This window comes from Zingiber officinale, chromosome 2A, assembly GCF_018446385.1.
Source record: "Zingiber officinale cultivar Zhangliang chromosome 2A, Zo_v1.1, whole genome shotgun sequence".
In the NCBI taxonomy this organism is placed as follows: domain Eukaryota; kingdom Viridiplantae; phylum Streptophyta; class Magnoliopsida; order Zingiberales; family Zingiberaceae; genus Zingiber; species Zingiber officinale.
In genome coordinates, this window is record NC_055988.1 from 171,554,981 (window position 1) to 171,627,069 (window position 72,089).

Sequence of the window (72,089 nt, forward strand, 5' to 3'; positions counted from 1 at the left end):
ATGTCTAAGTGTGCAGGAACTTAGGAGCACAAGAAATCGAACGGAAGACATAGCTAGCGAGAAGAACGACATAGGAGAGAGCCGACGGGCTCGGTGCGTCTAAGGGGCGAAGCACTGCGGAAGAGTACATCGGCAGACGAGAAGAAAGCGTGTGGTGGTTCGAAGGGACGAGAAGCCAAAGCGGAAGATTACTCAAGGAGCAAGAGACGCAGCTAGCGAGAAGGTTGGCACGGGAAAGAGCCGACGGGCTCAGTGCATCCGAGGGATGAAGAGCTGCGGATGAGTACGCTAGCGGAGGAGAAGGAAGCACGCGACGATTCTGAGGGATGAGAAGCCGGAGCGGAAGCTTGCTCGAGAAAGCTGGAAGTTGGGTTCGGGTAAGCCCTATTCAGGATGGCCGAGATCACCCAACCGAGCGGAGCTGGAGCGAAAGACTTGGACTAAAGCGACCAGAGCCGAAGATAAAGGCCCAGAGAAAAAGTCAACAAAATGGTGACTTTTTCATTTGGGGCGCCCGGACCAGTCCGGGAGCCGGGAGCGATTCTGGGCATCAGAAACCCCATTTTTATCCATAATGACGTGGATTTTGACTGTTGCGTCAGAGATAACTTTTTATCTCACTCTAGGTGCCTGGAACCCTTCCAAGCATCTCGACCAAGGCTATAAATACAACCTTGGTCCAAAAGCTTTAAAAAGAAAAAACATTCTTGCAACAACACTTGTACACATTCCTGTTTTTGTTTAGCTTCTTATTTTCTCTGCGTTCACTGCTATAAAGAGGCTTCTCTACCTGAAGGAGATATTAGTGCACTTCATTTCCTTGAATTAACAACCTCCCCGATTGTAACCAAGTAAAACTTCTGGGCCTCCGTCTTTTCAGTTTATTTATCATTTCTTATGCAAGTGTTCTCTATTTAAGTTAGTTTCCCGAGAAAGGTAGTTTTTGTTTTTGTTTTGTGTAGGGGCTATTCAACCCCCTTTTTAGCCAACCAACGGTCCCAACAGACACAAGATGGTGCATCCGAGGGACCACGGACAAGGAGCAACGGAGTGAACAGAAGTGAACCTCGAGGCAAACGTGAAGGATGACACGAAGAAGAGCTGCATGCTTGAGTGCATCTGAGAGACAAAGGCTGAGGAGGAAGACTTCAAGGGCAACTCCAGAGAGGATGAGTGAGAGTGTGTACATTGACATCAGTCGACTGATACAGTCGACTAGGAGCGAACAGAATGGTTCTGTTCGCTCAGCTTGCAAGCACCAGTCGACTGCATGTTTTATCAATCGACTGGTATAATGTCATTGAGATGATGACACACAAAACCCCCACAGATTTGAACGAGCACAGTAGTCGTTGTGTGCTACCAGTCGACTGCATGTTTCAGCAGTCGACTGGTATCGGGATTTTTCAATAACCTGTATATAAGGTTAGAAGCTTGGTGAGAAAAACTTAACTGATTCAAAATTACTATTTAAGCTCTCCAAGTGACCTCCAAAATTTAATACTCTCATTCTCTTCGTCCTAAGCTCATTTTTAATCTTGTGAGAGGAAGAGATAATCTTATAAAGGTTTCTCCACCTTCGTTTTTGCATCGAAAAGGAGAAGATCATAGTAAAGCTTGATTGGGTGTGTGCGTGCCTTGGATTAGTCACCTCAAGGAGGTGGAGACCAAGTAAATCGAGGAGTTAGCCTTGTCTTCTTATTGTTTTTCAATTTTATTTCTTTTTGTACTTCCGCTAACGAATTGTAGGTAACAAATTGGAAGAAAGACTATCCACCCCCCCAATCTAGCCTAACGCAAAGTTCCTATCAATTGATATCATAGCTTAATTCGCATCGGAAGAACTCATCGTCAACAGAAGCATCAAGATGGCGTTTCAAGAGGGATATAGCACTGCTCGACCACCCTTCTTTGATGGCAACGATTTCGCATATTGGAAAGATAGGATGGAATATTATTTGATGAATGATATTGAAAATTGGTTTAGTGTTGTAGATGGATTTGAAAAACCAAAAGATGGATCGGGAGCACCTTTTCCAACCAAGGATTGGACAAAAGAGATGGCAAAGAAGGCCCAAGCAAATGCAAAAGCCACAACAACATTACAATGTGGACTCTCAAAAGAGCAATTAAGCAAAGTAGGACCATTCAACTTGGCCAAAAAGCTTTGGGAAAAGCTCATTGAATTAAATGAGGGATCAAGCGAATCTAGGAGGGCCAAGAGAGATCTTTTGTTGGGGCAACTTCAAACCTTCACCATGAAAACCAATGAGACCGTGAGTCAAATGCATGGAAGATTCAAGGAGATAGTGAATGGACTCCATGTAATAGGTGAGAAAATTGACAATAGGGATCTAGTAAGGTATGTTCTTCAATCTTTTCCTAGAACCACCTTATGGGCATCAATGGTTGATGCATATAAGGTTTCTAGAGATCTTTCTTTAGTTAAGCTTGATGAATTATTTTGTGAATTTGAACTTCATGAACAAGCTAATATGATTTCAAAAGAGAAAGGTATAGCTCTTATTGTAGAAAAGAAGGAGAAGAAAAAGAAGAAAGAAAAGAAGGTGGAATCCTCTTCATCTGAATCCGAGCAAGAATCATCGGATAGTGATGATGAAATATCGGCAAGTGAAGTGGCTCATTATGTCAAGAAGATGATGGGAAGATCAAGGAAATTCACAAGGAAGGATGTGAAGAGAATGTTCCAACCCTTAAAAGGTAAAAGTAGTCAAAGTTCAAGTTTTAACACTAATCCCATTTGTTATGGATGCAATAAGAAAGGATACATCAAGCCAAATTGCCCGGAATTAAAGAAGAAAGAAGAAAAGGAGAAGAAGAAGGAGAAAAAGAAGAAGGAAGCCATGGTGGCCCAAGCTACATGGGATACACCAAGTATAGACTCATCAGATGAAGATGAACTATGCCATGCCACCCAACATATGACATTTATGGCTTTTAAAGATGACAAAGATGAATCAAGTCAAGTAGAAGTGTCAAGTGAAGAGGATTCATCAAGTGAGGAGGAATCAAGTGATGATGAGGTAAAAGAATCTCCCAAAGTAGAATTTCTTTATAAAACTATTGCTCATCTCAAAAATGCTTTTGTTAAATCACAATTGAAGGTGAAAACCTTGAAGGAAAAGCTTAAGTCTATTAAAAATGATGCATGTTCATCTAGTGGGTCAAGCATGCTTAAGGAAGAAAATGAAAATTTGAAGAATGATGTGATTGAGTTAAGAGCATGTCTAGAGAAGTTCACAAATGGATCAAAATATTTAGATATGATCATTAGAGACTAAAGAGTCACTTACAACAAAGCCGGAATAGGATATAGACCTAAGGAAAAGGAAGTTGCATATATGTCTCTAATCAATGGTACTAGAAATGATACACTTAGGAACAAAGTTAAGAAGAATCTTAAAGGAAAGGTAAAACAAGCTTGGGTGCCTAAGAAATATTTGAATGACATTTTCAAATCAAGTGCATGGGTACCAAAGAGTTGTGTGTTTTATGTTTCCTAGGTAGAGGAGAAGAAGGATGCAAGTATGTGGATTGTTGATAGCGGTTGCTCAAGACATATGACTGGTGATGTGAGTAAGTTCTCCACAATAAATTATATAAAGAAAGGAACGGTATCATTTGGGAATAGTGGGAAGCTCGAGATTATAGGTAAAGGCACAATTGAGGTATCACCCACAATCATCATTCATAAAGTCTTATTGGTTAAAAATATGGGGTTTAATTTGCTTAGTGTTAGCCAATTATGTGATGCCAGATATAATGTAGAGTTCCACCTCGATAAGTATTTAGTTAAGAACAAAAATCTTGAAAATGTTGTGTTAAAAGGATTTAGAAAATCAAATCTTTATTATGTTGATCTTTCATATGCTTCTAACCCCTCTATTAAGTATTTGATATCAAAAGAAGAGGAAGGGTGGCTATGGCATAGAAGACTTGGACATATCAATATGAGGAATATAGCCAAGGTAGCCAAGATGGAGCTAGTAAAGGGACTACCAAAGATCAAGTACATCAAGGACAAATTGTGCGATGCATGCGAAGAGGGTAAGCAATCAAGGTCATCACACAAAGGTAAAACCTTAACTAGCACTTCATTACCATTAGAATTATTGCATTTGGATCTTTTTGATTGTCATAGAACACCTTCTTTGATAGGTAACAAATATTGTTTAGTGATAGTAGATGATTACTCTAGATATACTTGGGTTTATTTCTTGAAACATAAGGGAGAAACTTTAGAAGCAATTATAGGGTTTACCAAGAGAGTAGAAAATGAAAGAACCTCAAAATTGATAGAATTAGGAGTGATCATGGTGGAGAGTTCGAGAATTTGAACTTTTCTAAGTTTTGTCTAGAAAATGGCTATAAGCATAAATTCTCTTGTCCAAGAACACCTCAACAAAATGGTGTAGTGGAGAAGAAGAATCGAGCTTTACAAGAGGCGACTAGAACCATGCTCAATGCGTATTCCTTACCAATTTATTTGTGGGCCGAAGCGGTTAATACCGCTTGTTACATTCAAAATCGTGTCTTGATTCATAAGTTTTTAGGGAAAATACCTTTTGAACTATGGAATGACACAATTCCTACAATTCACTATTTTAAAGTCTTTGGTTGTAAGGTCGATATTCATAATACTAAAGATGACTTAGATAAATTTGAGGTCAAGCCCAATGAGGAAATTCTAGTTGGATACTCATCTACTAGTAGAGGATATAGAGTATACAACAAAATGACTTAAACGGTTGAAGAAACATCCAATGTTGAGTTTGATGAGTCCACTAGTACTTACCCTAGGAAATCATCTATTGATAAGGATATAATTGAACAAAATCAAGCCATTACTCAAGAAATACAAAATCTACGCTTAGGGGGTATGGATCAAGGGGGAGGAAGAGATGGTTCGGATGATGAAAGAAACAATGTAGACAATTATCATCCTAAAAATGATGGTTCCATAACCTTAAGGACTGTAAGGCATCATCAAGATCATCCTATTGATCAAATAGTTGGAGATGTGGCCCAAGGGATAAGGACTAGATCCTACTTTAGAGATGATACTAGTCAAATCGCTCTAATATCACAATTTGAACCAAAATCAATTGATGAAGCTTTAATTGATACCGATTGGATTCTAGCAATGCAAGAAGAGTTGAATCAATTTGAAAGAAGTGATGTATGAGAATTGACTCCAAGACCAAATGATAGTACAATTGTTACAACAAAATGGGTGTTTATAAATAAAATGGATGATCAAAGAAAAGTCACTAGAAATAAGGCTAGGTTAGTAGATAGGGGCTTCAATCAAGTTGAAGGACTTGACTATAATGAAACTTATGCCCCGGTTGCTCGATTAGAGTCCATTTAGATACTATTAGGATATGCCGTTTATATGGGTTTTAAACTTTATCAAATGGATGTAAAATCGGCATTCCTAAATGGGTTCATTAAGGAGGAAGTGTATGTGGAACAACCACCCAGATTTGAAGATATAAATTACCCAAATCATGTTTATAAACTTAAGAAAGCATTGTATGGGTTAAAACAAGCTCCCCGGGCATGGTATGAAAGACTCTCATCCTTCTTAATCTCCAAAGATTTTAGAACAGGAACAATTGACCCAATCCTATTTTTAAAGTCCAAGGATGGAGATATTTTTGTTGCACAAGTTTATGTTGATGACATCATTTTTGGTTCAACAAATAATGAACTTCTTCAAGACTTCATTAAACATATGGAAAGTGAGTTTGAGATGAGTCTAGTTGGAGAGCTAAGTTTTTTCTTAGGGTTGCAAGTCAAACAAACCAATGAAAGAACTCATGTCTTGTATTTAGACAACAATTAATAATTTTTATTATTTGGATTGTGACTTATTGTATAACATTTTCAATTTCATTAGGGTAATCTTAAACAAAATGGTGGTGTTGAATGTGACTATTGTGTGATGCGGTACATGAAAGAGATAGTCTTGGATGAAGATTTACAATTGGAGAGAAAGGTGAATTTCTTCTTTATGAAATATTTTCTTTATAAAATATTGAGTCATTTTTTATTGATCCTCAAAATTCTGTTAATGTTTCAGGTTGCAGCATCAAAAAATAAACAGTATTACAATCAATCTCAGTATGATGAAGTCAGAAGTGAATGGAGCGAATTCGTCTACTTCTATGTGGGTGCCTAAGTGTAGGCTATGATATAAATTTTAGACATGTATTTAGAGATTTACGTACAAAAGTTTTTGGGTTATGGTTAAGCATGTCTTTTATGAATACACTTTTGGATTGTATTTGATACATATTTATGATATATTTGTTTAATTTTGGTGGTAAAAAATATTGTGTTGTAATAAAATATTATAATATAATTTTTTATCAATTAAAATTGTATTGCAGTAAAATATGGTCAATTACTTTGATATTATAAATAAGTGATGAAGTAATACAACAAAAAAGACTTCGCTAATTTAAATAGTGGTGTAGTTAAAGAAATTATTTACTTCACTACTGATCAAATTTATGAAGTAGTTCGTATAAATAACTTCACTACATTGATTCTTTTGTTGTAGTAAAATATACTCTATTACTCCTATACTATGATGAAGTAATACAATAATAAATACTTCAACTAAGACAAATTATGCAGAAGTAAAATTAAATATTTACTACACCAGAATTCAAAAATTGTGAAGTTGTATACCTAATTTACTTCGTCAAACAACGAAACCTATGAAGTAATATATTATCAACTACTTCGGTCATTTTACTAGTCTCGATGAAGTAATAGAGTTTTTTTACTTCGAAAACGGCCCGATTTTGAACCGGTTTTGGACCGGTGATAGACTTCAGTAAACGTGTGGTGAAGTAAAAAATTGATCCTTTTACTTCACGTGCGTCTACTTCGGTAATTATCTACCTATTACTTCGGATAATATCCGAAGTCTATTATCGATTTTCACATAGTGTAATGCGATTAACACTCGGATTGTAGTAATTCTGGTAACAGGAGAATAAGTGTCAAAATAGTCAATCCCTTCTTTTTGTTTGAATCCCTTAGCAACTAGGCGGGCTTTGAATTTATCTACTGACCCATCAGGTTTTAGTTTTATCTTAAACACCCATTTACATCCTATAGTGGTACACCCAGGAGGTAAATCTACCAACTCCCAAGTGGCATTAGAGATAATAGAGTCCATTTCACTTTTAATAGTCTCTTTCCAGTGTTTAGCTTCAGGAGAAGTCATAGCATCTCTATATGTCACAGGATCACCTTCTATATTATAGGTGATAAAGTCCTGGCCTAAATCCGTAGACACACGTTGCCTCTTGCTCCTTCTTGGTTCTGTATACTCACTAGATTCATCTAGTCTAGAGTGACTTGAGGAAGGTGTACCCACTACGGATAGTGGGACCTCTACGGAAGAAGGCTCATTTCTAGTAGGAATACTAGATTGAGGTGTTCTCGTCTTCATAGGAAATATATCCTAAAAAAATGTAGCATCGCGAAGTTCTACAATAGTATTTGCATCTATTCCAGGAATTTCTGATTTAATAATCAGGAACCTATATGCAATACTATTTTGAGCATAACCCAAGAAGATACCATCTACGGTCTTTGGATCAAGTTTTTTCCTTTTGTGTTCAGGTACTAGTACCTTTGCAAGGCACCCCCACACTTTCAGATATTTCAAACTTGTCCTTCGGCCTTTCCAAAGCTCATATGGTGTTTTATCCCTTGACTTCATTGGGACTCTATTTAGCACATGACATGCAGTGTATAGAGCCTCCCCCCACATAAAGTTGGGTAACTCAGAACTGCCTAACATGGAATTAATCATATCTTCAAGGGTTCGATTTTTTCGTTCTGCTATACCGTTGGATTGAGGACTATATGGAGCAGTTACCTCATGGATTATACCTGTATCTTGACAAAATTTTTGAAACAGGTTTGAGGTAAATTCTCCACCCCTATCAGACCTTAACCTCTTAATAGTTTTATCGGTTTGATTCTCAGCTTCAGATTTAAAAACCATAAATTTATTTAAAGCTTCATCCTTGGTTTTTAGCAAATAAACATAACAATAACGAGAGTGATCATCAATGAAGGTGATGAAATACCTTTTATGATCTCTCGTTATTACACCATTAAACTCACAATAATCAGTATGGATTAATTCTAAAATATCAGAATTTCTATCAACTGATTTGAAGGGTTTTCGGGTTTGTTTATATTGCATACAAACTTCACATTTTTTCCTATCATTTATAGCATATTTAGGAATCATGTCAAGGTTCATCATCCTTTTCACAGTATTAAAATTGACATGTCCTAATCTGTCATGCCATATATCATAAGACTCAATGTTATATGAACAACCAATATTAGTAGATTTATTTAAAGTAGCATTTTCTACATTGAATTTGAATAAACCTTCATTAAGTAACCTTTTCCAATAAAGGTTCCTAAATGTAATATTACAACTTTATTACATTTAAAGTTCAACTCATAACCAGCACGGACTAACTTTGATCCGCTAATCAAATTCCGATGGACCGCTGGAACATGGTGCACCTCATGCAGTGACAGGACTTTTCCAGAGGTGAACCTCAAGTCAACTTGTCCTATCCCAAACACCCTAGCTGCAGAATGGTTCCTCATGGTCACGGAAGTGCCTTCAATTACCTGATAAGTAAGGAAGGCAGAGTGATCAACACAACAGTGTACATTAGCACCTGTATCAACTAACCATTCATTGGGTTGATAGATCAAGTTTAGTTCGGGTTTGAAGGTAACAAACCTATCGCTGGTGTCGTTACTAGCAGTCACGACATTTACTTGTGCCTTGGTGTTGGACGTATTGCTTTGGTTTTTCTTCTTGTCCTTTCGCTTAGGGCAGAATTTGGCATAATGTCCAACCTGTCCACATGCCCAGCAAGGCTTAGGTTTGGTTCCAGTTTTCTTTTGAACCTTTGGGTTGGGTTTCATCTTGTTCTTCATTTTCTGATTTTTGAATTTCTTCTTGTCAGATGAGACTACTACATTCGCCTTTGGAATAAAATCCATAGGCATTCTTGTATCATCATTTTTATGTTGCTTCCGATGTTCTTCTTCGATATTTAAGGCAATCATCAAATCTTCTAAAGATATTTTACCTCTCCGATGTTTAAGAGTCATGTCAAAATCTTTCCAACTCGGAGGCAATTTTTCGATGATAGACAAGACCTGAAATTTTTCAGGTAATGGCATATCTCCTTCAGCAAGACCATGAATTTGAACTTGGAATTCATGTGTCTGCTCAACTACAGATTTGCCTTCAACCATTTTGAAGTTCAGGAATTTTGCCACAGTATACTTTTCTAAACCAGAATCTTCGGAGTTATATTTTTTATCCAAAGATTTCCACAGCTCTTTAGCTGAAGAGGTTAAGCAGTACACATCAAATAGTGCGTCTGAGAGGGCAGACAGGATTCTCCCGTGGCAGAGATAATCCCATTGCTTAAACCTCTCTAAGGCAGCACTACGGGCAGGTTCCTCTTCATTAGGTGAAGGAGGGTCTGTTTCTATAACGGAGAATAGCCCTAGCGTAGTAAGCCAAAATTTCATCCGTTGTTGCCAACGTCTGAAGTTTTGCCCGTAAAATTTCTCGGGTCTAGCACTAGCCTCATCAGATCCTATTACCCTATCATTCATCATGTCTATTGATGCAGGCAATAAATTCTCTAAGAATGTTGTAAAGATAAAGCAATATAAGCAGTATTATATTCGCACCAAAAATAGCATGCAATAGACAGATAAATAAAGGACTAGGGTTTAGAATATAGTTATCCGGTTGAAGCGTCGGCACGCCGACTGTCCTTAGAGAATTTATTGTCGCCTCACGGTGCAAAGGCTCTCCAGCAAAATTCCCCCAAGATCTGACAACCGCTCGTCTCATCCGTAGGTGTACTCCAAAACGGACGCGACACTCGGACCCAACCTCAGATCGCAGGAAGACCAAGCCTCAGGACAAGAAAGCAGCGAAAAACTTGACGAGAAGAAAGCAGAAAACCGTGCAGAATGAATGGCATAGAGAAGGGAGAAGGAGGAGAAAGCTCGAGGCTTGAGTGAAGAATAGAGGTGCTGCAAGTCCCCTTTTATTCACTCTGAGAAGATACGAAGCACTGCTTCGCTAGCGAGGAAACGCGTCTCAGTGTCGCGTTCGCGTCCCTTCCTCTCACGCGCGGAACAAAACCGAAAAACCAAACTCTGGCCGAACCAGAAACCAAATTGGTTTGGTTCAGACTGAACCAAACCAGCAAAAACAGACCGGGCCGCCCGTGAGCGCAAGGGCCACGGGCTGGGGATTTGCACCACCCCCCCTGCGCGCGTTAATCGCGTACGTGACGCCCGGTTTATGGATTTCCGGCTCGAACCCCCCAAATCCACTCAATTTGGGCTTGGCTCACGCATGCGTGTAGGTCCCCTTATCATTGCTAAGCAAGGATGGAAGGGCTTCCTATATAAGCCCTTTCAAGCTTCTCCACTTAGCAATGTGGGACTAAAAACACTACAAAAAAAAATGCTTTGAATTTAAAAAAAAATTCAACATATTATAGATGGAACCCTATTTTTTAGACTTGTATTTTGAAAGATTTATATGTACACGAATTTGTCTCTAATGAATGGAGATACCTCCCATGCATAGAGGCGTCCATTTGTGTCACGCATGGATGTCATCCAGGATAAAATTACTCTCTCTATATATAATGACATTATCTTGGGCGACAGGTCCGTGCACGCCTCTTCTTTGTCGATTTTTATTATTTTTATTAATCCTATCCGAGAGTCGAGGTGACGGACGCTGGGGATGTGGCGCTCCTGTTGACCATGCGTGGACCTCTGATAAGACTATCCTGCAAGCACAAAAGCGTCAGTGCCAGGCCAGGGAGTGGTTCCCCGACGATGGCCCTCCGACGCTTAAGTCAGATCTCCGGCAAAAGCAGCAAACAAGCAAAGCAAAGAAACAAAAGTGGCAACATAACTGTAGCTACAATAGAATGAGCATACCTCTGTCGAAGCCCCTAGGGTCCTTATATAGGGCTCCCAGGAGATGCGTGCACACTTCCCAAGGCATGCACACTCCTCAAAGTATACCCTGAAAGGACGTGTTAGAAAAGCATGTCTGACGCCATACCTCAACAGCCCGAGCATATCCTTAACGTGACAGTGGAAGTTTCCACCGTATGATTCTCTATCTAATCATGCCGCCAGCCGTGCCGCCTGTTGGCGGCACTGGTTCCTAGGAAGATATCCTCAGCTACTCCCTTTGTCCGTTACTGGTCCAAGCGGGAGAGTGCCGAGCGAGAGAGTCGCTCAGCCGATCCGTGTCCGTCAGATGGCTACTCTTCATAGGGGCTGAGTGGAAGAGCCACTCGGCTAACTGTCGATGTCCTAGCGCTGCCGTCTCTAGGACCAAGCGGGAAGACCACTCGGCCGCTATTCGACTGATCTGACCTCTGTTGCCGAATGAGGGAGCCATGTCTCTGCGTTGCAGGATCCGGGGCTTGGTGAGAGTCCGAGCGAGACGGCCGCTCGGCACACGCTTCGGCGATGGACTTCTCTAAGCATCGGAAGCTCGGTACCTAGCTGAGCCATAGTGATGTTGGTCCGACAATTCCTTGATCTGACCGGATGAGTAGGGTGTCCTGTTGAACGATGATCCAGGAACGTTGACTGCCTTGATCCTGACCTTCCACGTGGCCATGACCTTCTTCTGAGCGGGCCCCACCTTACCACCGGATCACGTGTCTTCCCCTCAAGTCTAGTCGAAGGAGGCTGCAAGTCCGACTGACTAGACAAGTAATCTGGTATCTGATTGGCCAGTATATTAGTCAGATCCCGATCGACCCTGTAGGACTAATCTTCCTGTGCTGATCAGCACTCTAAGCATTTGTACTTGGAGATTTTTCCCTCAGCGTTCCCAGAGGGGCGAGAGCCGGGCGGTTAATGCTGACATCGCCCGAATCACCTCGAAATTTATGCAAATCGGCCCCATTAAGGCTGAGTACACGGTTGCACCTGGTAAGGGTGCTCATTAAAGGCCTTCCTGTAAGTGAACGCCACGTGGCACTTCTACCGTCACCGCACGATCGAAGCGACAAGGGTGATGTGACGTTCAACATTTCAAATTCAATGGCTAAATCTGTACTTTGGATTCTGCGCCCTAGATCGGATGTCTCCGGTCGATCGAACCCCATCTTTATAAAGCCGCAGCGTCGGCTTCTGTTCGATCGCTAGCATCTTCTTCGTGTGCTCCGGCAATACTGCTCATGTCCAGGGCTTCAGTGAACCTCGGCTTCTCCTCTCAGCGATCCCCTTCTATAAGCTCTTCGATCTTGCGCCTGTCTGGTTCTTTTCCTTCCGCTACTTTCCCGCTTCTGCTTTGGTGTTTTCCCGTCCCCTTTTCTATCCATCTCCCTATTATCTTGTTTTCCAGCGATGGCTAGTTCATCACAGCCATCAGACCCTGCTCCCAGCCTGTGGTACACCACCATGGAAACCCGAATTGATGCGGGCAACGCGGCGAGCCTCATAAACACCTTCGACATTCCCTCTGACCACGAGATTATCTTGGCTTCTTCGCCCGATCGGCCGAACGACTCGTCGATTGGCACGATCTGCCTGTTCAGAGACCAATTCGTGGTCGGTCTTCGATTTTCGATCCACCCATTCATAACAGAAGTTTGTAATTATTTCCGTGTCCTACTCCCCCAGCTTGTCCCTAACTCCTTTCATCTTTTGTGTGGTGTTGTCATGTTGTTCCGGCTGCACGGCATCCCGCTTACTCCACAAGTATTTCATTATTTCTATTATCCCAAGCAGTTCGAACTGGGCACCTACCTCTTCCAGTCTCGGGTCAGACTCGTCTTTTTTGACAAAATTCCTACTTCTAATAAATACTGGAAGGAGTACTTCTTTTTCCTAGACTCCCTACATGGCCGAGCTTTCGCACAACCTGGCAGGTCGGACTTCCACCTCAGCCAGATTTGAAGAAGTACAAGACCCGACTGGAATACCTCCATGAGGCGAACATGCTGTCCGACCAGAAATTTGACATCAACAAGCTACTACCGGAGGGCGTTATGTACATGTTTGGGCTAGGCTCGATCTGAATGAAGCTCCCGAGTAGCCTAGGTATGAAATTTCTTGACATTCTTCCCTTGAGTCTAACTAATTCTTTCCTTCTTTTGCAGCCGAAATCATGATGCGTGCTCGGGCGGCCCGTCTGATGAAGCTCAAGCAGGTTGAGATCGAGGCAGCTGCAGCGAAAGAGATGGCGAGCCTTGGCCTGACTCCGGTCGACTCTCATGAAGGCGAGAGCGAGGCGATGCCAACTAAAGTAGAAGGCGCTGCAGATCGGATGCCCCACACTGAACCGATTGTGGACCCATTCTCTCCTGAGTCGTAGCCTGCCACCCAAGTCGAGGGCTCGGGGTCTTCTGGTGAGGTTCCTTTACTCAAGCGCAAGAGACGCCGCATGACCACCCCGTCCCATTCGGCTACTTCGGTAGTGCGTTCTCCCGAGCGGGGTGGCACCTCTTCTCCGGTCATTCCAGAGACAGTTGAGACCATTTCTTCCGATCGGACCCTCCCACTGGCCAATCTGCCTTTGGATCCGATTGTAGCCCAGCCGATCGCGTCTCTTCCTCCAGCTCAGCGCAGGATTTTGTGATCCGACCTTCTTCCGGCTTTAGCCGGTCAGTCTTCTGGTCCTGCGGCGTCGTCCCAGAGCGGCCGCCGATCTGTTACGGCCATTCTCCACCTCCCCACGGAGGAGTTCCTGGCGACCAGCGATCAACCACAAACTCCCGAACATTAGATACTCATCTGCAGGCCACTCGCTAAGGTTTGGGAGGAGGCTATAGCGCGCGTCGCAACAATGCCGCCCGGGCTGCTTGCCAACAACCGCCTGCAAATGCCCATCGGGGTATGTATGCAATGATCACTTCGTGTTTTTACTTTTGTTCGATACTAACGTTTTTCAGCTTGGCGACAGTACTGGGTGGAGAGTGTGATGATGTGCAACTGCCTGGCCTTTGTGGAGGAGGAGCTAAAGAAACTCAAGATTTCTGGGGGAGCCTCCTCCTCCCAGGGGCCATCCGTTGCCCAATTGCAGGCTGATCTGGATAAGGCTACTTAACTCTTGGAAGCCGAGCGAAAGAAGTCGACCGATCAGGCCATTATGCTGGGCCATCTCGAGTCCCAAATAAAAACTTACGACCACAAGATCGAGCTGGCCACCAACAGGAAGAACCGAGCTATAGCTGACCTGGAACTGAAAAACCAGGATGCTCGGAATCTGGCTCAGAAGCTCAAGGGGCATGAAGACAATCTGGTTGCTGAACGAGACGGCCGATCAGCCGAAGTGGCTTCGCTCCAAGGTCAGCTGAAGACCATCGAAGAAGCTCTAGAGGTCATCCGCTCTTCTCTGGTAACTTACCAGGCGGGTGAGCCGAACCGCTTCGAGACCCTGAAGCGAGCTTACCTCCGCTCGGACCAATTCCTTGATAAGGCAGTCAAGCGGATCGTCCGATCGTTTGAGCTGGCCATTGACGCGACGCTTAGGGCTTAGCCAGCTGAAGACAAATGGCCACATCTCCAAAGCCCTATCCGACAGCGACGTTAATCATGTCCAACTCCTCGACTCCATACCTGACGAAGCTTTTGACTACATTAAGTTAGCGAGGAGTTGTAGGAAAAATTTTTGTTTAAGTCTTGAATGTATCCCCGTCGTTCGGCGATACCCTTCTTGTTAATGAAATCCATGCTCGCTCATTGTAGTGCAGCTTCCCTTTTGCATGTTTGCTCGCAGTCTCCCCGACCGGGTGTAGTCATTAGTTATATAATCCCGAACGGACGACCCCTCCGCGGGTTTGAGCTGCCATTCGACCTCGGGAATTTATCAGGTTTTACCTTTGGGGTTTAAGGTCGCCGCTCGATTGTCAATGGAGACCTGAGTTTAACGTCGTCGCTCGACGATTTGACGAAGACTCGGGTTTAAGGTCGCCCCTCGACCGCCGGTGGAGACATGGGTTTAACGTCGCCGCTCGACGGTCGGTGAAGACTCGAGTTTAAGGTCACCACTCGACCGCTGGTGGAGACCTGGATTTAACATTGCCACTCGACGGTTTGATGAAGGCTCGGGTTTAATGTCGTCGCTCGACCGCCGATGGAGACCTGGATTTAACGTCGCCGCTCGACGGCTTGATGAAGATTTGGGTTTAAGGTCACTACTCGACCATCGGTGGAGACTTGGGTTTAACGTCACCACTCGACGATTTGATGAAGACTCAGGTTTAAGGTCGCCGCTCGACCGCCGGTGGAGACCTGGGTTTAACGTTGTCGTTCGACAGTTTGATGAAGACTAGGGTTTAAGGTCGCCGCTCAACCGCCGGTGGAGACCTGGGTTTAACGTTATCGCTCGACGGTTTGATGAAGACTCGGGTTTAAGGTCAGCATTCGATCGCCGATGGAGACTATTGGAATGTATACTAAAAGCCTAACTTTTTGTATAAATATTTATTTAGAAATAAAAATCACATTGGTTAAATATCTACATTTATATGCTAAGTATAGTTATTCAATTAATTTATATTGTAGATAACATGGTGTGTGGTGTCACACAGAGAAGATCATGTTATCAGTTCCTTATAAGTTATAAATAGTAGCTCACGACTAAGATAGATAGGAACAAATCATTGGAATAGTCGTAGTGTAATTTGGTATTAGTTTATCTTGACTATAAAATTACACTAGTACACTCTGAGTGAATTGAGCAAGACCATTTGAGGTAGTATCTTTTTATACTGACTATGCCCCCAGGGCGTAGCGCAGACGGTGGACGCATGGTATCTCTGGCGTAATAGTCAGGGGTCGATTCTTAGGAACTGACGACCTGGGGTTTACCCCGCCATGCGCCTATGGCCCGTGTACCTGCATGAACCTCCCTCCATATCCGTGGGGCCGGCACTAGGGGGGTCGCTAAGGTAGCGGATCTACCTTCTTTTTTTTTATACTGACTATATAAAAGAACAATACCTTTACTGACTATATAAAAGAACAATACCTCTGTTATTATGGAAGTGTGTATTCTTAATCATGATATAATAACAAGCGCATATACTTAATATTTATTTCTTTGATTTATCAAAGGGTGTGATTTAGCTCGTTAAATCAATAAGCCCGATAAGTTGGAAAATGATATTATTTATATGGTATGTTGTTGATTATAGAATGAAACTATGCCCTAGTAATCTAGGTTGATGATGTTCCCTTAAGGAGCTCATAAGGATTGTTATGTAAACCCTGCAGGTGAACCTAATCTGGCATGACAATGAAGTTGAGTAGTACTACTCTTGGAACTAGATATTAATTAAGTGAGTTGTCAGTAACTCATTTAATTAATAGACATTCGATATCTTAAACACAAGGAGACTAACACACTCATGATAAGAAGGAGCCCATATAGTAATATGGGATTGCTGCGGTAGTGCAATAATAACTTTTTAGTGGAATGAGATATTATTGATGAACTTGAGTTGGGTGTTCGGGGCGAACACGGGAAGCTCAAACTCATCGGGAGACCAAAACCAATTTCTCCTCTCGGTCCCTATTGTAGTATCTTATTTATAAAGTCTTATATCCACCAAACCCAACTTCTTATCCACCTTAAGGTGGTCAGCCAAGCCAAGCTTGGAGCCCAAGCTAGGGTTGGCCAAACCAAGGTTAGATGGGTTCAAGTTGTGGCCGGCCCTAGCTTGGAGCCCAAGCAAGGGTGGTCGGCCACATTCACATTGAAAGAGAGTTTTAAAATTATAAATCTTTCCTTTTATAGCTTTCTTCAAAGGATTAAGAGACAGGTTTAATATCTTTCCTTATTTGTAGTTAAAAGGAATATTTTAATTTTTTGATAAATTTTAAATCTTTCCTTATGTGGAAGTCATGGTTTTAAAAGAGAGTATTAAAATTATAAATCTTTCCTTTTATAGCTTTCTACAAAGGATTAAGAGAAATGTTTGATATCTTTCCTTATTTGTAGTTTAAAGGAAGATTTTAATTTTTGATAAAACTTTCCTTTTTGTAACCATCCACATATTTTAAAAGAGAGATTTTAATTTATAAAATTTTCCTTTTATAACCAACCATGAAGGGATTTAAAGAAAGACATTTTTAATTAAAATTTCTTACCAGAAACAATTAAGGATGTTTTAATTTTTATTTAAAACTTTTCTTATTTGGAGGGCAAGGTAGGGGTCGGTCATTAAAGGTTTATAAGGAAGTTTTAAATAAATTTTCCTTCTTAAACATTGGCAAGGAATATAAGGAAGTTTTTGTGAGGGATCGGTGGCCGGCTTGAAGGGGGGTTGGATAGACGGTGCCCATAATTACTCGCTTCCTATGTATTCGTTAGTGCGCAAGCGGAATAATACAATACACATTGCGAATACGAAAGCTAAAGATAAAGAAAAGAACAAGCAAACCAATGCACGTCGATGTAACGTGGTTCGGAGATTAGGGCTCCTACTCCACGGTCGTCCATAAAGTGGGCGATCCCTATCCGTCGGTGGATTAGCCCCCGGCAAACTCTGGCTAGCTCAAACCTCCTTGTGGGTGGGAGAAACCTCGCCACAAACTCACCAAGACCTCTTGGACACAAGGGAAACCTTTGAGCACTGGTAGACTACTAATTAAACTTTAATCAAGTCTAATTTCGTCAACTATAACCAATCTCCCAAGCTTTGGTTATATAGGCCGCGGGTTGAAAATCTCGCCTACCAGTCGACTACCAAAACATGCAGTCGACTGCCCTATGTGAAAATTCGACCGTTACATCCCAACGGTCATTTACCAGTCAACTGCTAAAACACGCAGTCGACTGGTGCAGTCGACTGCTAAAATATGCAGTCGACTGATCCACACTGTCCGAACGAACAGAACTATTCTGTTCGCACCCAGTCGACTGTACCAGTCGACTGCTAAAACATGCAGTCGACTGCTACAGTACTGCTACAGTACCACTACAGTAAAACCCTAAAACTAAGATTTTACTCCGAGTACAATCTCTCGTGCACTCGTACCCTCACCCTTATGACTCACTTGACGCTTCTTTACAGCCTTGACCTCTTACCTTCAAGCCTACTTCCTTTGGCTCTCGTCCCTCGGATGCATTCAAGCTCGCGACTCGTCCCCAATGCCATCTTTTGCGTATGCCTCAAAGTCGCTTTCCTCGGCCCTTGTCCTCGCTGCCTTGTCCACGGTCCCTCAGATGCTCCATCCTTCACCAGACTCGAAGCCATCAACCTGAGTCACATGTGTATCCTGCATACCTGCATACTCACATACACATATCAAATACAAGGGTGAACCTAACTTAAATCTTTTGCCCAAACACCAAAACACATGGTTCCACGGACCATTGGGATTGTTCCAACAATCTCCCCCTTTTTGATGTTTGGCAATACGTTTAAGTTAGGGAAAACAAATAGCAAATAAACATGTTAAAACAAATGGACTTACGTTGCCAAGGTTACACACTTGGATTTACACCGCCGAATGGACTTACGATGTCAAGCCTACACACTTGGACTTACAACGCTGAAACAATGCATTATGCATTGGAACTTATCCCAAGAATCCCCCTACACCTATGCTCCCCATTGAGCTAGGAATTTTCCCACAGGGATTTTTAAGAACCTATCCCAAGGCTCCCCCTACGCAAAGACACTAAGGTTTTCCCAACTAAACCTTACTTCTCCCCCTTTGCCTATCATCCAAAAAGCTTCGAACAATATCCCAATTGTTGAAAAATTATCATCCAATTGACCCTAAACTCATGTATTTATCCCCCATGGATCCCATACATCTATACGAGCTGACCTAGTCAAAATCCAGTGCTGAAAATACTTTCAGGCTGGTATCAGTCGACTGCAAGAAGTACCAGTCGACTGCCCCCATAAAAATGAGCTTACAGAGATATTCTGTGCTCAAAAACATTGTTACCAGTCGACTGGTAACTGTACCAGTCGACTGGTACACTATTTATGAAAAAATTAGTCTTTTCTGGCCAACTTCAGAAATGCGCCAGAAATTCCACAGATCTCGAAAAATTCTCAAATTTTGTGGAGAGATCTATTATATCAATGTCTACTTGGAAAAAATATATATATAAATATATCTATCACCAATCCCAAGATTGACACAAAACACAAAACTAGCTAAAAAGTTCAATTGAACCTTGACCTAAAGTCCTAGTTTTGGCTTCCTCTTGATGTATTTGCCTATACTAACCCACAATGCATCCATAGCATTTGTTTATATGGCATCTATACATCCAAAACCAATTATCATGCTATATGACCCCAATGTCATATTTCCAAGCATGAAACACAACCCGTGTATGCCAATTCCCTAGGTTTGAGACTCAAGTCCGTCTACAAACCACTTGGCACATTTCATGACCTAACCTAGACTCCCAAGTAAAATCCACTTGAAATCTATTGGTCATGGGTCCCAACTTGACTCTTAGAGCTCCCCCTAGAGCTCTTAACCTTAGCCACCTCCCTTGGTGACTAATCCACAATGACTAGGCCACATCGGTACACCTCCGGTGACACTTGGCCTACAAACCTAACTTTCTTAACCTTGGACACTTTGTCCTTGGTTAATTTTTCCTTAACTTTAAATGACTTTCCCTTGCCATTTATTGGCTTCTCCTTGCTATAGTCATATGCAACCCTAGCATAAGACTTTCCCTTAACTTTGGAGGACTCTCCCTTGCCATGATCATTTGCCACCCTAGCACATGATCTCTCATTAGGCTTGGAGGGACTAGATCGGTATCCCAAGCCTGATCTATCATGGTTGGGTCTTTGGCTACCCAACATTATATTTAATTTCTTAGATCCAACATTGAATCTCCTAAGGAATTGTTCTAACTTATCAAGCTTTCCCCTTAAGGCTTGATTCTCCTTCTCTAGGTTCCTAACCCTAGAGTTAATTTGTCCAAATTGGACATTTTTAGACTTACCCTTTCTAGGCATATGTCTCCCCTTCTTAGGATTAATGTCTTGGGTCTCCTTAAGTCTACCATTTCTAGATTTTTCATGAATGAGTCTCCTAGGGTTTTGATCTACAATTACCCTACTCCTATCATGAGATTTGAAATCAAAATTTTGCATGGGCATATAATGATTAACATTATTTTTCCTAACATGCATGGAGGAATTTAAATTTAACTTCAATTTTAAATTAGGGTTTACCATACCCTTTACCTTTGGAGCTCCCCCTTGACTTGTTCTCCTCTTCTTTTCCCATTTCTTCAAGTGCGCCAATTTCTTGAGCTCTCCTCTCCTTGGGCACTTTGTGTGGTAGTGACCCCACTCACCACATGTAAATCACCTAATGTGCTTCTTCTCATTCTTCTTCCTACAACTCATATTAGTTTCTAAATTAACTTTAGTGAGTTTAGGGTTTACCTCCTTTACCTTCTTGAGCGAAGGACACCTACTCTTGTAGTGCCCCATCTTACCACACTCAGAGCATTTGATGTGATCCTTTGTGATCTTCTTGGTAGTTGAGGTGGAGGGTTGAGCTTCCAAGATCTCCTCTTCCTTGGATTGCTCTTCTTCCTCTTCACTTGAAGATGTGAACGGTTCCACTTCTTCCTCCCTTGAAAATGTGGATGATACCTCCTCATCTTCCTTCTCCTCCTCGAATGTTGAGCTCGTGTCAACATTCGATTGGTCCTTCTCTTCTTAGACCAATGAGTCCTTCTCCTTGGGTTCCTCCTCTTCTTGGATTTGTGTAGGACTCTCATGATCAAGCGCAACTACCTTTTTCCAAAGGTCACTTGCATTCTCGTATTTACCTACATTCAATATCACATTAGGAGGTAATAAATTAATTAAAATTCTAGTTACCTCCTTGTTCGTCTCCGATTGCTCCCTTTGCTCCTTGGTCCAATATCGACGTCGGAGACACTTTCCCTTCTTGTCCGTTGGAGCTTCAAACGGTTCCTCCAACGCAATCCATTGGTTCCAATTCATTTAGAACCACATCTCCATACGCTTCCTCAAATAGTCGAAGTCCTCGCGCTCGTATGGAGGTGGGATTCGGATGTCCCATCCGAGAGGTCCCTCCGACTCCATCTTCTTCCTCTAGCCGCTCTCTTGGCGATTAGTCCAACAAGAGCTCACCTAGCTCTGATACCACTTGTGAGGGATCGGTGGCCGGCTTGAAGGGGGGTTGGATAGACGGTGCCCCTAATTACTCACTTCCTACGTATTCGTTAGTGCAGAAGCGAAATAATACAATACAAATTACGAATATGAAAGCTAAAGACAAAGAAAAGAACAAGCAAACCAATGCACGTCGATGTAACATGGTTCGGAGATTAGGGCTCCTACTCCACGGTCGTCCATAAAGTGGACGATCCCTATCCATCGGTGGATTAGCCCCCGACAAACTCCGGCTAGCTCAAACCTCCTTGTGGGTGGAGAAACCTCGCCACAAACTCACCAAGACCTCTTGGACACAAGGGAAACTTTTGAGCACTGGTAGACTACTAATTAGACTTTAATCAAGTCCAATTTCGTCAACTATAAACAATCTCCCAAGCTTTGGTTATATAGGTTGTGGGTTGAAAACTCCGCCTACCAGTCGACTACCAAAACATGCAGTCGACTGCCCTATGTGGAAATTCGACTGTTACATCCCAATGGTCATTTACCAGTCAACTGCTAAAACACGCAGTCGACTGATCTGCACTGTCTAAACGAATAGAACCATTCAGTTCGCACCCAGTCGACTGCTCAATCGACTGCACCAGTCGACTACTATAGTACTACTACAGTAAAACCCTAAAACTAGGATTTTACTCCGAGTACAATCTCTCGTACACTCGTACCCTCACCCTTATGACTCACTTGACGCTTCTTTGCAGCCTTGACCTCTTGTCTTCAAGTCTACTTCCTTTGTCTCTCATCCCTCGGATGCATTCAAGCTCGCGGCTCATCCCCAATGACATCCTTCGCGTATGCCTCGAAGTCGCTTCCCTCGGCCCTTATCCTCGCTGCCTTGTCCACGGTCCCTCGGATGCTCCATCCTTCACCGGACCCGAAGCCATCAACCTGAGTCACATGTGTATCTTGCATACTTGCACTCACAAACACATATCAAATACAAGGGTGAACCTAACTTAAACCCTTTGCCCAAACACCAAAACACATGGTCCCACGGACCATTGGGATTGTTCCAACAGTTTTAATTATGTTTAAAACTTTCCTTATTTGCCAAGACCAAGGAATATAAAAGAGAGGGTAGAGGTGCCTCACCACACAGCAACACATCTTCTATTCCTCTCTTCTCTTCCTTGGTGGTGGTCGACCCTTTTGCTCTTCCTCTTCTCTTCATCTTTGTGGCCGACGACATCAAGACTTGAAGGTTAGATTGGTGGCCGGTTCATGCTTGGAGAAGAAGGAGAAGAAGGAGGCATTGTTTCCTAGCATCCCTTGGAGCTTGGTTGGTGGCCGAACTTCATCATCTCTTGGAGAAAGTTGGTGGCCGAAACTTGGAAGGAAGAAGAAGGCTTGAGTGGATTCTCATCTTGGTAGATCATCGCCCACATGACGTCCGAGATAAGAAGAGGAATACAATAGAAGATCAAGAGGTCTATAAGCTACATAAGGTATAACTAGTTATTAGTTTACGCATCATAACTAGTGCATCCTTTTGTATAGATCTTGTAAAACCAAACACAAGAGGTTATCGATTTTAATTCTCATTTTTGTTATCGATTTTCGTTTCAATTTCATGTTTCGATAATGTGTTTCTATTGAGGTCTCTACTGTTAAACCTTGTTTACTGTGAGAAGTTTAAATATCTGATTTATTTGAAAGGCTTTGTCTAGACAGTGGTGGATAATCTCATACCCAAGAAGGCCTAGTGCCTTGCCACGTTTGACCTAGAAGCCAATTCTTGAAATAAATGTTTGATCAACTTCCGTAATATAGTTTAACTTAGGAAGATCACATCGGTTGAACTTGAAGTAAGAATGTTAAGTTTCATTCCCAATTCAAGTTTAACTTCTAAGGGGAAAATTTGGATTAATAATGTTAAGCATCATTTGCAATCCAAATTTAACTTTAGTAGAACACATGGGTAGCTAGGATAGTTCTATGCTTGTACAAATTTTTGTACAGGGGAACTAGGACGGTATTCCGAGTAGCAACCAATAGAGACCTGGGTTTAACATCGCCGCTCGACGATTTGAGTTGTCATTTGACAAAGAATTTGGCGGACATTAGCTTTTGATTTCAGTCCTGCACTTCAAATGGCGCAGGGATATAGCAAATACATTAATTACATCAGCGCACCTCTCATCCGGCTCGATATCGCTGGAGATGGTTCGCCCTCCATGGACGTTCAAGTCACCTTCCATCCTCATCCTCCAAGTAATAGGCACCCGAGCGGAGCTTCTCCATAACCTTGAAGGGTCTGGCCCACGGGGCTTCCAGCATGGTGACGTCGCTGACCGGCTTTACCTTCTTCCACACATAGTCGCCGACCTGAAATGATTTTGGGATCACCCTTCGATTGTAGTTCTGCCTCATCCTCTGTCGATAGGTCATGATCCGGATGACGGCTTTAGCACATGCTTCGTCCACTAAGTCCAGCTCCAGGAGTCTCTGCTCGGCGTTATCTTCGTCACAGTGTTGTATCCGGTCAGACTCTACTCCAAGTTCAACGGGGACGACCGCTTCACCGTCCTACACCAAGTGAAAGGGAGTTGCTCCTGTTCCTTCTTTGGGGGTCATGTGAATCGCCCACAGCACGCTGGGGAGTTCGTCTACCCAACTCCCTCCCATATGGTCGAGCCGTGCGCGTACGATCCGCAATATCTCCCGATTGGTGATTTCTGTCTACCCATTACTATGAGGATATGCTACCGAGGTGAATGCCTGTTAGATGTCATACCCCTCGCACAATTCCCTGAGTTCTTAACCAATGAACTATCTCCCGTTGTCCGAGACGAGCCAACGAGAGACGTCGAATCGACAAATGATGTGTTCCCAGATGAACTTCTTAACCATTTGTTCGGTTATCCTGGCCAGCGGCTCGGCTTCAACCCACTTGGAGAAATAGTCGACCGTGACGAGTAGGAACTTCCGCTGACTTGTCGCTATTGGGAAGGGTTGTTAGGATGTATACTAAAAGCCTAACTTTTTGTATGAATATTTATTTTGTAATAAGAATCACATTGGTCAAATGTTTGTATTTAGTAAAATGCAATTATCCATTTAATTTATATTGTAGATAATATGGTGTGTGTTGTCACACAGAACATAACCTCAGGATATATAACTAGTATATTATATGTGTATTGAGTAGGACCATTTGAAGTTGTTCCTTTTATACTGATTGCATAAAAGAACATAACCTCTATTATTATGGATGTGCGTACTCTTAATCCCGATATAATAACAAGCACATATACTTAGTATTTATTTTTTTAATTTATCAATGAGTGATATTTATTCGTTAAATCAATAGACCCAATAAGTTAAAAATAATATTATTTATATGGTGTGTTGTTCATTATAGAAGGAAACTGTGTCCTAGTTATCTAGGTTGATGATGTCTCCTTGAGGCGCTCATAAGGATTGTTATGTAAACTCTGTAAGTGGACTTAGTCCGACATGAGAATGAAGTTGAGTAGTACTACTCTTGGAGCTAAATATTAATTAAGTGAGTTATCAGTAACTCATTTAATTAATGGACATTCGATATCTTAAACACAGGGAGATTAACGCATTCATGATAAGAAGGAGTCCATAATGTAATATGGGATTGGTGCGGTAGTTCAATAATGACTCGTTAGTGTTATGAGTTATTATTAATGAACTTGAGTTGAGTGTTCGGGTCGAACACAAGAAGCTCAAGTCCATCAGGAGGCCAAAACCAATTCCTCCTCTAGGTCCCTATTGTAGCCTCTTATTAAAAGCTTTTTTACCACCCAAAGCCCAGCTTCTTACCCAAGCTAGGGGTCGACCACATCCTTACTTGGTGCCCAAGCAAGGGGCCGGCCAAGCCCATCTTGGTGTCCAAGATGTGACCGGCCAAGCCTTGCTTGGTGACCAAGCAAGGGGCCGACCACTAAAGAAATAAAAAGAGAGATTTTAATTTTTGTTAAAATCTTTCCTTTTATAGCAATTTACAAAGGATTAAAAGAGATATTTTCATTTTAAAATCTTTCCTTTTTTGAAGTCATTCACATAGTTTTAAAGAGAGTTTTAAATTTTAAAATCTTTCCTCTTTTGTTGCCATCTATATTGATTTTAAAAGAGAGATTTTAATTTTGATAAAACTTTCCTTTTTTATAACCATGATTTAGAAGAGAAGTTTAATTTTAAACTTTCCTTTTGTAACCATCACAATAGGAAATTTAAAAGAGAGATATTTTAATTATTATTAAAATTTCCTTTTTTAGCCATGACCAAGGATTATAAAAGAGAGGTAGAGGGTGTTTTATGGGAATAATGTATAACACATAACACATATTTCTCTTGTTCCCTTAGGGTCAAAACCTAAGCTTTCCCTCTTCTCTTTTCCTTGGTGGTCGGTCCTTCTCTCTTTCTATTCTCCCTTTGTTTTCTTCTCTTAAGGCCGACGGTACATCAAGCTCCATCTTCTTGTGGCCGGTTTGCTTGGAGGAGAAGAAGAAGAGAAGGAAGTTTCCTATTTTGGTATTCCTTAGGTGGCCGAAACTTGTAGGCAAAGAAAAAGGTTCGGGTGGATTTCATCTTGGTATATCGTCGCCCACATGACGTCCAAGAGGAGGAGAGGAATACAACAGAAGATCAAGAGGACTTTAGTTGCAAAGAAAGGTATAACTAATTATTTGTTTCCACTGCATAATTAGTTTGTGTTCTTTGTATGGATCCTGAAATACCAACATAAGAGGCTATCGATTTTGTGCTTTGATTTTGTGTTTCGATTTTATGTTTCTATTGTGGTCTCTATAGTTAAACCTAAGATTACTGTAAGAAGTTTAAATATTCAATTTCTTTGAAAGACTTTCTCTAGGAAGTGGTGGATGATCACATACCCAAGAAGGTCGAGTGCTTCGCCATGTTTAACCTGGAAGTCAATCTTTGAAATAGATATTTAATCAACTTCTATAATATGGTTTAACTTCTGAAAAACACATGGGTTGAACTTGGAATAAAAATGTTAAGTTCTGTTTCCAATCCAAATTTAACTTCTGAAGAACAACTTGGATTAAAAATATTAAGTTTCGTTTGCAATTTAAGTTTAACTTCTGTAGAGCACATGAGCTGCTAGGAAAAGTTCTGTTCTTGTACAAATTTTTGAACAAGGGAAATAGAACGGAATTCTAAGTAGCACCCAACAAGGGTCCCATGATATCCATGCCACATTGGTCAAACGAGTAAGACATAGTAGACGCCTTCATCTCCTCGATCGGCCGATGCGAGAAAGTGTGATACTTCTGACAAGACAAGCATGTGGCGACCGTCCGAGCGGCGTCCTCCTGGAGGGTCAGTCAGAAGTATCCGGCCAAGAGGATCTTCCTTGCTAATGAGCAGCTGCCCAGATATCCTCTACACGATCCTTTATGTACCTCTTAGAGTATGTAGTCAGCATCCTCTGACCCGACGCACTTGAGCAGAGGTCAGGAGAAAGCCTTCTTGTAGAGCTAGTCCCCGATCAGGGTGAATCGACTAGCCCTTTTCCTTAGCAGCCGGGCTTCCTCCCAATCGGATCGTGTAGCTCCCGATCGCAAAAATTCTATCAGCACAGTCCTCCAGTCGCTCGGGAAGGTGAGTCCCTCCATCCGATTGATGTACGCCACCAAAGATACCTGCTCGGTCGGCTGTACTAATACGATCGACGAGAGTGAGCTTGCTAGTTTGGCCAATTCGTCCACCGCTTGATTCTCCACTCGGGGAATCTTCTGTATGGTTACCTCCTGGAAGTTGGCCTTCAACTTTTCGAAGGCTTCTGCGTAGAGCTTGAAACACATGTTGCTTATCTCGAATGTCTCGGTCAGCTGCTGAGCGACCAACTGTGAATCTGAGTGTATGATGACTCGGATAGCTCCGACGTGCCGAGCGGCCTATAGGCCAGCTATGAGCACCTCATACTCAGCTTCATTATTGGTCGCCCGGTAGTCTAGCTGAATGGACAACTGCATCCGCTCTTCTTGTGGGGAGATCAGCAGTATTCCAATCCCACTCCCTTGCCGAGTGGTTAACCCATCTACATATACCTTCTAGACAGCCTCTGGTTCAAGATTCTGTACCTCCATGATGAAATCCGCCAAGGACTGTGCTTTGATGGCCCTTCGGGGCTGATACTGGATATCGAACTCGCTGAGCTCTGTCGTCCATTTAATCAACCGGTCGAACACCTCTGGGTTAAGAATGACTCTTCCCAAATGGCTACTGGTCATCACAATGATGGTGTGTGCGAGGAAGTATGGACGGAGCCTCCGAGCGGCGAGCACCAGCGCATAGGACAATTTCTCAAGACCGGTGTAGCGAGACTCAATATCCTTTAAAATATGACTCAGAAAGTACATGGGATGCTCATCACCATTCTACCTAACTAATGCCGAACCGGCCGCATGCTCGGTTGAGGACAAATAAATACGAAGTGATTTGCTGGTAACAGGCTTAGCGAGTACGGGCAACGAGTTGAGGTACTCTTTAAGATCTCCGAATTCCTGGTCGCACGCCTCATCCCACTGAAACTTGGTGGATCGGCACAGTATCTTGAAAAATGGCAGACTACGGTCGGACGACTTAGAGATGAACCGCAATAGGGCAGTTATCCGCTCGGTGAGACGCTGAGTTTCCTTCAGATTTCTGGGCAGCGACATGTCTTGCAGTGCCTTCACTTTGCTCGGGTTCGCTTCAATGCCCCACTCAGTAACTATGTAGCCCAGGAAACGTTCACTCCTCATGCCGAACAGACACTTGTTCGGATTTAACTTGATTCCATATGTCCTCAACATCTAGCACGTCTCCTTGATATCAGCGCAGAGATCAGCTGCTCGGAGGGATTTGATCAGAATATCATCGACATATACCTCCATGTTGCGGTCGATCTGCCGCCGGAAGACTTTGTTCATCAATCTCTGATAGGTAGCGCCGACGTTTTTTAGTTTGAAGGGTATGATGTTGTAGCAGTAAGTTCCATCAGCCGTGATGAAGCTGACCTTCTCCTGGTCTTCCCGGGCGAGCTACACTTGATGATATCCTTGGTAAGTGTCCAGCATGCATATCAACTCACAGCCGACAGTTGAATCTACCATTTGATCGATTCGGGACAGAGGATAAAAGTCCTTCGAGCACGCCTTATTGAGGTCTCTGAAGTCGATGCAGACTCTCCACTTATTCCCGGGCTTGGAGACCAGCACCACATTTGCAAGCCAACTTGAGAATTGAACCTCCCGGATGTGGCCAGCTCCAGGAGCTTTTCTATCTCTGCTAGGATGATTAAATTCTGTTTGGCACTGAAGTCCCTCTTCCTCTTCTTCACTGCCCGAGCGTCTGGTCGGACATGGAGTTTGTGTTACGCGACCTTAGGAGAGATCCCAAGGAGCTCATGTGTCGACCACGTGAAGACATCGTGGCTCCATCGGAGACATTCAATCAGCTCGGCTTTTTGCTCGACCTTCAGATCGGCAGCTATGAAGGTAGTAGCTTCCGCTTGGCTCGGGTGGATCTGCACCTCTTTCTTCTCTTTGTAAATTAAAGTAGGAGGTTTTTCAATTATGGTGCTAACCTCTAGTCGGGGAGTCTTCCGGGCGGACTTAGCCTCTGTCTTGATCATCTCGACGTAGCATGATCGAGCGGCCAACTGATCACCCTTTACTTCTCCTACCTGATCTTCTACCGGGAACTTGATTTTCTGGCAGAAGGTTGAGACGACGGCTCTGAATTCATTGAGGGTTGGTCGGCCTAAAATGATGTTATAGGCTGAGGCGACGTCTACCACGATGAAATTCGTGGCCCTCATCCTTCGGAACTCCTCTCCGAGTGATATGGCCAGCTTGATTTGGTCGATCGGCTGGATTTCATTGCGGGTGAACTCGTACAACGGGGTTGTCATCAGTAGCAGCTCGCCCCGATCGATTTGGAGTTGATCAAACGCCTTCTTGAAGATGATATTGACCGAGCTGCCTGTGTTAACGAATACACAGTGAATGGTATAGTTTGCAATTACCGCTCGGATAATGAGGCCTTCGTCATGTAGCACTTCGACTCCTTCGAGATTTCTGGGGCTGAAGCTGATCTCGGGCCCGCTCGCATTCTCCCTGCTGCAGCCAATGGCATGGATCTCCAACCGCCAAGCGTAAGATTTTCGGGCTCAGTTAGAGTCTCCGTTGGTCGGTCCGTTGGCGATAATGTTGATCTCGCCTCGCACCACGTTGCTCCTGTTGTCCTCCTCTCGAGCGGACGGTCTGCTTCACTCATGTGTGGCTCAGTCAGGCTCGGTGCTTCGTCGATGGGGCTACTGTGATCTCCTTACTTCCTCTCGTCGTTCGGCGCCGTGGTGCCCGTGTCGCCGGTCAGGAGAGGGAGACCGGCGGCGATAACTTCTAGGCGCCGGTTGGACGACCAAATTGAATCCGCGACAATCGTACGTGTTGTGAGTTGCCGACTGGTGGAAGGAACAGAACATAGGGGTCCATACACTTCCTTTTGGTTTTGGACGCTCGGCGGCCACGTACTGAACTGCATGAGGCCTTGCTTCCTGGTGTAGCCACGCCCCTTCGGCTCGGGGTCCTCATGGTGGCTGATGGCAGATTGGCAGCCTCGGTTCGATCGACGCCGATGGTTCGGACAGCGTTTCTTTCCTCCTTGCCGCATAGGCCTCTTCCACGTTTATGTATTCGTTGGCCTTTTTCAGCATGTGGTCGTAGTCCTGAGGTGGCTTTCAGATGAGAGACCAGAAGAAATCTCCGTCCACGAGCCCTTGGGTGAACGCGTTCATCATGGTCTCGGACGAGATCGATGGGATGTCCATGGCCACCTGATTGAAACGTTGGATGTATGCTTAGAGGGACTCTTTGGGACCTTGCTTTATGGAGAACAGGCTGACGAAATGATGCAGGAAGGACATTCAAAAGTCCTTGAAGCTTTGGATGGATCCGTCTGGCAGCCTTCTGAACCATCATTGTGCCGAGCCAGAGAGTGTGGTGAGGAAGACTCGACACTTGACTCCCTCTGTGTACTGATGATAAATAGCAGCGTTATCGAACTTACCAAGATGGTCGTCCGGGTCGGTCGACCCGTTATATTCTCCGATTGCCAAGGGAGCGTAGTGCCTTGGCAGCAGATCTTGTATGATTGCCTCGGAGAATTGGCGGTTGATCCGCTCGGGCGACGAATCAGCTCAGGGCACCTTGCCTTTCCTTGCGTCCTGTACAGGTGCTTCATCTGAGGAAGAGTCCCTTCCTTGATTGGCTTGAGCAAACTCGGAGGGTGTTTGAAACAAAGCCCGATGGAATGGGATAGGTGCAGATGGAGCCTCCCCTTGAGTGTCGGTGGCCGCTTATTCTACCCCCAGATAGACAATTGCTCTGGTCGATCTTCATGGGCCGCTCGACCTCCCGAGGCCGATGTTGCTTGTTGAGCCAGTCGATCGGCTAGCGCTCTTTACTGCTGCTGCTCGACTAATTTTGACGCTCGTGCTTGTACAAGTGCGTCGATCTCCTCTTGAGTGAGCGCCGCCGTGTGAAATCGTCCAGCTTCTTCCATCCTCTTGGTTCGGATGCAGGTGCGTTCCCACAGACGGCACCAAATTTTATCTTATCCGAGAGTCGAGGTGACGGACGCTGGGGATGTGGCGCTTCTGTTGACCATGCGTGGACCTCCGATGAGACTATCTTGCAAGCACAAAAGCGTCGTGCCAGACTAGGGAGTGGTTTCCCGGCGATGGCCTTCCGACGCTCAAGTCAGATATCCAACGAAAGCAGCAAACAAGCAAAGCAAAGAAATGAAAGTGGCATAGTTACGTTGCCACTTTCGTTTCTTTGCTTTGCTTGTTTGATGTTTTCGCCGGAGATCTGACTTGAGCGTCGGACGACCATCATTGGGGAACCATTCCCTGGCCCGGCACTGACGCTTTTGTGCTTATAGGATAGTCTCATCGGAGGTCCACGCACGATCAATAGGAGCGCCATATCCTCAGTATTCGTCGCCTTGACTCTCGGACAGAATCAATTATTGTTTATTTTTTATTAAGCATAAAAAAAACTTTAAAATCAAATTTGTTGTGTGCACATGTGTAAGTTAGCGTCATCTATTCAAGTTTGGCGCACATATTATTGATGGAACCACGTTTTTTTAGACTTATCTTTTGAAAGATTTTTAATATATACATAAAAAAATAAAAATAAAAAAGAGAGAGCAGACAGTTGTTATATGCAAATAAAAGAGAGATTAATAAAATTAAATTTTAATCATACTAGACTATCCACATCAGATGTCGTCTACAACCGCTTACATAAAGGTCACATCTCGTCAGCATATAGTGTAATTAATTTTTTTTTTTAATAAAAATCTCAATCATTCTAGACACTCCTATCTCAGGAGCACTGTTTGAGCTCACATTGCTTATTTTTGAATATAGATTCTGACTGTTCCCACTATTATAATGAGAGTTTTTTAGTTCGAAGCTCTCTTTCAGTTGCTTCGCAACTTCTGTCATGTTTGACCGTTGTTGGGACCTTTGTGTCATGCATTTCCAGACACAATTTATATCATACTCCCCTTCGAGTCTAGGATCTACAACATGTTCAATGTTTCATTTGTCAAGCCTTTGGAGCACCCATTGAAGTAGGTGTACATTTTATGTACTTGGAACTATTGGAGGCAGCCCAATAATTAATTCCAAAAGAACCATTCTGAAGTTATACACGTCACTTTTCTAGCTGAGCTGGAAGGTATTGCAATACCTGACACGTAATACGATAAATTTTCAATCATAAATTTTTCACAAAAATAAATAAGTTTAATGATACTTCAGTTGAAGCTGATTGCCTAATTCTTAATCATTATATATAGAGAGAGAGTCACTAGTTAAAAATATTAGTTGGGGAAACATGGCTAATGGCTGGATATGGCTTGGAATTTTCACAATGTGCATATGCTTACTTGTTATTAGACAAAATGGAACATGCAAGATATATGATTTAAAAGTGATGATCCAAATACCACACGCTACTGCCCTATAATCCTTAATACTCATGATTCCTCTTTATTTAACTTGATGTATTTTTATTAATCTATTTCTTCAAATTTATTTGCCTACCTATTTCTAGAACTATTAATGTTTTGGGGGTTGCGTTGCATTCCGGGATAGAAAAAACATATATATTATGAAACAAGCCTTCTATTCCTTCTATTAATGTATGCAATCGCCATGGCGAAGGTGAGAAGGATCGACCAGCAAAATCTGGAATCTAGAATAATTTTCGTTTCACGTCCCATTGTTTCTATTGTTACAAACGAGTCCCGATCTTTTAAATTCAGTAACTTTTACAAAGGGAAGACTCATGATTAGGGGTGATCGTGGATCGAATTAGTTCGATTATTGGGATAAAAAATTATCCGGCCCTATTAGATCGGATAATGTAATATTATGATCCTACATCCGACCCTATATTCGGCGGTTATTATGTATTAAATATCCGACGGATTGTCAGTTATTTGGATATCCGACCCTATATCCAATGAAATATAATATATAAATATAAAATAATAAAAAATAAAATATTTTAAAATGATAATAGACATTACTCATTACACGTTGTAGTAACTAATCGTCAATAGCTGCTACAACGTGTAACAACTTATCGGCAGTAGCTACTACAACGTGTAGCAGCTTATCCGCAGTAGTTACTATAACGTGTAACAACTTATCGACAGTAATTGCTACAAGTAGGGGTGATCACGGATCGGGTTAGTTTAGTTATTGGGAGAAAAAAACTATCCGACCCTACTAGATCGGATAATGTAATATCATGACCCTACATCCGGCCCTATATCCGGCGAATTTTGTTTTTTCGGTTTGGTTCAGATCGGTATAAGCGGATTAGTCGGTTTGACGAATTGACTGCTCACCTCTACTCATGATGATATGAGTCTGTAAGTCAGTAAATAAAAATAAAAAAAAATATTGAATCATATAAAATACCTTCATATTTTTTTTGTTTATTATTTCTAGACAACTTCCTTATTTGCAAGATTTGGTTTATTTAAATATCCTTATTATGCAAATTTTGTAAAAGTAAAATTTCCATAAAATATCTTATCGCTCTTTTCGAAACACATTTTACTTTAGTCATTACCAGTATTTTTTTTTTTTTTGGAAACATTTGTTGTAGTGTTTCGAAGATTTCTAAATCACTCTAATTTAGCTACATTTCCATAAAACTAAAAACAAAAAATACTTTTCTTTGCTGCATTTAAACTCAGATAAATATTCAAGCAAATTTGTACGGCTCAGCAGGTTGCATGTTGCTGAAAAACAAAAGTAAACCTTCCTGATTGAGATGTGAAACAAAACAGGCTAGTTGACGACAAAGCTGAAGTTCACCCTCTTGTTAAATCCTGCTGGAGTTGATACTTGTGAAACACTTAAAACCGGATCAGACTGAAAATATTTTTTTTTTCTGATCAGTTCGGCTATAGCAACCAGGACGCGGAGGTTGCCTAGTTCAAACCCAAGATTTATGTTTGAAAACACTGGCTTCCACAAGTCTCAATATCATAATTTGAATGATCTTAGATATAAAATATGCTAAAAGAAAGTATTGGTGAGTATCTGCTACACTGAACATTGTTTGCCAAGGATTGGGGAACTTGCATCATACCACAAGGAACAAGAAAATAGGAAATTTTTTGTGTAACAAAGAGATGACATCGAGACAATACAGGACGCTTGTTCCAAGACGAAATAGAAGGACATACAATAGTTTTTGCCATAGAGAATAAAAGTGTCATCTACACTCCACCAAATACTATTTTTCTTCACACAAATAATAACATGTAAACAGCTACACAATAATGAATTTGAAGCAAATGATATTTCTGAACCTTAACATCCATAATGACAGTTTTAAGAGGAAAGAGTTGAGTATACCCTTGTGTTTATCTTGCTGTTGGTCTGGAAATCTCAGACATTTTAGAGACTCCGATCTCAGGAACACTATTCAGGCTCACATCACTTACTTCTGAGATTGTGTTCCCAGTGTTATAATGAGAGTTCTCTAATTCTAAGCTCTCTTTTAACTGTATCAAAACTTCTGTCATAGTTGGTCGTTGTTGGGACCTTTGTGCCGTGCATTTCAGCGCGATATCAGCGCACTTCTAAACACAGTTTATGTCATACTCCCGTTCCAGCTTGGGATCTACAACATCCTCAATGTTTCCTCTAGAAAACCTTTGGAGTACCCACTGAGCTAGGAGTACATTTTCTGTACCTGGAACTATTGGAGGTAGCCCAGTGATCAATTCCAAAAGAACCACTCCATAGCTGTACACATCACTTTTCTCACTGAGTTGAAAGGTATTGTAATACCTAACAAGCGATACAGTAGATTTTCAATCATAAATTTTCACAAAATAAACATAATACGAAAGCTGAACGACACTTTAGTTGAAGTTGATTGCTTCAATATTAGTCATTATACGGAGAGATAATCACCAGTTCAGAAGATTAGTTGTGGAGACATGGTTGGATAAGTCCATGGACTTTCACAATATGCATATGCTTGTTGTTATTGGATAAAAGGGATCTATAGTCTAAAACATGCAAGATATATGATTTAAACTTTGAGTGATGATCCAAATACCGCATGCTACTGCCCTATAAATCTTAAAACCCATGATTCCTCTTAATTTAACTTGATATAGTTTCCATTAATCTATTTCTTCAAAAAAAAAATTGCCTACTTAATGCTACAACTACTACTAATGTTTTCCGTGGTTGCATGTCATTCCTGGATAGAAAAAACATATATAGTATGAACCAAGCCTTCTTTCCTTTATTTTTTTTTTTAAATACTAAAGTAAATAGTTCAAGCACCGAGAGAGATGGATAGTTATATTAAAACATGAATCTGAAAAATGAAAAGTTCCATGATGATGAATATTCGTTTTTTTTTTTTTGGATTCCTTGGTTACAATCTTTCTACTAGGTAGAGATGGTTGCTTGAAACAACTAAATAAATTAAAAACAATAACATACTCAGGATCAAGGTATCCAGGAGTTCCCACCACTACAGTGGATATATGACTGTTCACCTCACTTAGAAAAGCTTTCGAAAGCCCAAAATCTGCTATCTTAGCTTCCAGAGTTTCACTCAAAAGGATATTTCCTGACTTCACATCTCTATGAACTAATGGTGGTTTGCATCCTTTGTGCAAATACTCTAGCCCTGCAATGCGATTTAATAGATGAAACAAGATGGTCTTAGATGAATGGTCTCAAAATCAGGCAAGGGAATATTGACACTTCGCATTATTCCAAACCTTGTGCAGCATCAATTGCAATATGAAGACGTTGTCTCCAGCTTAAAGCTCTATCATTGTTTGCCCTGCCTGCATCATGTCAAATTAACAAGCCATCAGCATTCAATAGGTTAAACAAGAAGTTAAATGGAAAGATTGAGAGAGAGCTGTGAGGGGTGCCTGGACGTAATCACTTTTTGCTACAATAAGTTAAATAAAATAAAGATTGTTTTGTATAAGTAATAGCACTGTTACTCTATTGGTCTGTAGTGCCTGGCAAAATATTGTAACATAAATAAAAGAATTTTTTTAGACATCATCATTCTCCCTTGGGTACTCTCAGTTGTGCATTCAACGTGAAAAAAACTATAATCAGTTTTATAATTAAAATATTTACTTGTACACAGCAGCAATCAAATAAGAATAGACTTGTAAGTCCCTAAAAAGATTCAGTTAACCATGTGTTTAATAGGAAAATATATCTTTAAATATTTAGATTGTAAGATGAATCTGAGTCTTGTCACCTGATTGTCATGCAATATAAAGCAAGTAGTATTATGAAAGGAACCTGCTATTAGATAATGTTATTAAATGTAGTTTCAAACCTCGCAGATGATCTTGTAGTGTTCCTTGAGACATAAACTCATAGACAAGCGCCAAATGATTTACTTCATTGCAGTAACCAACCAAAGAAACTAAATTCCGATGATGAACTCTAGTCAAGTGTTGGGCCTGAAAAAATATAATGTGTTGTTTAGGAATTAAAAACATCAAGATCGAAACTAGATCAAAGAAGCAGAAGTGAATGGGGCAGTTAATATTTTGTAGGATCTGACTAGTCATGCACAAGACATAATCGTTCAAGAATATTGCTACCACATGTCTCAATGAATAATAAAATTTTATCAGTCCATGAAAATGTTTAGTAAAATATTCAAGCTTATACATTCATTGCCCCTCCCCATATTTGGTTCCGCAGAATATCACAATTAATAATCTCAGCCATCCACATGTATATAAGATATATTTACCTCAGCAAGAAACTCTTTTGTTCCTTGTGATGATGATTGGGACAACATTTTGACCGCAATTTGAGTACCATCTTCCAAACCTCCATGGAAAACAGACCCAAATCCTCCTTTGCCTAGGATCTTTTGAAAGTTATTAGTGATGTTTTGTAATTCAATGTACGTGAATTGGCGATTCTCAAGCCGCAATGAATTATCTGCTTGCTTTGGGAAACCATTCTGTGGATCCACTGAGCTGCCTCTTGTCAAACCTTTCAAGTTTTAAATAAAAAATAAGATTGTTAAATGCATGTCAGGAAATGGATGACAGCCTATGATTACTAAACAACTGTAAGATTTTGTCATAGAAATCTCACCTTCTGTTTTCCTCACCCTCCAAACTATCGCTATCACCACAAAAAGTATTAACACTGGAACTATACAAAGAATCAAAATCACCGGTGTTGATAGTTTCTTCTTTTTTGGTGTGGGCACCACATTACACGATGTACCATTGTCACAAAGATGTGGATTCCCATCCAGTCTGGCATGAGATTATAACTTGCTTAATGGTTAAAGATATGAAGTTATGAAGAATTCTCCAACATAAAAGGAAAGAAGTAGCTTACTTCAAGGACAAATGGAACAAACTTTAATGAGAAATTATTACCCTAAGTTTAAACAGCTAAACTGCTAATATTTCTTGATTCCTTGACTAGATCTCTTTAATGATCAAGCTAGCGCTTTCATATTATGAATCCTTACATAAAAATGGAAGAACCTAAACATAAAAGTAACACAAACCTTAAGGTAAGTAACCCATTTTGTGCCATTTCAAGGAGGTTCGAAGGAACTGATCCATTTAACTGGTTGCCTGTCAAATCACTACAAGCAATGAAGACATGTGAAGTCATTTTCTACCTTTTCCATTAGTGAAAGAAGGATTAGGAACTATGCTTACAGTAGTTTGATAGAACCTAAGTTTGCTAGATCATCAGGTATTGGCCCTGTTAAATTGTTATAAGACAAGTCCCTGAAAAACATGATTAAAAAATAATTGTTAGATAATAATTCCTCCTATGACATTCCTTTGTACAAGGCTCTAAAAAGTTGCATGATTTCACAACAAATGCTTGTGTGGCCTAGCATTGATCACGACATCCAAGACTGCTAATGACTGTTTGCCATATTCAATGAATATTTAAAGGAAAAAAGAAAACAAATAGCAAGCAATGAGTAGCCTTACAAGTATTGAAGTGCACTAAGACTAGCAACATATTTGGTTATTTCCCCAGTCAACCCACTTGATGACAGATTCCTGTAGAACAATAGTGATTCGTAAGAATATTTCAGAATTTTCAAACAGTGGGTCACGGTAGTTCAAGAACAATAGTTTGAGTTAGATGAGCTTGTAGAACTCACAGAGCAATGACTCTTGGAGAATTTGAGAAGCTATAAGTACAATTTAGTCCATCCCAAACAAAAGCATTAGGCGAACATGGATCTCCCATCCAATTCCTCTGGATCCGATACCGCTCCTTGATTGCTGTCATGGCATTGACTGTAAAAAAGAGAACAATAATCAACAATGTAAGCTAGTGCCATTGCTCAAAAGAAAAATAGAAAAGAAAACTACTGACATGTGACCAGACAAAGTATCTCAGCAAAAGCATACCCCCAATTAATTAAATAATCTGCACTAAAATTCCCAACAATACCATATCAGTAGAGTCCATTGAAATAAAGATCAATCTGCTTAATATCATATGTAACTTCCAATCCCAACACTTATTTCAATCTATGCCTTTCGAACTAATGCTTTTTCTCTTTTTACTGATTATTGTTGGTCCTTTTCCAATACTAATTATCATAATTAACTTTTTTTTTCTCTGGCAAACATATCAATTTTAGGGAAATTTGAACAACTTAAAAAAAAGGTATGAGCTTTTGGTGGGCATCTAAAGCTACATTCTTCACACTCATGGGCACTGTTATGAAGGTGGGAACTTCTGTTTCCGTGCCCACTCTGCCTTAGCGCTTTCAGGAACATTCTATCGAGCAATTGCTTGGCAAGAGATTCTCCCTGTTCCACTGCAACAGAGAGAAGTGAAAAAAAAAAGGAGGGCGAAGGAACGAAAGCGGCTACATACCATCTCCAGCATCCGAGGGCACGGAGGTGTTGCTCATCATCGTGTAGAGTTCGAAGGCATTGAGGATGGGCGGGAGAGTGGAATTGCTGAGAGCCTCGAGGGAGACGTTATAGGTGGGGAACGAAGGGAAGGGCACGTTGCTGTAGACGGCGTCCGAGTAGAGGTATTCGGGGGTCATTATATGCCCCAGCCACCGGAGTCCATTCAGGTAGACGTTGAACTGCCGTGATTGATTGGTACCGGAGAGATCTAAGATCTCGGATATGTGGAGGACGGGGAAGAACTGGTTGACGTCTCCGGGGAAGGGATCCCATGGGATGACGAGGCTGGAGGAGTTGATGGGGGTGACGGCGGTCTGCATGACGACGGACGGAGCTTCGAAGGAGTCCTGGTAGAGGTTTCGGACGGTGGAGTTGGTGGAGACGTCGTTCCAGTTGGTGGAGCTCCATGGCGCCCACAACCGATCGAGCGGGTCGGCCGGATACCTAGAGAAGGAAGCGCGAAGCACATTTTACCAGTTTAGTCCAAAAATAACAAAGAAATTACTTGATTTTTTTAGAATTATAAAATTATACTCGATATATATTTATAATTTTTTATTTAAAAATACCTTTTGAATTTACCTTTCATTTGAGAAGAGTGTCATTTTAATAAATTTTAAAAGATGTGGATAAAAGATGCTCTTTTAATTTTCTACCAAATGATGTAGTAATTTCAAGAGTCGTAGATGTCTATAGGATCAAGGTCAATTTTTAGTAAGTTGATTTTTTCGAGTAATATTTTAATGTCTTCTCGGGTAGTGTGATGATTAAGAGGGAGGTGTTGTTATATAAGATTTTAAGATCGAAATTTGACATGTTCAAGTATGTCGTTTTTCATATCTTAAGTATTTATACTAATCATTAGTAGTCATTTATGATTTATCTTCTTTATATTGGTCTAACGGATTGGTGGGCATGTAAGTAGGTTATAAATTTTTTAAAGAAAAAATAGATATTATTTTATCCATATCGTAAAAAAAAAGTAATCTTTTAAAAATTATTAAAATAACAACTCATTTATAAGATTTTACCAAAAATATATCCTTTACACTCCATCTTTAAATGTTTTTTACACGATCTCTGAGTTGTTTTAATTAATTTGTATAAAGCAACTTGAAGACAATGTTTTCTACTTAAGTAGAGTAATTTTGACTAATTTAAATTAAAATTATTTCATTAGGGAGCTACTTTTGACCTAGCTTGTGGTAAAAAAGATAGTTTGTTCATATCAGTGCCATCGTCCGTCCTTAAATCAATACGGATGAAATAAATCATTGATGATTACTAACTATTAGTAGAGGTGACCAAAGCATGGAGAAAGATGTACTCATATTATATGTCAAGTTTCGATTTCAAATCCTCATATAAAATATCTTATACCTTAGCTATCCCATAAAAACAAGGTTTTTACAAGTTAATTATATATATAGCCCTCCAAAGAAAAATGACCCTTCCTCGAATTTTATAGCTTAACTAAACTAACATTTGCATAAAAGGAATAAGAAATTAATTAAAGAAAAGAAGAGGCTCAGAGATTTTACTTGGTTACAACCAGGGAGGTTGTTAATCCAAGGAAGATGAAAGCGCACTAAACTCTCCTTTAGGCGGATAAGCCTCTTTACAACAATTAAAACACTCAATTATAGAATAAGACTGAAAAGAAATGAATTACAAGTGTTATTCTGAACCATTGGCACTAGGATTGTATTTATAGCCCTAGTAGGGGCGTCTGGAAGCGTTACAGGCGCCTGGGAGGGGATAAACTTTTATCCTCGTCGCAACGGAATGTGTCACTTTGCGTTCCGGATAAAATTCTGCTTAGAGCGCCCGAAAAGGTTCTGGGCGCCTAAACCAGGTTCCGAGCGCCTGGACCAAGTCTAGCTACCCCGGACAGCTCAGGGCGCCCCAGACCGAAAAATCAGCTTTTGTTGATTTTTTGGTCCCAGTATTCCACTCCGTTTCCGCTCACCTTGGTTCGGGTCTTCCATTTCAGTTTTGTTCGCTTGGGTGATCTCGGCCATCTGGAATAGGGCTCACTCGAATCCAACTTTCGACCTTCTTGGCCATCTGAAATGATTTTTAAAAGTTTTTAAAAGAATTTTTAAAATGAGTTTTAAAAGTTCTTAAAATAATTTTTAAAAGAATTTTTAAAATGATTTTTAAATAAAATAATTTTTAAAATGATTTTTAAAAGTTTTTTAAATAATTTTTAAAATAAATTTTAAAATAATTTTTAAAAGTTTTTAAAATAACTTTTAAAATGATTTTTAAAAAGTTTTTAAAATATTTTTTTTAAAGTTTTAAAAATAATTTTTAAAATATTTTTTTAAAAGTTTTTAAAATAATTTTTAAAATGATTTTTGAAAGTTTTTAAAATAATTTTTAAAATAATTTTTAAAAGTTTTTAAAATGATTTTTTAAAAATGTTTAAAATATTTTTTAAAAGTTTTTAAAATAATTTTTAAAATGATTTTTTAAAAAGTTTTTAAAATAATTTTTTAAAAAGTTTTTAAAATAATTTTAAAAATGATTTTTAAAAGTTTTTTAAAAAGATTTTTAAAATAATTGTTTTTAAAAAAAATTAAATGATTTTTTTTAAAAAAAATTAAATGAATTTTTTAAAAGATTTTTTTAAATGAATTTTTAAAATATTTTTTTTTAAAAATGAATTTTTAAAGATTTTTAAAATGAATTTTTAAAAGATTTTTTAAAATGAATTTTTAAAGATTTTTAAAAAAAATTAAGCAAATTTTTAAAAGATTTTTAAATATTTTTTTTTAAGTAATTTTTATAAGGTTTTTTTAAAAATAATTAAAACTTAATTTAATTTAATTTAGTTTTATATAATTTTAATTTTAATTTTAGTTTAATTTAACTTTAATTTAATTTAATTTAATTTAATTTTAATTCCTTAGTTATCTCACCCTTTCTAAATTTTCAATCAGGGAATCCTATAATTTTGTGATACAAATTAGGTTCAATTTGAGGGTTTGGTTTAATTCTGTGTTAGATTCAGGTTTAGTTTTGGGCTTAACAAATAGGCATTCTTTGGATAAACTTCTAGGATATGATGAGTCACTTGGACATCATTAGAGTAACCATGCCTTCAAAGTTTTTTAAATAGTCATATCCACTGAACTTAATGCAAAACCTTGGTTTAACTAGTTAGGAACCGTAAGGGGTAGTTTCGGCTAGTTCCACTTAGGCAAATGCACCAGGTCGAAGGCACATCTTCCTAGACATGCATAGACTAAGCTTCCCTAACGTACTATCATCCAAAACTTTACCAGTACCGTAAGTCAAGTTAAACTTTTGTCCCTTTTTATTCTAGTCCTGATTACCCTGCCGGGTAGGTTGGTTTTGGTTACCCTGCCGGGTAAGTTGGTTTTGATTACCCTGCCGGGTAAATTATTTTTGGAGGTGCCAGCTATTCTGGAGCCTCCCCCTAAATTGTTGATTTTTCTTTTTAAGATTTCATGTATAATTTAATTTTAGTTAAGATTTAATGTTCAATTTGTAATTTAGATTTAAGTTTTTTTAATTTTAAATTAATTAAATTGGTCAAATTATCCTTCTTTAAGAGAGTGTATTTAATATTTGAATTTTCTTTTAATTTTATTAAGTTAATTGAATTATCTTTCTATAATAGCTTATTTTTAAAGTTTAAGTTTTTATTAATTTTTAAATTTGAATTAATTAAATTGTTTAAATTATATTTCTTTAAAGGTTTATCTTTTTAGCGTTTTATTAATTGTTAATTTTGAATTTTCTAGATTATCTTTGTTTAATATGTTATCTTTAACATTTAATTTTAAGTTTGTTAAATTTCATTTTGATTTTATCAAAGTGTTTGTTCTAAATTTATTAGATTAGTTTTATCTTTAAAATTTAATTTTTTGTTAATTAAATTATCTTGGTTTTAGATAGTATTTTCTAGACTGATTTTATCTTGATTATTAAATACTTTATTAAGGTATTTATTGAGTTTATCCATTTTCTTATTTTTAACTTTTAAATTCAAATTTATTTTATTGTTTGACTTATTTATGTTTAGATTTTCTGAATTAACTAAATTATTTGAATTGATTTGGTCATTGTTCTATTTGACCAAGTCAAGGTTGATGCTAAATTGATCAGAGTCTTGATTGACTTGATCAGACTCTAGATTATTTTGTGATTTTGAATTTAAATCATATAGATCTAGATTATCATGCACCATACTTTGGATAATTTCATACTTATCTGAATCATCATGCTGATTATTTAAACTACTATTTGCAGGGGCATCTTGGTAAATATTACTAACCTTGAGTGCAACCCCTAATTCAGTAGGCTTCTCCGTTGGATTTGACTCGAGTCCGGATTCAACTTTAACTTGATCTTCTAGTTCCATCGGTGTCTCGTGAAGCTTGATCAACTGGGTCCACAGCTCATATGCATTCTTGTATTTTTCTAGTCTGCATAAAATATTGTTAGGTAAAACATTACAAATAATTTTATTTATATTTTTGTTCAGTTTCGAGTCCTGAGAAGGTTTCCTCAATATTAGCACATTATCGAAATCTAAGCTTCCTAAGAAACATTCCATTCTTCGCCTCCAGTAGTTGAAATCTTCTTGATCGTATGGTAGTGGTTCAAGGGGGTTCCATCCTTCTTGAAGAGACATTGTTCTTGCACACAAAGAAATGCACAAAAAGATCCCAAGACATGGTCTTGGATTAGCAGTGCTGAAAAAAAATAGTATTTCACTAATTTCAAAAAAATAATAATAAAATATTAATAAAATATTAATAAAAAATATTATTTCAATTTTTAAAAATGTAATATTTTGTCAATACTAAGCAATGATGAAAAGATGATGATGTATTTTTCAAAACTAGTTTTATTTTAAGAACGAACGATATCTAATTTTTCTTTAAAAAGACACCCCCTTTGTCTGATTGGTGGTTGCACCAAATCAGAGTGGTACCTGCTCTGATACCACTTGTTGGATCATGAATTTCGATAGAGGGGGGGTGAATATCGATTTAAAAATTGTCAAAAGTACGCAGCGGAAAATACTAAAATGGAACAACGCTAACACAAGTAATTTTTTACTTGGTTCGGAACCTGTAGCGACTCATACTCTAAGGCCCGCACTCGTTGAGTGCTTTCATTAGGCAATCCACTAACAGTTCAAAGATATAATTACAAGCAATGAAAACGGTAGAGCAAGCAATGAAAGATCTTGTCGTTGTTGATTTAGCTCCAGCCTTGACCCTCCTTGAGGTTCAGGGCGCCCGCAGCCCTTCGGGGCGCCCTGAAGTGACATAGCCGAGCCAACCAGGAAGCTCCACGTGTCGATGCGACGCAATGGATAATTTTTGCACTCCGGGCGCCCGAATCCCTTCCAGGTGCCTGGACCACTCTTTCTCCAGGAAGTCCTTCTCCTGTAAGAAATGATTAGTCCGAGACAAAGTGCAAATTAAATTACCCTGCAAAATAAAGTGTTAGCATAGTTATAATCAACAAGAAGAGTATTAATTAGATTCTGTCTCTCCGAAACCGGAATCTAGTCAAGATCTCGACTTAGAGTTCCAAAATGGTTCTAAGTCGGAACGGCGCCTAAGTTCCCTTCTCGGGAATGCGTCCTTGCAGTCACTCCCCTCCAGTGACTTACCTTCACTTACCTGCCAGACGTCCTGTCAACCCTTCGACCCGTCTAGACTTCGTGTCAACTATCCGATCAGCCCGTCAACCTAACTGGAATTCATGCCAAGCGTCCGGTTAGCCCGTCGACCCGCTTGGACTTCGTGCCAGTTATCCGGTTGGCCTGCCAACCTAGCTGAGCTTTGTGTCAGACATCCGGTCAACTCGTCGACCTGTCTGGACTTCGCCTGCACACTCGGTCAGAGTGTTAGATCAACAACAAAACTAACTTAACCTATTTTGTCATTCATCAAAACCTGGGTTAAACCGTTAGTGTTAACCATACCAACACCCTTCTCCCCCTTTGATCACATTAAATAGGGTACTTTAAAACGATTTTGAAAAATCTAAATGTAAAGTCTATGGAAAATTAAAAAGTTCTGAAAGGTTTAGTTTTAAAAACTCTTAAGTAAAATTTTAAAGGTTAAGTAAAATTTCAAGAACTTTTTATTTTGAAAAAGATTTCTAATGGAAAAATTTTTAAAAATTGTTTAGATGAGATTTCTCAAAAAACTAAATTTGCTAAAGCAACTCTAATAAATATGATTTTTATTAATTAAATTTTTAATGATCAGAAATTTTGACAGATAATTTAAAGTATTTTTATAACTACTAAATGATTAACTGTTAGTCAATTAAATACTTATTTGAATAATCGACTTTCAGGCTTTGGCGAATCACTAAGCCTTCTTGGATATTGAAACAACAATCACTTTCTACATAAAGTCTTTTAAAAAAATTGGATATTTAATTTTCTCTCTGAAAGTCCTAAATCCAAAAACAATCAACTTAAACATGTTTTGGCACCCAATATAGGTTCCTTCCTACTGGGTTAATTAAAAACTTTTGAGGAATATATTTTCTAGATAATTTTCTAATTTCCCCTTGTAATATCTAAATTACCAATTTAATCTATTATAGTTCTTGAAAGTTGAAGCAGACAAATTTAAACATGCAGAATTTCTTAAGTTTTCTATTTGATCCTTTAAATTTATATTCTCAATTTTTAATTTTTCATTTTCAGTTTTAATTTAGTCGAGATCTTCTAGTCGACAAGAACCAGCTAATGTTGATTTTAAATCCTTATTTTCTTTTTCTAGCTTATAGTAATTTTTCGATAATAGTTTTATAAATTCAAACATTTTATCTAGAAGTAGAGATTGTACCTGACTTACCTTGTCGATTCGGTAATCTGAAGCTCCTCCTGAAGTACTGCTTTCTTCCAATGTCACTCCCCCTTCATCGATGCTCATTTCGGACGAGCTTGCTTCGTCTTCATCTTCTTGGTGACTTGCTACTAGCGCAAGTCCAGTGATGGCGTCTATCTCCGATTCGGATGATATGTCGTCCCATGTCGCCATTAGATTATGCTTGGGTCGGGCTGATTTCTTGTTCTTATCTTTACTCTTCAATTTTAGATAGTTATCTTTGACATGTCCTTCTTTATTATAGTGATAGCATCTTACTTTCCTTTTTCTTCATGTGCCCTGCACTTTATTAAATTTATTAGATTTAAATAATTTTTTAAATCTGCTTACCATGAATGTCGTTTCATCGTCGTCGAGAGAAGATTCAAAATCTCATTCGTTCATCTTTGCCTTTAAGGCAACGTTGTGCTTCAGCTCCTTCCTCAAATATGCGCATCTTGTTTCATGGACTTCAAATATTGAAAACATTTCTTCTAAAGTACTTAATTCTAAATCCTTAGATATATAATAAGCATCTACTAATTATGCCCATTTAGTATTTTTAGGGAATGCATTAAACGCGTACCTTAGTGAATCTCGGTTGCTTAGCTTTTCCCCGAGATTCGTGAGTCCGGTGATGAGCTATTTTATTCTTGAGTGAAGTTGTGTAACGGTTTCGCCTTCTCCTAACTTGATGTTGCTAATTTGGTTCCTGAGCAGATCCCGTCTCGCGAATTTTACCTCCGAGGTCCCTTCGTGTTGTTCAAGGAATTTCTTCCAGAGCTACTTGACTGACTCGTAGGCTCCGATCCAGTTGACTTCTTGTGGTGGTAAGACATTCAGCAGATGGAACTCTCTTTTGCCGTTTGCCACAAAGTCGGCTTGTTCCTTCTTCATCCATTGGTATTCTTCTTTGACGTCAGGTGCTACAAAACCAAATTTCATTATTAAAAATAACTCAAAATCTATCTTAAAGAATACCTCCATCTTTTTCTTTCAGCTCACAAATTCCCCCTCAAACTTCTGTGGATAGACACTTGGTCCGGTCATCTCGTGTGTTTCGTTCGGCGGTTAGTCCTCCTGAAGTGACCTCGCTTTAATACCACTTGTTGGTCTCTTGGGTGGTCGGCTAGGGGGGGTGAATAGCCATGTAAAGAAAAAAGACCCTTCCTCGAACTTTATAGCTTAACTAAACTAACACTTGCATAAAAGGAATAAGAAACTAATTATAGAAAAAAAGAGGCTCAGAGATTTTACTTGGTTACAACCAGGGAGGTTGTTAATCCAAGAAAGATGAAAGCGCATTAAACTCTCCTTCAGGCGGAGAAGCCTCTTTACAGCAATTAAAGCACTCAATTATAGAACAAGACTGAAAAGAAATGAATTACAAGTGTTGTTCTGAACTATTAAGACTAGGGTTGTATTTATAGCCCTAGTCGGGGCGTCAGAAGGGTTCCAAGCGCCTGGGAGGGGATAAACTTTTATCCCTATTGCAACAGAATGTGTCACTTCATGTTCTGGATAAAATTCTACTTCGAGCACCCTGAAGGGTTCCAGGCGCCTGGACCAGGTCCGAGCGCCACGGACAGGTCCAAGTGCCTTGGACAGCTCGGGGCACCCCGGACTGAAAAATTAGCCTTTGTTGATTTTTCGATTCCGATCTTCCGTTTCGTTTCTGCTCGCCATGGTCTGGGTCTTCCGCTCCGGCTCTACTCGCTTGGATGATTTCGGCCATCCGGAATAGGGCCCACTCGAACCCAACTTCCAACCTTCTCGAGCAAACTTTCGCTCCGACTTCTCATCCCTTAGAAACATCGCGCGCCTCCTTCTCGTCCGCCCACGTACTATTCCGTAGCACCTCATCTCTCAGACGTACCGAGCCCATTGGCCCTCTCCCATGCCGTCTTTCTCACTAGCTGCGTCTTTCGCTTGACTTCCTGTACTCCTAAGTTCCTGTACACTTAGACACAGGGGTTAGAAACCAACAGGACCTAACCTGACTTGGTTGATCACATCAAAACAACCTTGGCGTACTAACACCAAGGAGCTCCAGGAGAAATTCTTGGAACTACATAAAGGAACCTCAGAAGTGAAACTCGCTAGACGGGATCTGCTCAGAAATCAGATAAGCAACATAAAACTAGAAGAAGGTGAAACTATTGTACACCTTCACTCAAGGATCAAGGTGTAGGACCGTGAAATGTCGATAGAGGGGGGGGGGGGGGGGGGGGAATATCGATTCGAAAAATAACGAGTGTAAACGCAGCGGAATAAAAACTGGACACAATGGATTTTACTTCGTTCGGAGCCTGTGACGACTCCTACTCGAAGGCCCGTACTCCGTGAGTACTTTCGTTGGGCAATTCACTAGCAGTTCGAAATAATGATTACAAAAAACAGTACAATGAGTGCTAATGAAAATGAAAAACAAATACCGACAATAAAGACAAGAAAGGAGCGTAGTGTCGGAGCTTTGTTAGCGTCGCAGAAGTGCAGAGCAGTGGAAGACTTTTCTTTTCGTTGTGGTTCTGAAGCTCTCCTCTGACCCTTCTTTTATATGAGGCTCGGGGCGCCCTGGATGCCTTCCGGGCGCCCTGGTGAGACGTGGCAAGTCCAACCAGCGAGCTCCACGTGACGACGCGCGATCAGGATGAAATTTCCCTCCCGGGCGCCCGGATCCCTTCCGGGCGCCCGGACCCTGTTTTCCCGCAGAATCCGTCCTGCAAGACAAACGTTAGTCCGGAGGCAAATTTACCCTGCAACACAGATTGTTAGCAAAAGCAAAGTGAGTATGAATTAGCAAAAAGGAGTATGACTTAGATTCCGTCTTTCCGAGACCGGAATCTAGTTACGATCTCGACTTAGATATCCGAAATGGATCTAAGCCGGATCGACGCCTAATGTTCCCTTCCCGGGAACGCGTCCTCGCAGTCACTCCCCTCCAGTGACTTACCTTACTTACCTGCCAGACGTCCGGTCAGCCCTTCGACCCGTCTGGACTTCTCGCCAGCTATCCGGTCAGCCCGTCGACCTAGCTGGACTTCTCGCCAAGCGTCCGGTCAGCCCGTCGACCCGCTTGGACTTCTCACCAGCTATCTGGTCAACCCGTCGACTTAGCTGGACTTCGTGCCAGACATCCGGTCAGCCCGTCGACCTGTCTGGACTTCTCCTGCACACTCGATCAAAGTGTCAAACAAAAACAAACTAACTTAACCTGATTTGTCATTCATCAAAACCTGGGTTAAATCGTTAGTGCTAACCGCACCAATACAAGGAACTCATCACCGAACTCACAAATCTCAAAGAAAAGGTAAGCAACTGAGATTCGCTAAGGTACGCACTTGACGCATTCCCTAGAAATACTGAATAAGTATCATTAGTAGATGCTTATTATATATCTAAGGATCTAGAATTGACTACTTTAGAAGAATTATTTTGAATATTTGAAGTCCATGAAATAAGATGTGCAGATCTAAAGAAGGAGTCAAAGCATAACATTACCTTGAAGGCAAAGATGGATGAACGAGATTCTGAATCATCTCTCGATGACGATGAAACAACGCTCATGGTAAGAAAATTTAAAAAATTATTTAAATCTAATAAATTTAATCAAATTCAAGATACATAAAGAAAAAGGAAAGTAAAATGCTAATACTGTAATGAAGAAGGGCATGCCAAAGATAATTGAAGAGCAAAGACAAGGACAAGGAAAAGAACAAAAAGTCAGCCTTGCCCAAGTATAATCTAAAGGCGATGTGAAATGACATATCATCCGCATCAGAGATAGAAGCTCTCGTCGGACTTGTGCTAGTAGCAAGTTACCAAGAAAACGAAGATGAAGCAAGCTCGTCTAAAATGAGCATCGAGAGCATCAATGAAGTGAGAGCTACATCAAAAGAAAGTAGTACTCCAGGGGAAGCTTTAGATTACGGAATCGACAAGCTAAATCAGGTACGATCTTTACCTCTGGATAAAATGTTTGAATTTATAAAACTATTATCGAAAAATTACTATAAATTAGAGAAAGAAAATAAGGATTTCAAATCAACCTTAGCTGGTTCTTGTCGATTAGAAGATTTCGACAAAGTAAAATTAGAAAATGAAAATTTTGAAAAGTTATGCATACTCAAAGTTTATTCCTTCTAATTTTAGAAATTATTTAGGACTTAACTGGTATCTCAAAAATCATAAGGGTCAAATTAGGAAAATATCACAGATATTTCTAAGAAATTCTTGATTAATCCTATAGGAAAGAATCTATATTGGGTTCCAAAATCATATTTAGACTAATTTTTTTGGAGTTAGGGCTTTTAGAGAGAAAAATAAATATTTAATTTCTTTAAAAGGCTTTGTCTAGAAAGTGGTTGTTGTTCCAATAGCTAAGAAGACCTAGTGCCTCGCCACACCCTGGAAGTCAATTATTGAAATAAATGTTTAATTGATTTACTGTGAAGCATTTGACTAATGTTTTAAATTGTTTGTCAAATTTCTAATAGAAAAATTCTGATCGTTAAAATGTATTTAACAAAAATTTTTGTTATAGTTATTTTAGCAAATTTTTCTGTGAAACTTTTGTTGGAATCCCAAGGTTGTTTTGGTGTGATCAACAAGTTAAGTTAGGTCCTGTGTGTTTTTAACCTTGTGTCCAAGTGTGCAGGAACATAGGAGCACAGGTAGTCGAGCGGAAGATGCAGCTAACGAGAAGGACGGCACGCGGTGCGTCTGAGGGACGAGGAGTTGCGGAAGAGTACACCGGCGGACGAGCAGGAAACGTGCGGTGGTTCCGAGGGACGAGAAGCCGGAGCGGAAGATTGCTCGGGGAGCAAGAGACGCAGCTAGCGAGAAGGTCGGCACGGGGTGCGATCGAGGGACAAAGACTGCGGATGAATACGCTGGCGGACGAGAAGGAAGCACACGATGATTCTGAGGGACGAGAAGCCAGAGCAGAAGTCTGCTCGAGAAGTTCAGAAGTTGGGTTCGGGTGAGCCCTATTCCGGATGGCAGAGATCACCCAAGTGATCGGAGCCAGAGCGGAAGACCCAGACCGAGCTGAGCAACACCGGAGCAGAGGGACCGGACCAAAAGTCAACCCTGTTGACTTTAGTGGTCCGGGCGCTTGGAGTTGAAATCTATCCAGATCGCGGTCAAATTGTGATCCATGAGAAGGGGATAAAATTTTATCACCCCAGGGCACCTGGAACCTTTCGGGGTGCCCCGACCAAGGCTATAAATACAGCCTTGGTCCAGAAGCTTTTGATTAACTCAGAAATTGTAATTCCAACACTTGCGTGCTTCTTTTAGAGTTTAGCTTTTTTTTTTTTTGCGCTTTCATTGCTATAAGAGGATTCTCCACCTGAAGGAGATATTCTAGTGCGACACTTTCCTTGGATTAACAACTTCCCCGGTTGTAACCAAGTAAATCCCGGTGTGCCTCTTCCTTTCTATTTTAAATTGTTTTCTTAATTTATGCAAGTGTTAGTTTAAGAAAGTTCGAGAAAGGTTGTGCTTTTAATTTATTTTCAGGCTATTCAACCTCCCTTCTAGCCGTCCACCAACGGTCCAACAAGTGGTATCAGAGCCAAGACGCTTCAGGAGGACTAACCGCTGATCGAAGCAAAGACGATGGTCGGACCGAGCATCTACCCGCCGAAGTTCAAAGGGGAATTCGCCAGCTAGAAAAAGCGAATGCAGGTATTTTTTAAAACCGATTTTGATTTAATGTTAATTATGAATTTCAGTTTTACAGCACCAGAAGGTAAGGAGAAACACCACTGGACGAAAAAGGAGCAGACCGACTATGTGTCAAATGGCAAAGCAGAGTACCATCTACTAAGCGTTCTTCCGCCACAAGAAGTTAATCGAATCGGCAACTACAACTCCACGAAGGAACTTTGGGAGAAGTTCCTTGAGCTGCACGAAGGAACGTCCGAGGCAAAGCTCGCAAAACGGGATTTACTCCGTAACCAGCTCACCAGCCTGCGACTTGGGGAAGACGAGACAATTGCGCATCTACACTCAAGAATAAAGGAAATCATCACCGAACTTTCAAATCTTGGAGAGACGGTAAGTAACCGAGATTCGCTAAGGTACACACTAAATTCCTTTTCTAGAAATTCAAAATGGGCATCACTACTAGATGCCTTTTATATTTCAAAAGAATTAGAAAAAATTACATTAGAAGAATTCTTTTACACATTTGAAGTGCACAAGTCAAGATGTGCACGTACGAAGGAGCCAAAGAACAACGTCGCCTTCAAAGCATCGAGAGACGAACCTGAGTCGGAGTCTTCTCTTGATGATGAGGAAATGGTAATGATATATGGTAAAAACAATTCAAGAATCTTTGTAAGTCTAGAAAAACTAACCATCCATAGGGTAAAAAGAAAAGGACCATTCGCTGCTACCACTGCGACAAAGAAGGGCACGTCAAGGACAACTGCCCCAAGCTAAAAAACAAGGACAAGGATAAAAGCAAGAAGCCTGTCCAAAAGTGCAAGGCATTAAAAGCGACGTGGGACGACACGTCGTCCAAATCGAAAGTCGAAGCTTTCTCCGGACTTGCATTAATGACGAGTCATCAAGTCGATGACTGCAATTCAAGCTCTTCCGAAATGAGCATCGAGAGCATCGATGAAGAAGGAGCTACGTCGGAAGAAAGCAGCAGTTCAAGGGGAGACACGGAGAACGAGATCGACAAGGTAAGTCAGGTACGATCTCTTCCTCCCGATAAACTCTTTAAGTTTGTTAAATTGTTAACTAAAGACTATTATAAGTTAGAAAAAGAAATTAAGAATTTTAAAAAAATATTAGCTAAATCTTGCCTAATAGAAGAATTCGACAGAATTAAATTAGAAAATGAAAAATTAAAAGTAGAAAATGACAATTTAAAAGTACAAGTAAATAACTTGAAAAACAATGCATGCTCATCTAATACCAATGTTAGAAAATTCAACAACTTAAATTGGTATTTTAGATATTATAAGGGACAAATTAGGAACATTTCAAAAAAATATATCCCTAAGACATTTTTAGTCAATCCAGTAGACTGAAACCTATATTGGGTTCCAAAGTCCTGTCTGACTTAAACTTAAACTTAAACTAATTAGATTTTTCAGCGAGAAAATTAGACATTAAAATTTCTTTATGAGGCTTTGTCTAAGGAAGTGATTGTTGCTCCAATAACCAAGAAAGCCTAGTGCCTCACCACGACGTAGAAGCCAAAATATTGAAATAAAATATTTAATTAACTTTCTGATAAAGTATTAAGGTTGAAATTTAATAATGCTTTAAAAAGTCTTTTAAACATTTTTAAAAAAAATTCAAAAATATTTTTTTCACTTAGAATTTTTTTGCATAAAACTTTTACTTAGAAAAATTCTAAATTGCCTAAGTTAAAAGTTCTTCTGGAAATAAAAATTTCTGCTTAAATTTTTACTTAGAAAAATTTTTAAAAATATTTTTGCAAAATTTCCTAAGTCAAGATTTTTTTAAAAAACTTCTCTTACTTAAAAGCTTTACTAGAAAATTTTCTTAATTAGAGTTTTTACTTAGAAAATTCTCTTACCTAAAGTTTTACTTAGAATTTTTTTAACTTAGAATATTTTTTTTCGTTGAAAATTATTGCAAAATTTGTCAAAGTTTCAAAATTTTTTCCCTTAGAGTTTTTCTTTGAACCCCAATTTTTTATGTGATAAAGGGGGAGAAGGAAAATTATAAGTGTAGGGGGAGGTAGACCAGAATTTTCTATCTAATTCTATCTTTTTGCACTTAATTGCAAAAATAGTTAGTTTATCTTTATGTCTATTTACCCTAGCTTAACTTGGGTTGCTCACATCAAAAAGGGGGAGATTGTTGGAACCCCAAGGTTATTTTGGTGTGATCAACAAGTTAAGTTAGGTCCTGTGTGTTTTTAACTTTGTGTCTAAGTGTGCAGGAGCTTAGGAGCACAGGTAGTCAAGCGGAAGACGCAGCTAGCAAGAAGGACGGCACGCGGTGTGTCCGAGGGACGAGGCGCTGCGGAAGAGTACACCGACGAACGAGAAGGAAGCGTGTGGTGGTTCCGAGGGACGAGAAGCCGGAGCGGAAGACTGCTCGAGGAGCAAGAGACGCAGCTAGCGAGAAGGTCGGCACTGGGTGTGACCGAGGGACGAATAATGCGGATGAGTACACTGGCAGACGAGAAGGAAGCATGCGACGATTCCGAGGGACGAGAAGCCGAAGCGGAAGCCTACTCGAGAAGACCGAAAGTTGGGTTCGGGTGAGCCCTATTCCGGATGGCAGAGATCACCCAAGCGATCGAACCCGGAGCGGAAGACCCGGACCGAGGTGAGCAGCACCAGAGCAGAGGGACCAGACCAAAAGTCAACCTGTTGACTTTAGTGGTCCGGGCGCTCGGAACCATTCCGGGCGCTCGGACCGTCCGAGCGCCCGGAGCCATTCCGGGCGCTCGGACCGTCCGAGCGCCCGGAGCCATTCCGGGCGCTCGGAGTTGAAATCTATCCAGATCACGGTCAAACCACGATCTGTGCGAAGGGGATAAAATTTTATCCCCCCGGGCACCTAGAACCTTTCGGGGCACCCCGACCAAGGCTATAAATACAGCCTTGGTCCAGAAGCTTTCAATCAACTCAAAAATTATAATTCCAACACTTGTGTGCTTCTTTTAGAGTTTAGCTTCTTTCTTTTTGCACTTTCATTGCTGAAGGAGATATTCTAGTGCGACACTTTCCTTGGATTAACAACCTCCTCGGTTGTAACCAAGTAAATCTCGGTGTGCCTCTTCCTTTCTATTTTAAATTGTTTTCTTAATTTATGCAAGTGTTAGTTTAAGAAAGTTCGAGAAAGGTTGTGTTTTTTATTTTCAAGCTATTCAATCCTCCTTTTAGCCGACCACCAACGGTCTAACAACTTTATTTAAATAATTTTTTAAAACTTTTTTCATTAGAAAATTTTCTATCAAAATGTAATTTTTTAAAAAAAAATTTGCTTAAAATTTAACTTTTTGTGAAAATTTTTATTTTCCTGTTCAACCCTTGTTAAAGTTTTCAACAATTAAAGGAGTTTTTTATTTTATAAAACTAGAGTTTTTTTTTAAAACTTAACCTTTTATACTTTTTTGTTTTCCCTTAGACTTTAAATTTAGATTTTCCAAAGTCATTTTCAAGTATTCTATTTAATGTGATTAAAGGGGGAGAAGGGAAGATTAAGTCTAAGGGGAGGGTAATTTAATTTTTTTTTGCACATTATTGACTTACAAATTTATTACCTTATTATTTTATTTTTTTATTTGTTTACCCTAATTTAACTTGGGTTGCTCAAATCAAAAATGAAAAGATTGTAAGTACCTCAAGGTAGTTTTGATGTGATCAACCAAGTCAAGTTAAGTCTTGTTGGTATTTAACCTCTATGTCTAAGTGTGCAGGAACTTAGGAGTACAGGAAGTCGAGCAAAAGACGCAACTAGCGAGAAGGACAACACGGGAGAGGGTCGATGGGCTCTGTTCGTCTGAGGGACGAGGTGTTGTGGAAGAGTATACAGGCAGACAAGAAGGAGGCGTGCGGCGTTTCCGAGGGATGAGAAGCCAGAGCAGAAGTTTGCTCGAGAAGGCCGGAAGTTGGGTTCGGGTGAGCCCTATTTCGGATGGCCGAAACCACTCAGGTGAGCGAAGCTAGAAGGGAAGAACCGGAGCAAAAGGCCCAGACCAAAAAGTCAACTAGGATGTTGACTTGGTTCGGGCGCTTGGACCAAGTACAGGAGACTAGACGGTCCAGGCACCCGGAGTCTGAACGTCTAGACCCAAAAATTCAGCCAAATGCAACGTGGAGCATTGCGTTATGATGGAGATAAAACTTTATCTCACTCCAAGTGTCTGGAACCCTTCCAGGCGATCCGACTAGGGCTATAAATACAGTCTTGATCCTAGAAGCTAAAAACAACACTTGTAATCGATTCCTATTGAGTTTAGCTTTCTAGTTGTGAGATTTGATTGGTGTAAGAGGTTTCTCTATCCAGAGGAGATTTTTACTAAGCTTTTCATCTTCCTTGGATTAACAACCTCGTCGGTTGTAACCAAGTAACTCTTTCTAGGCCTCTTTTTTTAGTCTTTTAATACTTTTTATGCAAGTGTTTATTTTGATAAAGCTATAAGTCGAGGAAGATTTTTTCATTTTGTTGTGCAGGCTATTCACCCTCCCTCTATCCAGTAGCCAAGGGACCAAAAGAATCCTCTATTGACTCAACACTATTCTTTTTACGCTTTGTCATACACCCAACTACTGTATTAATCATAATCTGATTAAAGACTGCTTTTAATGACATTAAAGTACATAACTCCAGGCATAGAATAAATGAAGGTCTCAAGTCAAAAGATCAGTTATACTCGTTCATAAGAGGAATGACCAATGATGCTTAATATGTGATCTCTTCTTAAACAGGTCATGCCCAGTGTACCTCTAAGCTCAAGGCACCCCCAAGTACAACTTGGATATCCATTCCTCGGTCTATCTCGACCTAGTCATATTCAATATTGATCTAGATATCAATGTCCCCTCATATATCTATCCAATCATGGACTATTTTTAGATTAATATACCTATTAATCTGTGAGACTTTATCATTAATCATATATATATATATATAGAAAATTAAATAATTAATGATAAATACTTTCCTTTATGAAATAATTATCCATAAAATACATACTTGTACATAAGTGCACACACTAACAATCTCCCACTTGTACTATCGCCAAACACTATAGTCTCTCTATCCTAGGCTCCTAACATGGGTCTTATGTTTCTATAGAGGTAAGGCCTTTGTGAGTGGGTCTATGATATTCTCGTTGATATCTACTCTGCTAACCAACATATCACCTCTTTGAACAATTTCTTTGAGGAGATGATACTTCCTCAATATATGTTTGGATTGTTGGTGAGACCTTGTCTCCTTTGTTTGCGCTATGGCCGCATTATTATCACAGTATATCACAATTAGATCAAAAATGCTAGGAACCATTTCAAGCTCCCCTATGAAGTTCTTAATCCACACAACTTCCTTTGCTGCCTCCGAAGTTGCTATGTATTCGGACTTAGCTGTTGAATCTGCAACTGTCTCCTACTTGGAACTCATCCAGAAAATAGTTGCACCATTCAAACAAAGCACATATCCTTGCTATGATTTCAGATCATCCTGATCTTTCTGAAAACTTGCATTAGTACATCCTCTAACGACTAATTTCTCGTCTCTTCCGAAAACTAAGAACATGTTCTTTATTCTTCTAAGATACTTGAGGATTGTCTTTACCGCAGTCCAATGACCCTCTCCAGGATCTAACTAATATCTACTCATCATGCTTAATGCATACAAGACATCAAGTCGAGTGTATATCATAGCATACATTATAGACCTTATAGTCGAAGCATAAGGTATCTTGTCCATTATACTTCTTTCCTCTTGTGTTTCTGGACATATAGCTTTAGAAATATGTATACCATGTGACACTGGTAAATATCCTCTCTTGGAGTTCTGCATACCGAATGTATTCAGTATTTTGTCAATGTATATACCTTGACTCAACCCTAGTAACCTGTTTTGTCTATCTCGATATATTTTAATACCTAAGATATAGGTTGCATCCTCAAGATCTTTCATTGAGAAACACTCTCTCAACCAAGTCTTGATAAATTTTAGGCTAGGGATGTCCTTGCCTATAAGAAATGTATCATCAACATACAACACTAAAAACGTAATCTCATTAGATCGAGAAGCGCTAGAGAGGGGGGGGGGTGAATAGCTCTCGTAGCTTTCACTCGTTTCGGATTCGTAAAATGTTCGAGAGTTAGCAGCGGAAATAATAAAGAAATAACAAACACACACAAGGACATAGGGTATTTATTTGGTTCAGAGCCTTGTGCGACTCCTACTTCAAGGCCCACGTTCGTAGAACGTTTACTTTAGGCAACACCTACTATTTCATAAAATGATTACAAATGAAGTACAATTGAATACAGAAAAATATACCGACAATAATAGAAATCGCAGATTCAGAGTTCCGGGTTATCGATGTCAAGTCGTAGCTTCGTCGAAAGGTCTCTTTAGCAGCTCGTAGCAGAAGGGTTGCTTGTAATGTGTTGTATTTAGCTGCTACCTCGACCCCCTTTTTATACTGTGCTGGAGGCACCTCTAAACCTGTCCAAGGCGCCTCCAGGCCGTCGAGTCGCACGGGTGGATCAGCATAAACCTGGTCGCACCTTATCAGGTTTAAGGCACCTTCAAGCCTCCTCAAGGCGCCTTCAAGCCCTGGTCCAAGGCGCCTCCAGCTTCATCCGAGGCGCCTCCAGCTCCTCTGGACAACTGGCTTCGGCTTGCACCCGAGGCGCCTCCAAGCACCATGGAGGCGCCTCGGACACTGTTCATCCGAGGTTGAATGTGCTCCTTTGTTCCTGCAAAATGTGTTAGTCCCAAACACAAAATCATGCAAAACAAAGTTAGCACAGAAATATGATAAATGATATTGACAGTCATTGGACTGTCCGGGTCTGACTTCGGATTTCCAACCGAAAATCCTAAGTCGACCTGACGCCTACTGTTCCCTCTACGGGAAACGCGTCCTCACATACTCCACTCAAGAGATTTACCTGTTACCAGTGCGATTCTCCTGATCGACTGGACTTTTGCTCAGCGTTCGAAGCTTCTGGACTTTCTGCTGGACTTCCGCTTCCCGGCCCGTCCAGTCTTTCACCTGGTTCGCGACACCAGGACTTTCCACCAAGGGTTACCCTCGTAGGACTTTTGCCTGAAGCTGTCGACCCGCCAAGACTTTCCGCATAGGGTTACCACCCCCTATGACCTAGGGTTACCACCCCCTAGAGTTTTCCACCTGTCTAACCGCAGCTAGGACTTTTGCCTAAGAAACCTTAGGACTTTCCTGCAAACTTGTTCAACATATTAGAAAGTAAAACACCTTAACTTTGAACCCTTTGACATAATTAAAATATAGGTTTGATCGTCGGATGCTTCCCGCACCAACAATCTCCCCCTTTTTTATTATGGCAACACGGTTCAAAGTTAAGTAGAGAAAAAATATGATAGTAAGTACAGAAATTTAAACATGAGCATATATAACAAAAAAAACATTATGCTTCCCCTTTGATTATGTTTAAGTTTACTCTTAATTTACTTAACTTTTCTCTCTCCCCCTTTGACATAAATCAAAAAGAATACTAGGAAAAGAGAAAAAATAAATATTCGATTTTAAACTCCCCCTGAAAGGCAGCACATATTTTTTTCGAAAAAATCAACTTAGCTATATTTTTAGCTTTTAAAATGATTGCGTTGAAAAAAGCACTTTGCCAGATAGCTAAGTTTAGAACATAATTTTAGTTTAACGAAAACTTGATTAAGCTTGAAAAATACTTAATTTACGGATAGATAACATAGTCAAAATATTTTCAAAAGTATTTTAACTTGATTTTTCAAAGAAAACTTAGTCAAATTTGAAATAGTTTTGAAGAAAACTTAGTTAAAGTTGTTCGAAAGATAATTAAATTTGAAAAGCTTTCGAAAAAATATTTAGTTAACTTTTTAAATTAGAAAATGATTTTAACAATAATATAACCAAATTTAAGATAATTTTGAAAGACCATTTAATACTAAGTTAAATTTGAAAAGTTTTTCGAAAGATATTTAATTAAATTTGAAAAGCTAAGTTTAGAAAAACTTTAAAAAGCTTTTCAAAAGTTACTTGATAATTAGCTTGACTCCGTTCATTCCCCCTTAATTAATGCAAAAATGAATCCCTAGGGTCCTAGAGTCCAAAATATAATAGGTCTTTTATATTTTTTCTAATTTTCTATCTCACTCATTCTAGGTTTTCAGACATGTTCAGCATATGAGTGAGTGTGAGATAAAGTTAACTTTGTCAAAAAATATTGAAAATATAAGTTTGAATTTCAAATGAGTAAATATTAAACTTTTGAGAATATATTAAAAATTAATTAGAGTTAACATTTGCAATCATAATTTGATAATATGATTTGAGAATTAAAGATATTTTAAACCCCTTTAAACAGATTAATTGAATAATATTATGAAATTAATTAACCGTTTTAAGTAATTTTGAAGTTAACTTTTCAAAGGGTTTGAAATTAATTTGAAATGATTTTTAAATGGTTTTCAAATTTTTTTTTTCAACGAATTTTGAATTTTTAAAGTATTTTTGAAATGATTTTTCAAAATAATTTTTAAAGGATTTTTAAAATGATTTAAAAAGTTTTTCAAAGAATTTCTAAAATGATTTTTCAAAATAGTTTACAAAGGATTTTAAAATGATTTTTAAAAGATTTATAAATATTTCTGAAATTCATTTTTAAAAATTTTTTAAATAATTTTGAAATTGATTTTAAAAGTTTTTTTTTTAAATAATTTTGAAATTGATTTTTATAAGATTTTTAAATAATTTTGAAATTGATTTTTAAAAGATTTTTAAATAATTTTGAAATTGATTTTTAAAATATTTTTAAATAATTTTGAAATTGATTTTTAATGAATTTTCAAGAATTTTTAAAAGAATTTTTTAAAGAATTTCCAAAAGATTTTTAATAATGATTTTTAAAGAATTTTTAAAAGATTTTCAAAATATTTCTAAAGTGATTTTTAAAGAATTTTCAAAAGATTTTTAAAATGATTTTTAAAAATTTTTTAAAAGATTTTTAAAATGATTTTTAAAGAATTTTTAAAAGATTTTCAAAAGACTTTTAAAAATGATTTTTAAAGAATTTTTAAAATATTTTCAAAATATTTTTAAAGAATTTTTAAAGAATTTTCAAAAGATTTTTAAAATGATTTTTAAAGAATTTTTTAAAGAATTTTTAAAAGATTTTTAAAATGATTTTAAAAGATTTTTAAAATGATTTTTAAAGAATTTTCAAAAGATTTTTAAAATGATTTTTAAAGAATTTTTAAAAGATTTTTTAAAATGATTTTTAAAGAATTTTTTAAAAGATTTTCAAAAGACTTTTAAAATGATTTTTTAAAATAATGGTTGATTGAGTTTAGTTGATTTTAATTAAATTTTCTTAAATTTTGAACAATTTGAACTTATTTGAATCTAGATTTATCTCACCTGATTCTAAATTTTCAATCTGGTAATCTTAAGTAATTTTGTGAGATGGTTATCTTTAATTTAGGTTATTTCTAAGGATTAATTTACATTTGAGTTAAACTTAGGTTTTCCAATTAGTCAATTAAATATGTGTTTCCATGATTGATTCCCCGGTCAGAGCGAGGCTCTAGGCCTTCTTAAGTATGAGATCATCCACCCCTTCCTAGACAGAATCGCTCAAAGAAATATATATTTTTTTTTTTTTGAAACTCCTAAATTTAACTAGCAAGTGTAAATTACGCCTAGATCTTTAAGCTATCCTAGTCTAAGCATGTATATTGCAAGGAAAATAAATAAACAAGCATCAATCAATTTTATCTATTTATTGAGATAGTTTTTCTATTAGCTCCCCCTGGATCATAGCCTCGATATGGTCTATCAAGGAAATGGATCTAATCCTTGGGGACCCAATAGTGACCAGGTCCAACTTGATTAACCAAGTTTGACTTGGGGACCCATGCTTGAATTATGTTTCTATTATTTCTATTTACTAGAGATAGGTATGATTTATATTTTCTTTTGGTTTTAAATCCAAGTCCGGATTTGTTGTAAACGGCTCGCTGTTTTCCAAGAAACAGATCCAGATTCTTGGAACCCAAGGTGAACCGTTCCAACGTGTCCTTGAGTTCTTTAATTTGAGTTTTCAGATTGGAATTTTCTTCCTCAAGTTGTTCAACTTGAGTCGAGTTTCCAATTTGAACTGGCTCAGTTAAAGAACTCAAGTCGGTCGCTTCCTTAAGGGCTGTTATCTCCTTTTGGAGTGACTTGACCCGAACGTTGGATTTAGCCAACTTTTTTAATAAGTAAGGTACTAAGTTTTGTACATTTTCTAGGTTATATATGTTAATACCAGAAATTACAGAGCTTACAGTGGGTTTTGGTCCTTCGAAAACGGATACGAATTCGTGGCTTCGCTCGGACTCGGTTTCTGATTCGCTCTCGATCTCGGATTCGAACTAGGTCTCGGTTTCAACAATATTTGCTTGTATCGGTAGAGCTAGGAAGCTCGTTTGTTCGAGCTCTTCATCGGAATCTTCGGAGGAGGACTCATCCCACGTCGCCTGCAACACCTTCTTCTTTCTAGCTTCCTTAGTCTTGATTGTAACTGCAACTAACACAACACCTCCCTCGGCCAGAGTAGTATTAGTCTGTTCAAATGATTTATCTATTAAATTGTGCTTACTTACTTTCGCATTGGAGTTATCTTCGTGTAGCTCAATCACTTTTTGCCACAACTCTTTTGCACTTGCAAAAGGGCCGATGCGGTTCAGTTCTTCATTGGTTAGGCCGCATTGTAGCATGCAGGTCGTTTTGGCATCGGCTTCAACTTTTTTCATTGTGTTAGAATCCTAGTTGATGCATGAGATAAGTTTTTCGGTGCCGTCACGAGGAAGCTCAAGTCCGGTCTGGATAATGATCCACATCTCGACTTGCGTCTTGAGGTGGTATTCCATCTGATTCTTCTAATATCCAAAGTCCTTGCCAGAAAAGAGTGGCGGGCGGACAGTGCAAAATCCTTCTTGGAATGCCATTTAAGATCTAGCACACAAATAAACAAAAAAACTTGTCCCAGAACTTAATCCTGGATTAGTAGTGCGAGAGAAGGATAAAAATAGGAATTCACGAATTTCGAAAAAAAAAATAAAATAATAATAAAATATTATTAAATTTTTTTAAAAAAAATATTATTTCAAATTTTACTAAATGCAATATTTTATCAATACTATTGAGTGGTGAAGAGATGAGAATGATTTTTTTGAAAATAATTTTGGAGGAAAAAAACGAAAGGCTTAAGGTTTTATTTTTACCCTATAAGAACAAGAAAGCGACGAAAAAAAAATGCTCGAACGGTAGTTGTACCAATTCAGAGCAACCCCGCTCTGATACTAATTGTTGGATCGAGAAGCGCTGGAGGGGGGTAAATAGCGCTCATGGCTTTCACTCGTTTCGGATTAGTAAAACGTTCAAGAGTTAGCAGCGAAAATAATAAAGAAATAACAAACACACACAAGGACACAGGGTATTTACTTGGTTCGGAGCCTTGTGCGACTCCTACTCCAAGGCCCACGTTCGTAGAACGTTTACTTTGGGCAACACCTACTATTTCGTAAAATGATTACAAATGAAGTACAATTGAATACAGAAAAATATACCGACAACAATAGAAATCGCAGATTCAGAGTTCCGGGTTGTCGGTGTCAAGTCGTAGCTTCGTCGAAAGGTCTCTTTATCTGCTCGTAGCAGAAGGGTTGCTTGTAATGTGTTGTATTGAGCTGCTACCTCGACCCCCTTTTTATACTGTGCTGGAGGCGCCTCCAAGCCTGTCCAAGGCACCTCTAGGCCGCCGAGTCGCACGGGTGGATCAGCGCAAACCTGGTCGCACCTTATCAGGTTTAAGGCGCCTTCAAGCCTCCTCAAGGCGCTTTCAAGCCCTGGTCCAAGGCGCCTCTAGCTTCATCCGAGGCGCCTCCAGCTCCTCTAGACAGCTGGCTTCGGCTTGCACCCGAGGCGCCTCGGATACTGTTTATCCGAGGTTGAATGTGCTCCTTTGTTCCTGCAAAATGTGTTAGTTCCAAACACAAAACCATGCAAAACAAAGTTAGCACAGAAATATGATAAATGATATTGATAGTCATTGGACTGTCCGGGTCTAACTTCGGATTTTCAACCGGAAACCCTAGGTCGACCCGACGCCTACTGTTCCTTCTACGGGGAACGCGTCCTCACTGTTGGAGTGTATACTAAAAGCCTAGCTTTTGGTATAAACATTTATCTAGAAATAAGAATCACATTGGTCAAATGTCTACATTTATGATAAATGTAGTTGTTCAATTAATTTATATTGTAGATGACATGGTGTGTGGTGTCACACACAGAAGATCATGTTATCAGTATCTTATAAATTATAAACAGTAGCTCACGACCATGATGGAAAGGAACAAACCATTGGAAGGTCATAGTGTAGTTAGGTATTAGTTTATCTTGACTATATAATTACACTAGTACACTCAGAGTATATTGAGTAGGACCATTTGAGGTCGTTTCTTTTATACTGACTTTATAAAGAAACAAAGACCTCGGTTATTATGGAAGTGTGTGCTCTTAATCCTAATATAATAACAAGCACATATATTTGATATTTATTTCTTTAATTTATCAATGGGTGAGATTTAGTTCGATAAATCAATAAGCCCGATAAGTTGGGAAATGGTATCACTTATAGTGTGTGTTATTGATTATAGAAGGAAACTGTGTCCTAGAGATACTAGGTTGATAATGTCCTCAAGAGGAGCTCATAAGGATTGTCATGTTAAACCCTGCAGGTGGACTTAGTCCGACATGATAATAAGGTTGAGTGGTACTACTCTTGGACTAAGATATTAATTAAATGAGTTGTCAGTAACTCACTTAATTAGTGGACATTCGATATCTTAAACACAGGGAGACTAACACACTCATAATAAGAAGGAGCCCAAAAATGTAATTTGGGATTGGTGCGGTAGTTCAATAATAGTTCTCTAGTGGAATGAATTATTATTGATAAAATTAAGTTGTGTGTTCAGGGCGAACACGGGATGCTTAATTTTATCGGGAGACCAAAACCAATTCCTCCTCTTGGTCCCTACCGTAGCCTCTTATTTATAAAGTACTATACCCACCTATACCCACCTTCTGCACCCACCAATAGGGGGCCGGCCAAGCTAGCTTGTGAACCAAGCTAGGGCCGGCCTAGGTATAAAATTGGGTGGTCGGCCCTAGCTTGAACCCAAGCTAGTGGGGGCCGGCCAAATTAAATTAAAAAAAAAATTAAAAAAGAGTTTTAATTTTAATTTTTATTATGTGGAAGAAATAATTTATTAAAGAGAATTAAAATTAAATTATCTCTCTTGTAAAAGATCTACAAAAGATTAAAGAAAAAGATTAGATCTCTTTCCTTATTTGTAGATTGGTGAGATATTTTATTTTCTCTTTAAAAATTATTCACATGTTGTAAAATTAAAATTATGGAAATTTCTTTTTATCAACCATGAAGAGATTTTTGAAGAGAAATTTTAATTTTAAAATTTTCGAAAACAAATTAGGAAGTTTTAATTGTTGATTGAAACTTGTCCAATTTGTTTTTCATGATGTGGCCGGCCACTTGAATTTAATTGGGGAAATTTTATTTTATTTTTCTCAAATAAATCATGTCAAGGAAATTAAGGAAATTTTATTGTAATTAAATTTCCTAATTTGCCTAGGCCAAGGAATATAAAAGAAGGGGTGAGGGTGCCTTCATGAGATACAACTTCTATTATTTCTCTCCCTCTTTTGTTCCTTGGTGTGGCCGGCCATCCTCTCCCTCTCTTCCTCTTGTGGTGGCCGAACCTCTCTCTTCCCTTGGAGCTCTTGTGGTGGCCGGATACTACTTGGAGAAGAAGAAGAAGAAGGAGAGAAAGCTAACATCTCTTGGAGCTTGGTTAGTGTTTTGATTTTCTTCCTTGGTGAAGCTTTTTTCTTTGTGGCCGAACCTAGCTAGGAGGAGAAGAAGGTGGTTGGTGGTTTCTTATCTCGGTAGATTGTTGCCCACACAACGTCCGAGGTTAGAAGAGGAATACGGTAGAAGATCAAGAGGTCTTTCTAGAAGGTATAACTAGTAGTTTTTCCTTTTCCGCATCATACTAGTTATTTATGGAAATAATGTAACACCCCTAGAAAGCCTAGATAAGAAAGTAAGGGTAATGAGAGTACGAATGTAGTGAAAAGAAGGTGTAGATATTCTAAGTTAAATATTAAGATGGGAAGGATTTAGATGATTAAAACTTAATAAAGTTGAGAATATAAATCATCTATGCATGATTTATAATGTATGGAATTAATGTAGACAAAAGGAAGAAATATGAGATAATATATATACATGTATGAAATATTTATGCATAATGCATAATATGGTAATATATGAATTATTATGTACAAAAGAAATAAAATGTTAGAAGAGAGATTGAACCTTGGATCTCTTGTAAGGAACATGTATAGGATATCAAAGGGGATAGGAGAATTATTGATAAGGAGAGAAAGGACTAAGTAGTTAAGAATAAGAAAGGATTCTTTTTACTTAAAAGGAAAAGGAAGTAAAAAGAAGTAAAAATATACATAACCAAGTTTTGATCCTTGGTTCTCTTGTGGATGCATGCATATGTTAACCAAGTGTGATAGGAGAGGATATTGTAAGAGGAGAGATAGGAATTTTAATTAAAGGAAAGAAAAAAGAGAAATTAAAGGAAAGAAAAGAGAGAACTCAAGAAGCATTTCTCTAGAATATTCTTATCATTAAAGAGGAGAAATAAATAAGGAGGATGAATCAAGTCAAGTTTTCCTCCCCTCATTTTAGTATAAATAGGCATGGAGGGGTGACTTCAACTTCATCCTCAACTCATTCTCCTCCTCTCCTCCATTGGTGCCGAGAACTCACTCTCTCCCTCTTTTCTTCTTCTTGTTGCCGAGCAACACAAGAGGAAGAAACCTCTTCTTCCTCCTCACTCTCTCCCTCTTTTCTTTCTTGTTGTTGCCGAGCAACACAAGAGGAAGAAGTCTCTTCTTCCTCCCCCTCTCCACCAAAAGACCTAGCTTCCTCCATTGGTGCCGAGCAAAGCAAGCAAGAAGAAGAAAGGTCCACAAGCAAGTTCTCAACTCTAGGAAACTTAAGCAAAGAAGGTAAGCTTCCCCTCACCTGTGGTACAAGGCTTTTATGTGATTTTCGGATTTATAAGGATTAGAAAACCTAAGAAAGAATTTAAGAAAATTCGGCTAAAGAAAAGGTTTTCAAATCTAGGATGATTTAAACAAGACCTCATTTCATGATAAGATTTTCTATGCTATGTAGAAGGATTCTTTTCCATGATTTTATACTGATATGATGTATGATCAGAGGAGTATCTAACCCTAGGATTTCAACCAAAAATATTTTAAAGAGGTTAGGAAGATTATTGTCTAACCAAACTAGTGCAAGGTTCCTTCTATGAAATGCTAAGGACCTTTCTATGGTTTTCTTGCTTGGAAATTAATTGGAACCAAAAGAAAACTCACTTGTATGTTTCGGACCAGAAAGGTTAAGGGTTAGGAAGACCTTCAAAATTTAAATAAACATGCTCATATGATAGGATATAAAGTTTCTCAAAGGATTTCCTATTGCTAGAAACTCATGAACTCTTTTTAGGGTTTTTCGGCCATGATAATAGGGATAGCTTAGATTAGCCTAAACAAAAATATTAATATGCTCAAGACCTCTGTGATATTATGATATGAAAGTTGATTAATGCTCTCATGTTTAATTGGAATGTAGAAAATTGGTTACATGATATAAGACATGTAAGATCACAAGAGTCCTAGCTTGTTTATGATCCAATTTTGTGTATGATGTTCTTAGTAACTTTTGCCATGATATTTACTTAGGCTTTCCATGCTTTAGGCCACTTAAGAAACCTAGCTTAAGGACTGGTAGGTTTCGGCCATGAAGGAAAATAAAAGAAAAAGGGAAAGAAACATAGGAAATGCTATACATAATGAGAAGAAATGAAATTATGTTATGTAATATGCCATGATATGTTATAGCATAGGAAATGCTATACATAATGAGAAGAAATGAAATTATGTTACGTAATATGCCATGATATGTTATAGCATAGGAAATGCTATACATAATGAGAAGAAATGAAATTATGTTACTATGATATGTTATAACATAGGAAATGCTATACATAATGAGAAGAAATGAAATTATGTTACGTAATATGCCATGATATGTTATAGCATAGGAAATGCTATACATAATGAGAAGAAATGAAATTATGTTATGTAATATGCCATGATATGTTATAGCATAGGAAATGCTATACATAATGAGAAGAAATGAAATTATGTTACGTAATATGCCATGATATGTTATAGCATAGGAGATGCTATACATAATGAGAAGAAATGAAATTATGTTACGTAATATGCCATGATATGTTATAGCATAGGAAATGCTATACATAATGAGAAGAAATGAAATTATATTATGTAATATGTCATGATATGTTATAGCATAGGAAATGCTATACATAATGAAAAGAAATGAAAAAGGAAATGCATGAAAGATTGTTAGGGACATGATATGATAGTTATGCATGATAAGTTATTTTTGTATGGTTTGTACCAAGGGTGGGCTCCGTAAACGCCCCGGGGTCGATGGAGTAAGACTTGGGCCTCGTCAGTAATGGGCCTCTGAGTGACCTAGGTCGATGGAGTAAGACTCGGGCCTAGTATGTATGCATGGTAGGGTTCAAGACTTGCTACCTTGGACCTACCTATGAAGCGCGCGCATTATGTATGTGGTACAAACCGGGATCCCCTCTAATGATGATATTAATTTCAAGTACTTATAAGTATAAGTTTTCAAATTCATGATGCATTGCCTACATATGTGCTTGAATTATCTGATGATTAGATATAATGTCATGTGATATTATGATATGAATATGAATATGATACCCTTGTATGTCGTATGCTTATGATACCTCGCATGATATTGATATGCAATGATATGAATTCGGTTTTAGTGAGTAGGAAAGGAACTTACTGAGCCACTTTCCTTGTACCGCAGATATGGGGGACGGATATTCGGAACGACGGGGCAGCAGGAGGAGCAGATAGTGATGTGTGTGGTGGTGGCTCGGCAAGAACGATTCGGACAAATTAATATTTTTAGTTATATGATCAATATATGCACATTCGAACTAATCAGAATATGTGATATCATGCTTATTTAAATAAAAGGAATGATTTAAAATTTTCCGCTGTTATAGTATAACTAAAGCATGTACGTAAGTAGTATAAGAACGTAGCGCCGCCCTTGGGTAAGAAGGGCGGGCGTTACAAATAATATCAAATACAAGAGGCTTACGTTCTAGTATTTCGAATATGTTTTTCGATGTTGTGTTCTTTTGTTTTATTTATCCTTGTGATTTGATTGTTCTTTTCGGTTAACCTAAAGTTATTTTAGGAAATTAAATATTAGCTTTCTATAAAAGGTTTTGTCTAGTCGGTGGTGGTTGCTCCCATATCCAAGAAGGTCATGTGCCTCGCCACGTCAGTACTGGGAATCAATTATGGAAATTAATATTTAATGGAATTAATAACTTAAGGCAATTTTGGTCGAACGTGTTAAGTTTCGCAGGAGACCCAAGTCAAAACCTAAAAGAACGAATAGATTAAGTTTTGGATCAAACGTGTTAAGTTCCGCAGGTGATCCAAAATTTAATTTAAAAGAACACATGGTAGCTAGGAAAAGGTTCAGACCTTTGTACAAAATTTTTTGTACAGTGGAACCTCTAGGCTTTCCGAGTAGCAACCAACAATTGGTATCAGAGCTAGGGTTTTGCCTCTGTGTATTTGGTATTAGTTTAATTATGCACATGTCATACATAATTTAGGCAGGATAATAGTAGGATGTGCTAACTTTATGGATGCAGGATCCAACTATTATGGCTTTTAGTTATTATGTGTGTGATTGGACCCTTGGACATGTCAAGGGCATTTTATTGTGTGTGCATGATTGTATTATAAAATACAGCAGGAGCTGTATTTAGTTTTATTAGGATTTTATTTTTTGATCTAGAAACATATACATTCCTTTTACGGAATATAGGATCGATGGATGTAAATTTTATTTTATGTTCGATCTAGTTTACATGTACATTCCTTCGAGGAATATAGGATCGAAAAATGTAAAAATTCTATATATGTCGCGGATCGAATCTTGCAAGGCGTGGAACCTTTTGAGGACCAGAGGCGCAGCGGAACAAGGAGCAAGATGGATGCGACAACTAGACCCGGTGGCGGTGGCCAAAGATGGCAGCAGCTAGGGTTGGTGACACACGGAGGACAGCAATAGATAAAAGCCATAATAGTTGAAAATTAGATTTTCTATTTATTGCTTTATATTGTGCTGTGTGTGCATGTTAGTATACATGACTAGTAGACTAGTATAGTTAAAATTCCTCGTTTATAAATAACTAAGTGGGAGAGGGATTTTTAAATAAATCCCATGGTCTCCATTACTGGTTTGTAAGTGATGCAAACAAGCTTGCGCGTTGGCTCTGAGTGCCTTCCTCCATAACGGATGAGCTTGTTTGTAGATCACTAGAACAGACTTCTATTTTTGGATGACTATAGGAAGTTAATTAAGAGCGTGTGATCTTCCCCAACGGAAGGAGCATAATCTTATTAATGGACTTAGTGTCAAGTAATGGTATACACTTAGACACATTTAATAGTATCCTCCCCAACGGAGTCACTACTATCACTTGTGTGACCAAAGGGAAACCAACTATTGATTTGTCATAAAACTAGATTGACAACATAATAAAATTAATAAACCCCTCTTACAAATGTTAGAATTTGTATACGTCCACACTAACGTGGCATACAAGATTCATGGTGTTTGAGGTAATTTTATTTGTCAAAAAGTTATATTGACAAGATAGTCAATGGGTAAAACCCTCCTCTTACAAATGATGAATTTGTATACGTCCACACTAACGTAGCATGCAAAATTCACGGTGTTTGAGGTGTTGGTGAATTTAAATAATATTGTTTGAGGAATCAATGTTATTTTAAATTCAAAGAGTTTTGACCAAATATTTGATCAAAGACAGATCAACTATTAATTTTATTCGTCATAAAGTAAAGTTGACGAGATAATAAAATTAATGAATAAAATCTCCTCTTCGATTTTGTATACACAAAATTCATGAAGATTTTAAGGAGTTGATTTTGACCAAATATTTTTGTGATTCTTAGGATGTTTGTCAATCCCTAGTAGTCATACTATAGAAAAAGACTTAGTAGTCCCAATTGTAATGATTGGAAATAGGACTTAGACATTAAGGTAGACTGTCTTCTTAGAACTAAGAACAATATAGGTGTATTTAATTCATTAGTTGAAACATGTCTAGTGGTGTTATCTACCAGAACCTGGAGTGTAGATACAAGATGCCATTAATCATGTCTATAATTCATTGCAGGGTTCCAGGAAACCCGAAAACTAAATGAAAGGCAAATCACCGTCCACATGGGCACTACTGTAAAAGTGGTAGCTGTTGCAGTGGGAGATGTTTATCCTTTGATAAGAATAAAATATAGATTTTAAGTAATTGTCTTTACGTACCAAGTTTAGAAAGAACATGATTTCAGTTTCTAAACTATTATAGATATTGTGTCTATTTTGATAACAAAGTTGTTATCAAGAAAAATAGGGAAGTTATCTATTCTGGTATGGTGGTTGACAATTTATAATCCAATAACTCCCACGATGCAACAAATGGAAATTAGTAACACATCTTCTAATTTTAAGAGAAAGCAACCTTCAGAAATGAACCAATTATATCTTTGACATCTAAAGCTAGGTTATACTTGAGTAGAATTCATTAGTAGCTGATGAACTTTTGGGTTCATTAGTAGTGAAAATCTTTCCAACCTGCGAGTCTTACTTGGAAGGAAAATAACCAAGAAGCTTTTAAGTCCAAGGGGTATGAAGTCAAAGATATCGGTTCATTCTGATTTGTGTGATCCTATGACTATCCAGACAAGAGGTGGTATTGAATATTTTGTATATTTTATAGACAACTATTCAAGATACAAATAAATTTACTTAATGTACCGCAAGACAAAGTACTTTGATTAGTTCAAAGAGTACAAGCCTGATGCGGAGAAATGTTAAAGTAAAAGTCACTATGGTAAGATCGCAGTGGCAAGTACCTCTTGGGAGAATTTAGGAGTCACTTATCAAAAGTAGGGATTCAATCCCAACTAACTACACCTGGTACACCCCAACAGAATGGTGTAGAAAAAGGAAGGTATAGGACTCTTATGGAAATAAGTAGATTGATGAGTTATTTAGAATATTACCAAAATCATTTTAAGGATATACTCTGGAAACGGAAGTGAATATAGTACCTTCCAAAGACAGAACTCTCTACTCATATAGAATTGCTGAATAGGCGTAAGCCTATTTCGAAGCATATTCGGATTCGGGTAGTCCAGCACATATGCAGAAGAGAGACAATGATAAGTTGGACAGGAATTCACTTGTTTGTGGGTTATCCTAGAGAAATGAAAGTAGGTTTATAGTCTTAAAAATCAGAAGGTCATTGTTAGCATCAATGACCGATTTTTAGAAAAGGGCTATGTAATAAACCATGTGCTCATAAGAAAATTTGTTCTTAAGGAAAT

At 39.0% G+C, this 72,089-nt stretch overlaps 1 protein-coding gene across 1 annotated transcript; it reads right to left on the reverse strand.

The window, feature by feature from the left end:
* Window positions 1-33,982: 33,982 nt before the first annotated feature.
* LOC122043265 (putative leucine-rich repeat receptor-like serine/threonine-protein kinase At2g19230) lies at window positions 33,983-39,267 on the reverse strand. The gene is made up of 12 exons (XM_042603809.1): window positions 38,761-39,267; window positions 38,251-38,304; window positions 38,033-38,171; window positions 37,857-37,928; window positions 37,572-37,643; window positions 37,415-37,495; window positions 36,988-37,154; window positions 36,635-36,882; window positions 36,209-36,335; window positions 35,625-35,693; window positions 35,341-35,530; window positions 33,983-34,671 (listed from the first exon to the last, which is right to left on the reverse strand). Exons 1-12 carry the CDS (start codon window positions 39,119-39,121, stop codon window positions 34,461-34,463), a joined length of 1,791 nt encoding a protein of 596 aa, XP_042459743.1. The 5' UTR covers window positions 39,122-39,267; the 3' UTR covers window positions 33,983-34,460.
* Between the last annotated feature and the right edge of the window lie 32,822 nt (window positions 39,268-72,089).

Excerpts from the sequence above, each read along its gene's own strand:
- LOC122043265 (XM_042603809.1), bottom strand. The coding sequence starts at position 39,121 with ATGCAGACCGCCGTCACCCCCATCAACTCCTCCAGCCTCGTCATCCCA. Across the intron at positions 38,305-38,760 it reads GCCCTCGGATGCTGGAGATG|ATTATTTAATTAATTGGGGG; the intron begins GTATGTAGCCGC and ends ATTTTAGTGCAG. Across the intron at positions 37,496-37,571 it reads TTAGGTTCTATCAAACTACT|TGATTTGACAGGCAACCAGT; the intron begins GTAAGCATAGTT and ends CATTGCTTGTAG.